This window comes from Pagrus major, chromosome 9 (assembly GCF_040436345.1).
Source record: "Pagrus major chromosome 9, Pma_NU_1.0".
Classification (NCBI taxonomy): domain Eukaryota; kingdom Metazoa; phylum Chordata; class Actinopteri; order Spariformes; family Sparidae; genus Pagrus; species Pagrus major.
The window spans coordinates 29627874-29699962 of record NC_133223.1 but is presented as its reverse complement, the minus strand read 5'-3'; the positions used below and the strand labels follow the sequence as shown (position 1 = coordinate 29699962).

At 42.8% G+C, this 72089-nt stretch overlaps 3 protein-coding genes across 3 annotated transcripts; 2 read left to right on the top strand and 1 right to left on the bottom strand.

Annotated features, from left to right (window-relative positions):
- Positions 1–16488: 16488 nt before the first annotated feature.
- On the top strand, positions 16489–27057 carry igfbp5b (insulin-like growth factor binding protein 5b). Its single transcript, XM_073473854.1, has 4 exons — positions 16489–16975; positions 25446–25654; positions 25775–25894; positions 26465–27057. Exons 1-4 carry the CDS (start codon positions 16642–16644, stop codon positions 26597–26599), a joined length of 798 nt encoding a protein of 265 aa, XP_073329955.1. The 5' UTR covers positions 16489–16641; the 3' UTR covers positions 26600–27057.
- Positions 27058–37029: 9972 nt separating this feature from the next.
- On the bottom strand, positions 37030–58439 carry LOC141002730 (insulin-like growth factor-binding protein 2-B). Its single transcript, XM_073474117.1, has 5 exons — positions 58025–58439; positions 48059–48204; positions 47863–47907; positions 43308–43448; positions 37030–38764 (listed from the first exon to the last, which is right to left on the bottom strand). The coding sequence occupies exons 1-5, from the start codon at positions 58383–58385 to the stop codon at positions 38609–38611; spliced, it is 849 nt and encodes a 282-aa protein (XP_073330218.1). The 5' UTR covers positions 58386–58439; the 3' UTR covers positions 37030–38608.
- A 6062-nt stretch (positions 58440–64501) lies between these two features.
- Positions 64502–69645, top strand: LOC141002417 (receptor activity-modifying protein 1). The gene is made up of 4 exons (XM_073473745.1): positions 64502–64656; positions 65409–65454; positions 66149–66287; positions 68663–69645. The coding sequence occupies exons 2-4, from the start codon at positions 65409–65411 to the stop codon at positions 68919–68921; spliced, it is 444 nt and encodes a 147-aa protein (XP_073329846.1). The 5' UTR covers positions 64502–64656; the 3' UTR covers positions 68922–69645.
- Positions 69646–72089: the final 2444 nt, after the last annotated feature.

Below are 72089 nucleotides of genomic sequence, written 5' to 3'. Positions count from 1 at the left end.
AAATGGGAGGCTCAACAAATGGACCGAATTCAAACTAACAGATGCTCACATCCTTATTGTGTGCATTGCCCGCCAGCTTATGGCTACTGTACAGTTAGCTGTAAGCTAAATATGGATAACTGTACATATATACACTCACAAGAGTGGCACAAATCAACGCAAATGATCCTGCGATCAAAATCACATGAGTAACACGGGGGAAAACTTGGTGTGAATGCACCGTACACAGAGCTCTAAAGGCATGCAATTCACATTCTCCAGTCTTAGCCACCCTTGACTCAAAACAAAAAAAAAAGGGCCAGGGTTTTTGGCTGTATGCTTCATTGAAACAGAATATATGTGCAAACGCAGAAACTTATAGTTACGTATAGTTTTACATTCGAACTGGGTTTTCATAGTTAGATTTCTGAATATTTCACAGCTCAAACTCAAAGTCTGAAAGCAATTGATTCAAAAATCAGTCTGTTTTCTATCAGCCCTCCAAGCAGAAGGTAAATGTTTCTGATAAAGCAGCACCTACGTTCGACTCCTCGCCTCTCTTGCTGATCTACGGTCTGCTCCCGGACCACAGAAACAGATGTTCTACAGGTTGCCCGGCTCTGAATGGGACCTATTGTTGGGGATTAAAAAACGGAGCAAGTGTCCACACCAGGTCGAGGGTCGGGTTAGGCAAAAGGCACCAGCTTCCACAAGTCTTGACCTCTTTAAATGAGTGCAATGTGATACAATGCATGGGTCAGCAGTCACATGCTGAAAGCAGGCCCACATGTTGACAGAGACCTTCTGACCCCCACCGCCCCGACGCAGTCCCGGCCACGACGTGTGGCGACTGAGACTCTGCTGGGATAACAACCCCCTGAGGCTTCTGGGTAATTAGGGGACCCAATCATGCACGCTCGGGGCCTGACCTGAAATGAGGACTTTGACGAGACTAGTTTTCTTCTAGTCTGGCCTTGATTGTGATTTACAATGGAAATAGACGAGCTTTAGTTTTTACTTTTAAGTTGATGACGGAGGACAAATACTTTCCCAGCTTCGAGCACCAAATCCATATCTCATGTCATTGCTGTAATTTGACAACCAGTGAGTGCATGGAGCATTTGAGATCTACAACCACTGTTTTTGCAAACAAAGAAACATGTGGATCTGTGCATCATTTCATACAGGACCTGGTCTGGTTTCTGACCATACCTAATAATTTTTCTTTGCAGACATTTATTTGGCTGTATCGGGTGAATTACGGTATGAATTATGAATTTCTGTATTGGCCAATTGCAATTCCCATGGCTGTTTGGTTGAGAGTAGAAGACTTCTACTCTCATATGCATTCATTAAAGTGGAATGATATTCACCACTAATTGGGGACTCCGGGATGACGTACGATAAATGTTTGGTGTCTTGTGACAAACCTATTGCGTCGGTTTAGAGCTGAAGAAGAGCAGATGTACCGCGGAGAGTCCAAAATAGCCCCACCACACTGGAGGCTTTTCTGACTTAATAATGTCAACACCAGAGCCCTCACAAAACCAGATGGAGCCACTTTATTTGTAGGACTGATTGCGCCCACTCAAGTTTATCTCCAGCCACTCGCATTGGCGGAGTAGGGGAGAGATGTCTGGTCCGGTCGATGCTGTAATTTATGAAGTGCTTTTAAAGCCGTGGCAACCCCAGTTCTGTCGAACAAAGCACGTCAATGCATGATAACAACATCAGAGAACACTGCATATATTTTTACAAATGAGGCCACTTCACTCCCTCTGTCTTTCTCTGAGTGGAAACACGTGAAGGAATGATTCAAAGAAGTATCAGGGAGGGACTGACTCGCTTCACCGAGAATGCAAATTGTACAGTATATTTCATTGTCACCATTTCACCCTCTTTTTTTTTTCTTTATTGTCAAACCAGTTGTGGAAAATCACTAAATACATTTAGTCAAGTTCTGCACTGATTTGAAAGAAAATTTTGAGGTACATGTCATCCTACTTTATACATTCTCTCCACTACATTTTTAAGAAACAACTGTATTTACTAGTTACTTCACAGTAAAACTGCACATTTTAAAAGCATATGACCTTATAAAACATGATACAAACCCCCTTACAATGTCACATTTCAGACCTGCTGTTCCACAAAGACATTTCCCGTTTCCTCCCTTCCCATTAATCATCTCACGACCCCTCAAATTTATCTGGTGACCCTATCAAAGGTCTAGCGCCTTGATAGGAAACCACTGGACTGAACTAGTTAACTGTATATAGAGAAAGGTTAAGACTTATTCCACCATTAATGTTAATAACAATGTAATATATGACCGTGTATCAGTCACAAGAGTCAAGTACTTTGACTTTTGGTATTTTAACATTGTGATGTTTGCACTTTTACTCGACGCTTCTCCAAGTGGTATTATTTTTGGCTTTTACTGTCGAAAAGACAACAGGATCATTTTTCGTTTTCCTCAGAGTCACAACTACCAATAAAACAGGACAAAGAATGCTTTTAATCACATTTTGTCCATAGAAATGGTGCCAGGCTGCCAGTCAGTCAATTTTCCTGGGAAATGTCGTGCCCGGTTGCAGACAGATTTGCATAGTGAAAGTGAGGTTTATAGGGATTCAATCTAAATGCAATTGTGTCATTATTCTGTAGCCATCACGTTGTGCAATCAGCATTTACTTTAGTGTCTACTGCCAGTTTAAGGGAAGGTTTGCGTATTTCTTCCACCTCAGCTTAAAACCTGAAGCAGGTTTATGTTTATTTACGGAAATTCATTAGAAGCACATGGGGTACACTCATGGTCTTCCTGGTCTATACATACTACAAACATACAGTAAAATAGCTCATATGCATAAATATAAAACAAGTCTCTGTGGAAACAGCTGATGGATTTAACCATTGAGCTACAGGAAGCGAGGGCCGTGAGACTAAAGCCGAACGATTACAGCAAGAAGAGAGCCACCCAGGTGTGCGTTTCTCACACATTTTGACAGATCTGAGAGGCACTTTGTCACGATTTTTCTATCGGTTCAGTTCGCGCTGACCCAGATAAAGATTGTAAAAACACTCAAGTCAGTCATAAAGACAGCGAGAGTGTGAAATCATGCCTCACTAAAAGGCAGAGTGGGACTCGTGAAGGAAATGCAGCGTGGCACATCGATGTCGGACGGTCAGGAGAGGGTTGCTATTGGCAGGGAGAACCTGTCTCATAAGCAGGAAGACGATTGCTGTAGGAGCCTCTGCACAAGGAATTCTGTTTATTTTTATTTTTTTTATCATTATCCTAAATACTGTATGTTTTTTAATCAGTGGAAACTTGGAGGAAAAAAATTGGGCGGCTGCGCTGAAACCACAAACAGCAAAGCCCTGAATGTGATGCCACTCCAGACCAACAAAAACATATCCAGTTCACAGTCGAAAATAAACAAAAAAAAGAAAAAAAAAGTTTCCAAAATAAATATTTGAGCTTGTAATGAGACTCTGAAGTCACTCTGTCTGTAGCCTCAAGACAATCATGACAGAAAGACAGAAAGCATGAATTAATACAGTAATCATGGTCACATTATCTCCACAACTTTAACACTCTCTCTGACTTTTTTAAGGTAGTCTGTAAAGCTGCTGTCATTTGATACGGTGCAACGGCTGAACAGGCAGCTGATGAAATGAAATGTGTGTATTTGAAATCAGACACAATCGACACAGTCGGATTATGTACGTGTGGCAAGAACCAAGGTTAGGGAGAGATCATGGTCTTGGTTTAATACAGAAAAAGTCCACAGTAACCCGAGAGACGACATGTGAACTTTTAACTGCAACCACATTATTTTCTAAACCTTAACCGAAGTACTTCTGTTGCCTAAATCTGACCACAGAGAGGAGGCTGGCTCCGAGTCCTGCTCTCTGGTGTCAGTCTGTCGCTCTGTACATTTGTCACCACAGCGCAATAGGGAAAACAACTTAGTCCCAAATAAAAGAAATGTAATGGGTTTGTGGAATATTCCTGAACTTGGCCAGGACCCTTCAGGTCAAGGTGGGACTGTAGGCTAATTGCTGGGGAAGGACCACTCTTTAATCCCCTACTGTCTTCTTAGAGGTGGACATTAAAGCCTTGTTTCCAAAAAAGTTTGTCAGCCAACGTTGTGGATGGTACCAGTTGAACCTGTCCGTTCCATACAGTCAATCTGGCAGTACGTTACGGTAGGAGAACAGTGTGTCGGTGATTAATGCTGCAGCTTCTTAAGCAGCTTGTTTTAACTCCCAACATGTCAAATACAGCGAAAACACCTCTAGGTTTGACGCTGTAGCTACACCTCTAGCATCACTTCTTGAAGCTCCCCTTTCGGTGCAGTAAAAAGTCAGAGTCAGGGTGGTTCAATGGGTCATACACTGGACTTTCCCTCTGGAGACTGGGGTTCATGTTGTGTTTGTAACCAAGAATCAAGAGCGATTTGTTTTTAAGTAATTTACTTAAGTAAGCTAACATACATAAATAACGTAACGATGTAATGACACTGAATGCAGTTGTTTTAACTCCAAGTATGATCTTTTCCTTAATCTAACCAATTTTGTGCTTGAGGCTAACCAAACCAAACCATTTCACAATGTTATTAACAGTCAAGAAGTCATAATGTCCTAATGTGTAAACTGTCAGCAAGCTTTATTTAAAAAGTGTACCCGGACGTATTATTTCTGACATGACCACGAAGCCCTTCAAGTGCAAAACTGACACTAGAGGACAAGTAGAGCATCAGAGTTTGAAGTTTAAGGCTTGGAAATGAAAGTCAAGAGGTTAAGTCCTGGTAACAACCCTGCCTACATTGAAGAGTTTTGTCTGCAGGGGAAACACAATCCAGATCTAGGGTTTAGGTACTGTATATCTGGGTACTGGTTCCAGGGATACTATGTTGAAAGAGTTTGGTAGAAGAAGAGTGCAGTTGTGTGCTTGTTTAGGTCAGAGATTGAGAGAAATCCCAGTGGGACAGTACTGCTCCAACTTCCTGACGACCTTTCCATCCCTGAGCATGGCGCATGAACCCAAACCGAAGACATAATGCACTTCCACTCTTTGGTTAGCCTGAACTATTATCTTTCCACTTGCTCTTACCGTCCACCATCCATAACTAGAACGAAAAAGCCAAAGAAAATGATTGTAAACTAATCTGAAGATCTATCTACGACAACATCTATGGTATTGTCAGTCAAATTTTTCCACATATTAGATCAGAATTGAGTGGAACCGTTGCTAAAAGCAATCTCTTCATCTGAAACCATTAGTGCTTTATTTTGTCAGATGTTTGGTCAACGAAACGAAAGCAATATTGGACAGGAAGGCCAACTGAACGGAGCAGCAGAGGTCACCTCGATGGTCAGTAATTAGAAGTACAACCACAGACCCTGAAGTCCCTAATGTGATATGATTGAAGTTTATTTTGCTGGCTTTGAACGAAATCCTAAAAACGTGTCGTATTTCTGCAGCAAATTCATCATGCCTTAATTATTGTGTGAGGAGGAGGAGGATGTTCCACATGAGGAGGAATGCTGAACTCACTCCAGAAGCCAATTGTGCTTCGAATTAAGTCCTTAAGACACAGGATCCAGTGGATACTTCCTGCCTGCACAAACACAGCGGTTGGATGTGCTTGCAAAGAATCAAAGTCGTGGCCAACTCCATCAGACTCACATAATATATCTCCCTCTTCCTCTCCTTCGCTTTCTGTCATCATGACTCTCTGCTGTCACTTTTATGGCGTGCGTCTTGCTATTTTACACGCTCGAAGCCAAGAGAAGGCCCACTGTTCCCTCCCGCAGATGTAACATGTTTACTTCATATTTATCGACAATTTTTCACTGAGGCCACGTGAAGAAAAAAAAAAAAAAAAAAAAACAAGAAATGCAGAACTTCATCCAAAACAATAAACCACTTCCAGGTACATGGTTCCAGCATATGTCGAAGGTCTCCTCTTTTTATTTTTTTTTAAACAGTGTGGATCTGCGCTGCCAGAGGCTTCCTTGTAAGCTGGTTTTGAAAATGAATGCCTTTATGTTTTGGTTTGGACCCACTGAATAATTTACTATGTAATTACATACTCTGCAAAAGCCTCTGTGTCCACTCGGGCCCATTTGGGATTCTCTGTAGCATTGCAGTCACAACCAGAGCCTTGACCAAATCAAAACTCAAACCCACTCTCTAATCAAAAAACTGGAAAACTCACATCCAGAGGCAAAGTTTTATGTCTGCAGTTTGCTAAATACCCTTACACCAACAATTGGGGTGTAATTTCTGATTTGCAGCTTCGCCAACCTTTTTTTTTTTTATTATTCGAGCAACTGCAAAACAGCACTCGGCTGAGAAGCTGCAGTCTGCGCAGTGCTTTTGCCGAACATGTCCCGTCATTACAGTTGGCAGAGGACTGCTGAGAAAAATGACAATACGCTGCAGCGAAGTTATCACTGCGGCCGACGGGAAGCACCCGCTAATTTAGAGGAACGAGGGAAAGCTGCTCTCAACAACGTGCTCATTGTCATTATGATTGTTGAGACTGTGGACTACCAAAAGTAAGGATTACTGGTCAGGGGACAGCAAAGACTTTTTTTTTTTTCTTTCTTTCAAATATGGCACAAGCTACAGTTTGTCAGGGGTTGAGAATGTGGTGAGCACACGCCAAAGTGAGTGATCTGTGATTAAAAACGCAGCTTGTTTGAATCATACCGTTACTGATTCACATGCAGTTAAAATCACAAACACAGCCGAGTTACTGCTGTTGATTAAAAATAAAAAAACAGCAGCCCAGCCACCAGCGTTAAAGTCTAACAGGCTGTTATATGATGTGAGATCCACTAACTCAATCAGTCGCCTTTTTGAAAACTGGATCTGTAGTTGATTTGTGACAACTGTGTAAACGTGTGAACTGACCAAGTTATCCATTGCAAACTACAGTTGTTGTGTAGACACGGGCTGGGCATATGTGATCAAGTGATTATTAGTAAGAAAGGCCTTCTAGGGTCAAGGGCGCTTTTTTCCTAAAATATAATTCAATGATTGATTTTGAAACAGTACTTTCAGGGCTTGTGTCCATAGTCTTTCAATCAAATACATTTTCGATCCAACTTTTTAGCTTTCTTCTTTTACCATACTTGTTTAATTTTTATTTGTAACTTATTAAAGATGCACCCTCTGCAGAGATGGTTCTGTTTAGTTATTTCTCCATGAAAGTACTTCTTTCACTCAACCTTAGTTTCACCAATTTCCCCCCGGGGATCGATAAACTACTTCTGATTCTGGTTGCTAATCTCTGAGTTGTAGGACGCCAAAGACATGCTCAAAGCAACTGGTAATCCTCTTTAAATCTGTACAGGGGCTGTTCAAGAAGAAAAAAGCAGGGGAAAGTACCTTGGGTTGCATTTTTGCAAAACCTAAGGTTATATTCTACTTTTTGAGAAGAACTTAAGGTTAAATTCCAGTTTTACAAAGAAGCAATGACTGGAAACATCACAAACTGGCACGCTTCGTGCACAACCCAGGACGGGAAAGGCTCTACAGCGGGTGGTTAAAACCTCAACATCACTTGTACTCATCTACAGACCATCAGTGACTTCAGTGAGGTGAGGTTTTCTGCAAAAGACAACACCCACCGCAGCCACAGTCTGTTCACCCCGCTGAAATCTGGCAAAAGATACAAAAGTATCCACTGCCACACCACCAGACTACACAGCAGCTTCACTCCCCAGGCTTTCAAACTCCTGAACTCATCCTCAACACTTTTTTCCCTCGTGTACAGCAGTATTTGTTATGAACCTTTTTATTTATAACATTGTGGGGGAAGGATAATACTGGATATTACTTATATGCTAACAAGATTTTGCAACTGGATATGAATCCTACTGTACTGTTTCCTACGGGTCAGACACACAACACGTTTACCATTTAGCAGTAATTAACCTCCTGACCCCCTTCCTCCTTCTCGACTACGCAAAGCACTGAGCTACTGCACTGTATGTACTGCTTCAGTGGAGTCGCAGCTCCCCGGTCTACACCCTCCTCCTACAAGTCAGGCATTGGTGATAGGTCAGACATTAACCAAACTGTTGAATTTTACACAGCTGTTTACTGATTCTACTTTGACCGATAACACTTGGCATGGTTGTGAGCACACACAGTTACAAGGGATACAGGACATTACAGCAGTGCAGTTATACATTTACCTCAATTTTGGTCTGCAGATAGGTGGTTTAGATAAAACTCTGCAGTTATATCTCAAACCATTGACCAACTGGTGGGTCAATCATTACAAGCTCATGCTGTGCAGCCAAACTTTGCTCAAACCCACAGAACTTTATTTAGAGCTCTGGTAGAGAAGTTTGGAAGATACAACATGCAAAAAACTATCTGCTGAATTTCGGGAAATATGAATAAGCTGCTGCAGAACACAAACAGAACATATAAACATTCAGTCGTCAGTTCAAGTGTATCATAGCATCAATATAGGTTCAATTAAGAACTGGAACAAGCTGATGCAGAGTACAGATGACTATATTTTTAGTAGTTTTAAGATTTGTTTTAAAGGTCAAAACCTGTGCGACTGGTCATGTGATTGTCCCATTAACTCTCCAGTGATGTCATTGTACCCTCATATCTCAATATTTAAACTGGCGAGTACAATGTTGTGGCAGTGACTATGAATGATGTCAGAACCTACAAAAATAACACCCAGGCCTTCAAATAAAGAAAAAGTAATGATGCTTGGTAAAACAGATTGAACGGGGATATGGAGAAATGTTTGCAGCAGTGCGAGAAGTTAACATATCTCCATTTGTGTTTAATTGCAGGTTTCCAGAAATCATTGAGCCTTCACCACGTTGTCATTTTGGACGCCGTCTTAAAGAGAACGCACGATACAGGTTGAAATGAGAAGTTTTTTGCTGGCAGCATGGCTCTGTGGGAGACAATATCGGCCTATCTGTCTCGTAAATGTTATAATCTGAGATGGCTCACATGGTAAACATCATACTTGATTGAGCTAAATGTTAACACTAGCTTGGCAAAATGCTCTAAGCCCCGTTGTGATGAAGTAGAACATCACAGAGCTGCTTGCAAGGCAACTTTTAATCATGTGCGTCCAATCTCGAAAGTCATTGGCTGCTGTCGGGGGCTAAATTACCCTGTAGGGGTAACGGCTAATGATTCAGAGCTTCCGTTGTAGCCAGCTGATATCCGGATAACGGATATCTGAGCCAAGACTTCCTCTAGCATGCGCCAGTCACCGTTTACAGACTTGAGAATGGAGTTGGAGTTGAGAAAAGATTATCTCTATAAACAGTTATCTGCTTATGGATGCAGATAAAACTTCCTTTTGGTGAGATACTACGCATATGACTGATCCTTTGGGTTTCCCAACTCATCAAATACTGATGCTTACGACTTGATTCCACTGGGCACGTCTTTGTTACCTGGCCTGTCCGACGTCAGAAATGGACTTGGCACGTAATCTCTGCGGAGCCGGTAGAAACGGGAGCATTGTTTAGATGGCGACCGTATGGCTGCTGTAACACAGCCATGACGGTCCCAGTGGAATCTGGGGCTTAGGGGTTGTGGGTTGGGTTGGGCGCCATCCGAAATTGTCCGTATTTGACGAGTTGGGAATGAGACTCGAAAATTAACTTTCTTTCCAACAGGAGCTTTTATTTAAACAGCCTTAAAATAGCTTTATTGTTGTCAGATGATAGTCGATAGCCTTGAGATTGTATGTGGGCCGATGTCTTTCGCCTCTTTTGCTCTCCACACCGATTGTTCACCACTGAAGTCCACTAAAACGTGATTGGTCGATACTACTTGGACTGCAGATTGACTGAAATCTCATCCCATGTCTCCTGATTCTACTTTCACATACAGATATATTTATAGTGGTTTATAGAGTTTCGTCTGTATGACAGATGGACAGTGCATGAAAATAAAGTTATGGAATATCACTTCAGTCTTTCTGTGCCTGGCTATAACTCACCTTTTCACACACACACACACACACACTGAGCCTGGCAGCTCATGCTAGTATGTTAATGTGTTTGATCTGCTGTCCAGCAGAGTCCTGGTACTGACTTTCGGCCAGCTTGTCTAATACTGTCCAAAACGCCATTCATACCCAGAGGTTGGCACATACCTGAGCTGCCCACTATCAGAGTCTTTAGCCCGGAGCTGTTACCGTACCAGGCGGCAGCTGGCACTGTTGGCACGGCCTGGACAAAAGTAGCAGGCCCCAAAAAAGGAATGACAGGAACCCAGTTTGCCTGGGAATGTTTTCTTTCTCTCCAGACTGCTCATTTTTATATAAGAGCATAAATGCATTTGACTGCCTGTTCTGAATGTCCGCCCTGACCCTTGCTGTTAGCTCCTCTAATAAAACCGCTCTGTTAAAAAGTAGCCTAGAATGAACTCGAAGTCATGTCTGGTCACTTTTGATATGTTTTTTTTGTTTGGCTCTTAGATTCAGCAAAGCACTTCTCACATACTGATGATTGATGAGGACTTTTTGTCTCACTGTGTATGTGGCATGCTTTCTTGAAACGTTGCCAGCTGAGGAATTCAGTTTAAGATCAACATTAAAATTCCTCTGCTATAAATTAGTGTAAGACATTATGCATAAGAGCATTAGCTAAATACCTAAACTGACAAATTGAAGACATTGTTTGGAAGTGTTTAAAGAATCCTTGAGGAGTACTTGATGTAAAAATTCAAATATTTGTAAGTATGATTAGTCACTTTTGACCCAGTCTGCCGCCTCCAGGCGCACACACATATTGTGCATATACACACATTAACAAAAAGAAACGTCTTTTGTTGGGTTGATTGCGTAAAGTGGCCTGTCAATTACAAGCGATAGGGAAATATGCTGGAGGCGAAGAGAAATGTGGCGTTAAGTAAATCATCTTTGGGGGTTGAAGGAGTGAAGCAGCGGGGAGGTGAAACCACAAATACATCACCTTTTAACAAAACTCAGCGTTAGCCATCACGAGCTAAAGGCTTGGCTGGGGACCAGGCCGCAAAGCAGAACCATCCCATGGTGCTCACACACTCCTTTGGCCTCATGCACATGTTTGAATGGGCTTTGTTTTGGAAATGCTTTAGGCCAACCATACATTAATATACTATAAAAAGACTCCCACTTGTGTAAGGTTTTACACTTAACAGCCAGCTTATCTCGACCTGCAGAGTTTCCATCACAGCGCTCAGATAAGCCTTCGCACCGTCTCACGTTACCAGATCATGCAGGTCTTCTCATGGTCACATCGCGGCGAATCAATGTTAATGGAAACCCGCAGGGCGCTCAGCGCCGCAAAGTTCACCGTGCTGTTGACAATGCCTCTATAGCAACACTGTCAACTGTAGCGAGGTGCGATCCAAGCGGGAGCAAGTCGAATATTTCTCACTATTTGGTGAATTAAAAGCTTTGTGCACGCTTCCAAATGACCAGGAGTGATCTGCTGTTTTAGGAAAATAAACCACATTTGTGAGATTTTTGCCTCCATGGAGCCAACGCACATACACAGCTGAAACCACCGACTTTTCTTCCCATTCGAGTTTTTAACCGGGAATGTTGATTTTCAATGCTTCAAGGCTGACACTGATATCGATGTTATTATATCAGAGCTGTCGATAGCTCATATTTTACGCTGACATTCAATCAGTTCATTACAATTTGACCATAGTCATTTTCCAAAAAAGCCAATATTTTTATTCTTGACAGCAAATAAAAGACTCTGAAACAGCATTTCGACCATAATAAGATATTAAAGCTCCAGTGAAACCAGACAAATTAAATCATTCGCGGTTCGGTAGCTCCCTGCAGCAGAAACTGTGAGACGGAAACCAACCTTGTGCATTATTTCTTCTAAATTAAACCTTGCCAAATCTCTTCCTTCCTTTCTTTCTTTCTATCCTGCACACGTCCTTGTGTCTTTCTCGCACTGTCGTGCGCGTTATTGACTTCACAGCAGACAGTTTCATTCCACAGTTTAAAGGACAGATTGCAGACGGCTAACTGGTTCAGTCCTGGAGCCGCGCTGTCTGGTCTCAACAGATATATACACAACAACACCTTTCTGTATGTCCTTGGAAATGGGACTGTTTGTGTGCCTAAGAGTGTTTGTGTATCACGCACTCCTCTTGTGTATATGTACGGAGACGACCTGACGGAGTGGAACAAGAAAAATTACTGCAAGCTTCGTTCTCTGGTGTTGGTTATTTTCCATGTATGGGGAGTGCAAGGACGTTAAACACAAATACACCTGCACACACACACACACACACACACACACACACTGACCTTTTTTTCTATAAATGTGACTATTGTGGCTCCATTGTTGAGATTCTCAGACGTGAGAACTCAACATATCAAGGCAGTTTTACAAATAACTCTTCACATGTATAATTTCAAATGCTTGTCTTGATGGCTAACTGCATTGGGATCCACGTGCACATCAGTCTTTGCATGTGTGGATAGCTTTCCATTTAGCACATGTTCGTGCTAGAGGATCAAACAAGTTTCAGAACTGCAAGAATAAAATGCAGAGATGGGAGATCAGTCTCCAGTCACTTGTTTTCTGTTTCTTTTTTACTTTGCAGCTTTTCCCCTGATCTACTCGTTTTAGATAAGAGTGAGTCTAGTGTGTTTTTGCTGAAGTGACTGCAGGACAACAGTGACTCGAAGCGCTGCAAATTCAATTTTTTACAGCGAGAAGTCTGGCATCAATGGGTCCAACCCTTCTTTCTTGCTAAAATTGTCCTCCTCAGTCGGCTGTGGAGAGCAGTAGTGAAACCACCTGTTTCCTGAGATACGTTCAAGATGGTTGCACTTGAGACGACGCCCAGCAGTAATGTCACATAGCGGCATTGTTTAACATTTGTGGTTTTCACACTAAATGGCAGTAAATGCAGGATTTTTTTGCATAATTCTAATGAATCTCTCTCTTTCGCCGGCCTCTACTTGTTCAACAAGTCCTCATACCTAAATGACAGAATAGATCACTTGCCGTTGACTCCCAAAACAACAAAAACTAATAAAACCATTCCCATAATGACATGATGTAAGGGACTTATGTGCATTACTTACATGATGTTATGTACGTTTGCGTAGGTTTAGGAAAAAAACATTTGGTTGTGTTTAGGTGCCAAAAATACTTGATTGGGTTTTGGAAAAGATCATAGTTTTGTCATTCATGACATTGGATACATAGATATATTACATATATGACGCATCATTACAAACTGTAGAAGATTATTCAGGCAGGAACGGAAGACAGCATCCGGCAAATTTTCAAAATAAAACACCCTGTGCAGACTTGGGATGTTAAAGCACAACAAAGTCAGAAATAATGGCAATGAACGCAATTAATGGGAAAAAAAAAGAGATCCAAGCAAGTCAGCCAGGCATGACGCTGCGCTTCTCAGGCTGCTTTGCACACGAAGTAATGGAGACGTACCCGTCGGCATCAAGGTATAACTTATTTGAATTGAAATTACGTCAACAGTGATGGAAGTGGACTCTGGGGTCACTTTTACTCCCTCACCATACAGTACATCCCCTTTCAGCAGATATCCAACAGAAAGTCTACCAACAGAATTATGTAACCGATGCTGCTCGGCTCTGTCCTGTTTCGAAGTGAAAGCAGAGCTTTAAGCCTCCGTTGCTGGGATGTGTTGGGATGCTGGCCGCTGTGCGAGCGTTGAAAAAAGCCAGTATTTGAGGAGAAGCAGTCTGGGGAGTTGCAGTGCCAGGTGATGAGTCTTGTGACATTTAGATGTGGTTTTTCTGTGTTTTTTTGTTTTTTTTAACCACCACCCAAAAGACTCATTTACACAAACTTAGTTTTTGTTTCAGATAGACGGAGGGTGGGACTGAGGGAGGAGCGGACAGATTGATGCATGAACTGATCTTCGGGGAATTGAGATTTGCATTGAGCAAAGGATGAGAAAAAAGGGGAATGAGAACATTTTGTGCCTTTCGGTGATGATAACATGTATAACAGTGTACATCCTCGTACTGGGAGCGTATTTTCCTTGTAATTTGTCATCCTCTCTCTTCATCCATCACCCCATGCCCGGCTGAGATTTGGTGGATGCATCATTAATCCACACTGCTTTACTGTCTTAATCCTGTTCATTATCGCTGCTCGGGGTTTTTGGCCACAGGAGCTCAGATTTATGTCTTAGTTTGCTCTCGCTGGGTTTTCTGCCGCTCCTGTTGGTTTTGGAGGGAACGCTGACTCACCGCAGCGCTTTGCTCGGGAGCCGGCTGGTGAGAAGTTTCACCATCACTGGTTCTCTCCGTGCTGCTGGTTTCACTGGCGACCACCTCGTCCCCCTTTTGTGTCGAACTCTGGGGAAAAAAACTCTAGATGTTTACTGCTGAAAGCGTTAAAAGATGGGGAAGTGATAGCGGGGATGGAGGCATGTTAAAGGAAGAGGAGAAGCCATGGAAAGAAAAAAAGAAACAGTCCAGATATGTAAACAGTGGTGGTTATGGAACCCTTCGACGTCGTCTGTAAAGCCAGTTTTATAGAAATCGTGGCTGAGTTGAAGTGAAGGAAACACTAAACATGTGCCACGCTAATGTTGTGGTGAAAACAAATCACATTTACGAGGCTCGTGCCAAAGAAAATACCCATGTGAATTCAATTTCATACAAGTGAGATTATGTAATTATCCACTCACTAATTCCATGGAGAATGTTTATTTTTAGATCCGTGTGCACCGACACAGCAGAAAACACGGACTCCGGCGCTATACTGTGCATTTAAAAGCTCTGATGACATTAATCTGTGGGGTTGATGTGGTCATCTCTCTGATTTCTCTGCAGAGGACATGTGAGCGAGCTCCTCCACTGAGCTTATCATTGCTAACAGTGCCTTCTAGTGGTCGACCGACGCGAGTAAATCACTCCTCTATGGATCCTCAGCCCTGCAACATGCAGGGTTAGGTAAAACGATAGCCACGTTTAGGAAATGGCTGTGGCCATTTATCAAGCAGTGAGTGGATCTGGGAAGGACAAGCGATATAGCTTCCTGACACCACGCTATTACTAAAGAAGAAAAATCTGCCCTGAAAGCTGCAGAGATGGAAATAACAGCCGAGGGGTGGGGGGGAGTGGAGGGACTGATTTAGAGCGCATATGTGGTGCGAGGCAGAGCACACACACGCTGAAGCAATCAGGTTATTCTGCATACAGGCTATAAAATAATAGAGCACGGTTGCACTTAAGTTGTCAGGCTTCAAAATCTCAGAGTTCGTGACATCCTTTCCCCTCATCTCTGTTCCTGTGCTCTGAGAAAAAGGAAGCAGAGAGAGAGGAAGGAGGGAGGCATGTTGGTGGATTTCCCCTTTGGCTCCATTTGTAACACAAATGGTGTCCAATGGAAGCAACAGGTGCAGGAGCAGGTATCCCTGCAGAGTGTTATCTCAGCAGAAACAAACAGCAACAATCAGCTCAGCGGAAAAAAAGCTGCAAATTGGAAAAAAAAAAAAAATGACTAATCCAATTTTCCTTTTGCTGAATGATTGAGTGCATGTTTGGTTGTTCCGGGGCTATGTAAAGCGACAAAATCCCTTTTTTTTCCCTTTCTTCCTGTTCCAACCGTGAATGCAAAGCAGCCAAAGCTCCCACACGGTCCTGCTTTTCCTTACTAAGGATATTCCACTTGAACCTCCGTGACAATGAGGCACTTATGACTCAAGCCAGGGGGGTTACCGATGATTTATCCTCTGTGGCCAGGGAAGAAATTGTGATGTAAGAAAATGAGTTTTCCTTCAGACTTGAATCGGAGCTTTTCAAAATCCACGATTGTGACACCGAGAACTGACCTCAGGCTGTCAAAGTGGGAGAAAACGCACATGATTTCACACTTTACAAGAGGTTTTTCATCTCAGGTTTGAATGAGTGGCAAGAGTGACATTTGTTGCAGCGTGCTGCAGCTCCAACATCTCTGTGAGGGGTTTCTATAGGCAGTGAAAGCCTGAAAATGTTTGGATCTCTCTACTCTCTCTCTGCCTCTTGCACCTCGGCATCAGTTCAGCCTTCAGGGTGAAAGAGCGATCCTCCTGCTGCTGGAGAAGAAAAAAAAAAAAAAAATGTTTGGCCGCCTGCCAAGCCGTGGAACAAGTGCGCCTCCCTTCCCTGCTGTTTAGCGTATTCATAGTTAGGGGTTTGGGCTCGGCTGTTTTTAAAAAGGCAAGGCAGCTCTCAAGTTGATCAGTCTGCTCTGAAAACTTGTGGTGGAGAAAGTACTGGGAGTCCAAACTGAAGGGGGAAGAGAAGTTTTGAGATTTTGTGCAGCAGCAGGGAGAGAACTGCCTTTTGCTCCTGCAGGAGGACAATAATATCTCGGGAGAAAATCATAGAAACATATATCTGAAACTGTTCATTTTAACTGTTTTTTTTTATGCGCGGTGCACGGCGCAAAGCCTGTAAATGAATGTGTGTGTGTTTTTTTTTTTTTTTTAAATAGATAGCAACACTCTTGGATAAAGACTCTTGGCTTTAGCTTTAAAAAAAATCGGATTATCTGACTGAGGCATTGTGCTCATTAGACCAGTCTACTTTTTCCCCTCCTCTTCGCATTTGAGGTTTTTTTATGCTATAACTGAAGAGAGCACCAACAATGTTTCTGAGTTTTTGCCTCTTGGTGACATTTATCTTGGGGCTGTCCGGGTGCTTGGGCTCATACGTGCCGTGCGAGCCTTGTGACCAGAAGGCGCTGTCCATGTGCCCTCCGGTCCCGGTCGGCTGCCAGCTGGTCAAGGAGCCGGGCTGCGGCTGCTGCCTAACATGCGCCCTGTCCGAGGGACAGGCGTGCGGCGTTTACACCGGGACGTGCACCCAGGGCCTCCGCTGCCTGCCGAGGAGCGGGGAGGAGAAACCCCTGCACGCCCTTCTCCACGGCAGGGGAGTGTGCACCAACGAGAAAGGATACAAACCTGCTCACCCGCCCATAGGTAAGACGCGCACCGGCCGGCTGGCTGAATGCATGCTTCATGGAGCAAACTTCATAATGTGGCTGCAGGGTTTGATTGCAAAAAAAAAAAAAAAAAAATGACAGCAGGGTCTTCTTCTTTGATGATGTCTTGTCCCATGTGGGGATCCACTGTGTGCAAAAAAAGAGTATTATCTGTAGACAGAATCAGTCTTGTGATCGCTGCCTCCTCCTCCAGGGGACCCCAGGTGGTTCCCTCCTCACCTAGGCGTGTAGACGCGCTCCTGCAGAGCACCAGTAGCCGGTACCGCTGCTCTCTGACAGACCGTTTGTTTGACAGATGGTTTGAGGTGCCATCTGATTAACTTTTATCCACCCGCCTTGATTAAACTGCCTGCAGGAGCTTATTCCTCCCCTCCGCTGCTCTCGGGTCTGCGTGGGGACAGTAAACGCGCATTGGGGTTGTGTCCGCATCCACGCTGAAGGACACTGATGGTGCTGTTCATTATGATTTTTCATCGTTTTGGGGGGTTGTGTGGCCGGGTGGCTGGCTCGCTCATCTGTTGCGGGCGGGCTCGACGCTCCGTTACGCACATGCGGCGTCCCGGCTGATCTCCTCCAGTGCGGGACAGCGGCTGTCAAACTGCGGTTCCAGCACGACCGAAGAGAAGGCTGACAAGCATCCAGGCAGCTCCTAATCTAAAACATTTGCCTTTACAAAGCAGTGCTGACTGTAAAGCGCACTTATTTTCAGATATTTCACCGCCTCAAACTTCCTGAAAAGCGCTCCGTGCGCTCCACGATAAGGGATATTAAGAGGGAAAATGTGGGAAACCCTCTAAGTGGAGCTTATTCTGCAGATTGCCGCCTTTAATATCCTCCTGCTGTAACAAGTGTCTGTCAAACCTCCTCTGTTTCCATCCTTTTTTATACGCCTTTCCAATATCAGTGTTAGAGAGGTGAAATCTACCCATGAGGGGGGAAACGCACAGTTTATAGATCATCTTATATGGAAAAGCAATGAGGTGCCACTCCACAAACTTCTTGTCCTCTTTAAGCGCAATTTCAGATAGATGGAGGTCTCCAGGCTACCCCAAGGAGTCGGATTACCACTAAAAGCTGCAGTGTGCTTGAGAGAGAGAGAGAGAAAAGAGAGAAAGACACACACAGAGAGAGGCAGAGTCATCAGCCCTGAATGATTTAAGACATTTCGAGGTGTAGCAGAGAGGTTCGGCTGTCACTCAGGAGTTTTAGCAGCTTGTCAGCAACTAGATAAGTAGGTGGGAACCACAAAGGTTTTGGCCACACGCCTCATTCTATAAAATGGGCCACCACTGGGCTCATCTGGGCTGTTGACAGAGTCATTGGGCTGTTTGCACCCTCACCTCTCCTCCTCATGACATTACAGCGCGGTGCGGTTCGTCAACGGGATGCCCATGTTTCCAAAAAGTGTTTTTTTACGAGCATTGATCGCTGACAGAAAGTAAAGAAAGGAAGTGTGTGTGTGTGTGTGTGTGTGTGTGTGTGTGTGTGTGTGTGTGTGTGTGTGTGTGTGTGTTTCAACTGTGTGAGCGTGTTTGCTCACATGTACACTTGGGCGGGGCCGTGTGGGTGTCTGGGTGTGCATTGTGTGTGATTGTTGTGAGTGATGGCACCTCAGGCAGTTTTTGTCTCACTCTGGCTGTGAACACACACACACACACTCAAGGACACACACACACACAGAACCTGACTTCTTTGTTGGCCCACAGAGGTAATCAGAGCATCTTTTCCTGCCTCTGGCGGTGCATTCATTGCATGAGCGCTCAGTCACAAGGCAGTGATTCAGCAGAATGCCTCTGGCTCCCTCTTTCCTCTGAAGGGCCTTCTGTCAAACGGCTCCGCTGCTCTTGATGGGCGCTGGTGAGGTGAGCTTCTGGTTTCCTGCGGTGTGGGGTTGCAGCTGTCTTGTGTGTGTGCTGCCTGCACCAGCTGAGCAAGGCAAACACAGGGAGGAGGAGCTCAAGTGTCCGCGACACTCGGGAGGCCATGAGAGCCGCAGCCTACTAAATATTGACTGGGGCGGCCAAACAATGGGGGGGGGTGGTGGAGGAGGAGGAGGAATCTCGACACTGCCCCCTCCCTCCGCTGCTCATGTAGGAAAAAGAATCCTGGCCGTCACTCGGCGTCTGGGTTTACGTCCCAGCGGTGCATTAATTCACATTTTGCTCCTGCGCTGTGATCCCAGGAGTTGTTTGGATTGTAAAGGCGCAGGAGGTGGCATGTGCTTTGGGGGGCACTCAGACTTTGTTAGCCCCCCTACGAGTGAATCAGAGCCCCGGACGCTTGCCAACAGATATGACTTCATAGCAGCAGGCCCCCTCGTCCTTCAGGCTTCTGAAAGGGCCTTATGTTTTAACAGATTGCTCTTTGCCAAGAAACAAAAGATGATTAGGGAGTGGTTCCAAATCCAGAATACTCCACACACACACACACACACACACACACACACACACACACACACACACACACGGACAGAAATACTACGCCCCTTATTAGCATAGCAACAGGAAACCTGGTGCCTTTACTGACAACTTTAATACTTTACATTTGTCTTGGCACTTTGCATGTGTGTAGATGTAGATTTATTTCAGCCACAGAGACATTTTGAATAGTTAGTGGTTTTTCTCTTGTCACATGTCCTTGTCATTGATATTTACAGTCATGAGTGAGTCGAGCGGCTGCAGACTTCTGATGCTTGCCAGAGAACCTCACATATGTACAGTCACACCGCCGCTGCCTTCTCTTCTCTAAGCGCCGTGCAGAATCGCTTGTCATCACACACTTTTTAAAAAAGCCATACAACTTCGAGAACCGCCATCTGCTTTTTGCTGCATCTCCCGACACAGCTGGTTCTTGGGTCGCAGCGGAGAAACTAAAGCAAACGTACACTTCGACTAATGGCAGCCAGCCACCGTACCTCGGACGTTGCGTGCCGCGTACAGACATGCCACGTTAGATATAGCTCGGGCCACGTGTGGTCCCAGCTGCCTGACGGCTTCATGATGGGCTCATGCGAAAGGAAAGACTGTATTTGGCTTTCCATCCGTCTCACCTTGAACATCTGAGACAGTGCAGTGAAAGCTTAGCATGCTGCAACTGATCTGTTGCAGGTGCTCGGGCGAATTATTCCAAAGGTCATTTTGTCAAGATATCACATGAAGACTTGAAGAAAAAGCATGCAATTCACAGAAAACGTTGACGCCGAAAGAGACACGGTCTCAGATGTGACACCGACACCGCTGATGTGGAGCTGGTTTTGTCTGCGCTTAGCGTTTTGAGGTACAGTGTGATCAGTCTGCAGCAGTGGAGCTGTCGCTGGCAAGCACATAACCTCATTGGCACGCCTGCCTGATTTCTCCCTATAAAACTTTACAGTGGTATTTGTACAGCTTATTGGTCACTGACACCTAGCCTGCTGGTGGCAACAGCTGTGAAACAAATCAGCACTCGCTGTAGTCTTTCTACGCTGGCAGCATGTGATTCAGAAAAAAGGGATTGATGGACGCATGCTGGGCTTTAAAATGATGTCACGTGTTTACACCTGACCTGTGTACTGTAATCTCACCTCCAACACCTGGTTACATGCTAGCATGGTGTGAGAAAGGATCAGAATCATCTCATTGTGTCTACAGAGGAGCTTTTTGTCTCACTTCACAGTCACGAGCAGGGGAAAAAAAAAAATAGGTCTTTTCCTGGAAAACAATAGAGGCTCCAGTGAGTTCTTCGAAATCCTGGAGCTGCTCAGGAGAAGTCAACCTTTTCATTGTTAAGCTAATCTTCGGCATTGAAAAGTTACATAATTATGGACATTGTGTCATTGTTGATTCTTAGTTTTAGAGGAATGAGAAAAAAAATCATTTCAGGATCAAAACAGCGTCTTCAGATGGTGTTCGTCAGGCGGTTTGCTCGTTCTCGGTCGCTCTGTGATTAACACCGAACCCCGCAAAGAAAAGTGTCGACCCCAAATTAACGTTGAAGTTCGCTCTCTTTCGCCCACTGTGATGTTTCTTTTTGTGCTGCTCGGGGATCAGCTTTGTACAGTTACATCCAGGAGCGCTCGCCAAAATAGCTGCTTCTGCCTCTGGGGAGTTAGAACATCGTCACACCCAGCAATTGTGTTGTGGTGATGGTGACCCAAAAAGAGGTTGCGTCCGTCCGTGCGGCTTGTAGCAAACCCAAACCCAGATGTAGGATGAGACCTCAGACCAAAATTAGGAATGTACAGTAGAGGAGCCGTGTGCCTCGCTCTGATAATGCACTTTTCAAAAGGGGCTGGTTTGCAAACGGGCTCGAGCATTTTATTTTGCACTGCGGAAGCTGTAAACAGGCCCAAGAGTTTGCTTACCGACAGCAGTATTTCCCTCTTGGAAAGTTTGTGCATCCTCTCATAAGTCCTGTTATGTGATTTTACAATCCTTGAATTGTTCTTGTTGCTATTTATACCATGCATTCAGAAAAGCAGGAAACTTTTTGATTGCAATGAGCACGTTCTGCGTGCACAATACCATGGGAAGAGTTATTTCCTGCATTTTTGCAGAAAGACCACGAGAAAGAAATTCCAATCGAAGCAACAGGACATAAGGGTCAGAAAAATGATTCCTTTACAGAGAAAATCATGGAAAGAAAGTCCACATTTTCTTTTCCTGACCGGCTTGTTTGGAATGGAACCTTTTTCCGGTCACCAATCTCTTAATCTGCTGATGTAACCGGGCTTTGTGTGCCGCTGTCAGGTCCTGTTTGATGGATCATCCTCGACGTGTTTTACTCCACTGATACTAACCTTTTTTCATTTTATCTGCACACAAGTTTGAAAACCCCTCTGTGACCAGTGTTCCTCAGGACCTGACGTCATCCCTCAGCGAGTGGCCGCTTCACACCTCTCTTTCTGCTCTAGAAACTGCAGGGTTATCAGGCCGTGGCCTCGCTTTCAAATATTAAGCAGCGGAGGCGGTCTGAGGCTGGAGGATGGTTTACTAGCCTGGTGCTTTATATGACACGGGCCCTCGGGCTCATTTATCCCCACATTATCTTGTCCTACCCCCTGTTGAGATTAAACAGCACCTTTTATTCACGACTCTCTTACATCTTGTAAAGATGTAATTTCAGACGCAGCGCAGAGACTGACTTAATCAAAGGCAGGACATAATAAATGTGGTGTTATGCCGGGAAATCCAATGAAAGGTGAGAGAATCTATTGTCCTGCCTCTTTTTTTTTTTGCCATCCAAATGGTATTATTATAGTCTTAAAGATCCAGTGGAGAGAAAAATCCAAAGACGGGGTAGCTTACCTTTCATGCTTGGACTGTCGCCCGTAAGAAACTTGGGATATTCATGAAGCATAATTGTGTGCAGATGTTAATTTTTAAACAGAGAAGTATCAGGTGCACCTCCTTTGGCTACTCTGCTCCTCTCGTCCTAATGAAATCTTTAACTCGAGCACAGAGAGAGAGAGGGAGATAGCGGCACAGCTTTGGGCTCGGCTGAATGGAAGAGCTGCACATGACTTGGCTCACTTGGCCTCTGTCCAGCTTCTTGGCTGAGTTTCAGGAGTTAAACACAGACCCTCTAAGCCTCCTTTACAAGCTGGGTACCCTGAGCATGGAAAAACTGAGTTTTGTGGCTGCGATGAAGAGCCCACTTCAGAAAAGATGAATTTGGTGATTTTGTGAGGCGGAGGAGAAAATAAGCCAGACACCTTTTTGTCTTCAGAAAAGCAGATGAAAACCTCTTTTTTCTTCTTTTTTTTTTGTGGTTTTTATCCCGTGTCGCTCTGTAAAGAAGCACTTTTTCTCAAAGCGACTGACTTGTAAGGTGAATATAATTGATGTGCCATGGCTCAGACCTCTCTCAGTCTGGCCATTTATATGCTCGAATGAGATTACACATGAAACAAGAATGCACGTTTTTAAAAAATAAAAAATAAAAAAAAACACAGCCCCTGTATTTCGACAGCTTATTTCATCGCCAAATATGTGGCATTTTAATCAAGCGCCCTGAGAAATTATTGGACTGTACAGCAGAAATAAAGAGTTTTTCCACAGCGGTCACATGCATGGTGTACACAGGAATGCTTGTTTGACGTATTTATTTATAGCGAGTAATAGCCTCGTAGTCTGAGCGGGGAGACACAAGGACATATCTAAACACAAACCAAGGCCTGCCAAGTCATGAGTTGTGAGATTAATTTCAAAGAGACGGCAATGCAGCGCAGAAGCCAAAGACCCAATTCTGGTAATCACCCTGCCCCCTCCCTCCCCTCCCAGAGACTCCAGACGCTCATGCTGTGTCAGGCTCTTTGAACATCAGTTTTCTCGGGAGCTCGTGTCCTTTTTACGTCTCAGTGCCTTTCGCTACGGCGGCTGTGTACTAACAGGGCCAGTCAGCGAAGTGATGGCAACTTGCTAAATCATATTTTTCCAACTTATTCTCTACAAGTATGGAAGTAGATTTGACTTTCAGCAGCAGTTGGCCTGCAGTCGGTGAGCCAACATTCCTCTCTGGTTCAGTGCGTCTGGCCCTGTGCACCACGGCGGGTTTCCTTGTCAGATAAATATAACCAGGGTCATCCACTGGCACCATCGCTTCAGCCAGTTGGGGCCTGGCAAAGTCCCCACAATAACTCTGTACTTATGGTACTGCTAAGCCAAGGGGGGGGAGCTGAGAGCTTCTTTCTGTGGCCTCAAAGAACCTCTGGCTAGGGGTCCAGGCTTAAGAGGCTGAGCCCCAAAGATAGGAGGTTGTGGGGGGTGGGGAGGAGGGGAGGATAGGTTAAGGATAAAGGACTCCAACCTGTGAACATCCTATCGAGAGAGGACTTTCGGATGCCTGAGACTGCAGTGCCCCCTGGGGGAGCTGAAACGAGTCGAAGAAGTCCATAAAAAATGTGACAGAAATGTACAAGCATTTATACGAGTCCGCAGAGCAACTGGATTTTCCTGAGCCTGACATATGAATCAGTTTAATGTGGGACACGTCGCCGTAAAGTTACGACTCTCAGAGGCCTCGGTCCCTGTTGAAGTCTAGCAGTCCAGATAACGTGTTAGCAAATTTTCCAGGCACAGTGTAGGCAGCCGTGCAACATGTGATGCAGTTTTCCCAAACTCGTAGAGGTCTGTTTGCTGGCAAACATGCGCTGCCCGGTGTCCGTGTATCTGTATTTATGTGTGGCTTCAACTGACTTTAAGACCGACATGTCTCACGGTTATGTTAAGGACATTTAAAAGACAGGATCTGTTTTGCTTTTATGGGCAGCAGGATTTATCAGCTCGAACATTTATTCTGTAACTATTAAATTGAGAAGAGAAGAAGGTGTTGGAGGGTGTTGGGTGAGAAAAGCTGAGTTCATCAGCTGTTGATCAGCTCCAGCCTCTCCCCTCCTCTATAAACAAATGGGGAAGCAACAGTTGGTGGCGTAAACCGCGGGAAAAGCACCTGGTATTGTGCTCACGTGGGACGGACCAACAAGCTGCAGAGCATTTATGATTTATGCAGAGAGCGAATTAATTAACAAGCAGCATTATGATAAAGATACCGAATACTTCATTATTAGCTTTTTCGGGTCGTAATACTCGATTACAGGTCTGAGATGACTGTTATTAGATCAGACATTAGCTTTTACAGAGACGCTTAACATTCCTGAATTTTACATTCTCGTTCAAGGAAAAATTTAAGACTAGTTTCATCGTGAAAAACAGATGTTCCAGAGAAAAACAGCAACATTTTCTGAGGTTTGGTGACATTTCAGTATTAGTCTTGTCAATCACCATTTTATCAAAACCCTATACATGTCATTATACATTGCACTGTCCTGTCGTGCATCGAGATACTGAGGGGACTCTCCGAGACCATTCTGAATGTCATTTATTAAACATACTGATTTGTGCAGCTTTAAAAGAAATATTGCAGACTTAGGTCATAAAGTATTTTTAGATTACCGATGGATCAAACAAGTACATTTTACCACCTTTCAGCTTATTGTTTTGTTTATTCACGGAGCTCTTATCAGTCTCTACACTCTGATATGTGGGTTAACGTGCTATGATAAACCCCCAGCACCCTTCCTGGCCAGCACAAAGCAGCAGTCAAGCAATGTTAGCAACAGATATTTGCCTCTTGAGTTGATGGAGACCAAAACAGAGCTAAAAAACGAGAGCGAATACTCGACTTACATCCGCTGCATGGACTGAAACATTACTCCGAATGAAGGCTAATGTCTGTTGGTTGTGTTCAGAAGCAGCTGTTAGCTAACATGCTAAAAGCTTTTTATGGTGATGATATGTCAATGTTGCGTTGCCTGAGCCTGAACTTGCCAGCCACTGCCAAACATTACACCTTGTTAATTAACACATATTTCATTCACAAATACTAACGTGTCAGCTCATTAATGAAGTCGGGGGCTCGTTTTTTAAAGTGTGACATTAATCAACCGTGTTGTATTGTCTCTGGTGCAGATCGTGAGTCTCATGAGGACGCCATAACCACAGAGATTACAGAGGAGCTGCAGCCAGCTAAAGTGCCACTGCTTCCCAAAGACATTGTGAACAGTAAAAAAGTCCACGCGCTACGCAAAGAGCAGAAGAGGAAGCTTGGCAAGCAGCGCCACTTGGGCCCCCCCATGGATTACTCCCCTCTGCCCATCGACAAGCATGAGCCTGAATTTGTAAGTTTTGGATGTCAGTTTGATCCTGTGTCATTTTTAAAGCCACTGTTTCTCAACACAGAATGACCTCTAATGACTTGTGTGGCTTCATCATAACCCCGTGCTGTCGTTCCCCTGCAGGGTCCGTGCCGGAGAAAACTGGATGGGATCATTCAGGGAATGAAGGACACTTCTCGTGTCATGGCTCTGTCTTTGTACCTTCCCAACTGTGACAGAAAAGGGTTCTTCAAGCGCAAGCAGGTGAGAAACTCTGCACACATTTTGACTTTGCATCAATATCTCGTATTTAGAATCGTTCAATTTTTCAAGTCCTCAAATTGCTTAAAAAGTCTTTAAGCTCGCTTGAGGTGGTTTTTGCCTTAGTCGAAAGATAGCTAATGTGAGATGGAAAAAACTTTTCCAAATAAGTTCTGACGTAGCGAACATGACTTATTGGCTGTTTCTGCTGAAAGATTCCTGAAGACCTTTTTAGTTTTTCACTCATAAATGGATATGGTAACTGGGTTTTCTTCTTCTTCTTCTTCTTCTCCTTCAAGGTTTATCAGTGGTTGGCAAACAACTGGTTTTTATTGCAGCCATGTAGCCACCTAGCCTATACCGCTAACTTCTGACAAAACTAAACCTCAGGTAGCCTAGTTCTTTTGGTCCAAACCAGTTGATGGAAATCCTTTTTTTTTTAGTTTTTCTTTCAAACTTGTTGACAATTAAATAAAAACCCGACCCCTCTGGCACCAAACTGCGAGCTTAATTCGCGAAGATCTGCAAATAACTGGTTTTACTCTAACCATAATCTTGTTTTCTGTCCCGCAGTGCAAGCCATCTCGCGGACGCAAACGAGGCATCTGCTGGTGTGTGGACAAGTACGGCGTTCAGCTCCCCGGCACGGACTACAGCGGAGGGGACATTCAATGTAAAGACCTGGAAAGCAGCAACAACAACGAGTGAAAAAAAAAAAGGGGCGGACCACCCTCGACACCCCATCCCCCCACCCCTAACCACCACGTGACCCAGGGCCCACGCCTCCTCTTCTGAATCACACCTGTATGCTCCGCCCTCCGTTCGCTTCAAGAGTTTTGTTTGTTTTTTTTCAAATCGAGAAAAAAGGAAGAAAAAAAATCCAAAACGAAAGAACAGGCTGAACAAAAGACACCTGTATTTTATTTTTTTTTTCTTTTCTTTTCTGTCGTCGACCAAGCACTCATCTCCAAACGAGGGGAAAAGTCCCAGAAGATTCACTTTCGATCCCTTGACTGTTGCTCTCGGGGACCCCCCCTTGTTACGAGGCAGGTCCGCTGGCTGCAGATCCATGAAAATATATGCACTCAACGGATATATTTTTATAGAAGCTGGAGGTTTCAATACAACACTTTGTATGATGTAAAAAAATTAACACGAAATCATTGCGAAGAAGAAAAAAAAAAATGTATCAGGCACAACAGATCAGTTTTTAGGCTGTGGAAACACGATGCCACTGCGGAGCCGACGATTGGCAGAGTAAATTTGGTTTTTTTTTGTCTGTTTTCCAAAAGAAAAAAAAAAAGAAACAATAGATGGGGATATGCTGTAACAGTTGACTCTATCTGGGTATGTGGTTCTGTCAGAGCACTTATGAATAGGGGAACCTGCTTAGATATGTGTAACTTCACAAAATGATGCGTGCATGAATGTGTGTGTGTGTGTGTACAGTGCGAGTGTGTGGTGTGTGTCAGCCTGTGTTGGTGTATGACGGAGTGAGCCTATTACAAAAAAAAGAATGTCCTTTTTATTTTTCTTTCTTTTTTGTTTTGATTTTTTTTTTTTTTGTCACAACAAGTATTTGCTAGCGCTTGAAGTGGTCTTGGGGGCTGGCCTTTTTTTCTCTATAACCGATCTCGGGACGCGTTTGGAAACAAGAGTAAAGCAGATCGTCACAGATGAACCTACGTAAGTGGCTCTTCGACAATGAAGCTAGCCTGATATGCCAACTGTGCCTATTAAAAAACAGACACTTGCCATGCAGGGCGACACAGAGCTAAGAGAAAGCGCTGACTCTACCGGTGAAATAAAAGACGAGTGTTTCCAGCTTAAGCGATGAGGACTCGAGTTTTGACTTCGATCTTTTTGGGAGCTGAGTGCATAATCAAAAACTTGCCAGTCAGGCCAGTTGCTTCTCTGATTCAGTTGTGTGAAGTGTAGTTTTGTATGGTTTTGTTTGTGCTGTTTTCTTTGCCTTCAGTGAAGTAAAGACCGCCCACTTTTTTGAGCCATGTTCCTTTTTATCAAGTGGTTTTCCCCTCAGTACTGCTACTACAGTGTAACCATGGTGTATTACATTACTTTTAAATATAGTTATTGAATGTTGTTTTTTCCTGTAGAAACATTAGTATGACAACAATGTTATTGTGCTTTGGGAAAAAAAAAAAGAAGATTTTTTTTTTAGCCTGTAAAGAATTTGAATAGGTCCTCGTAGCCTGTCAGGAAACAAAAGTGACCCAGAGTCATGTGACGACAGGGCAGTCAAAGAAGCTAACCCTCTGGAAACCCTTCTGCTCACATGCCTTCGATACATAGGTTGTATTTAAGCCTACATTTTAAGAGGAGCATGATCAAAAACAAAAAAAGGTTACAGGTTATAACAGGGTCGTTTTTCTCTCTCGGTGTGCAAGTCACAGTGCCTTCCTACATGCAAATACATTTAAATAGTGACGTGAAAGTGACATGGATATCACACGGGGGCGATTTTCCTTTTTCTGTCAGACGGCCCCGCAAAGCTGGAGCTGATACTTGATACAACCGTCAAGAGGTTTAGTTCTTGTTAAGAGAAGAACGGTGAATGGTAGCTCCTGTAAAAAATCTGTTTGTAATCTGTAACTCGGGGCAACTCTGGACAAGACTGATGTGTGAGGAACGGCTGTGTTAGCGCAGCCCGTTACGCCTCCCTCTTCTCTTTTCTTTGACAACCAATAAGCTAAGATTCTTGCTTTTTTTTTTTTTTTTTTTTCTTCATGTGAATGCCAATGTATATGATTGCCAGAGAGGGGAAGCCAAACAAAAAGGATGTTTTGGAGGTAAAAATCAAACATGTGCATCCTTTAAAAAAATGGCTTCCAGTTGTGAATATATTATTATCGAGGCTCCTCGCCCCCCCGCCCCACTTCCGACACCAAATCCCCACCACCACTTTCAAAAAAGAGAAAAAAAAAGAAAAAGCAGCTTGCACTTATTTCAGTTACTCACTATTGATATTGACACACAACGACGTCCTAAGATGTGGTATCATGAAGTTAGTGGAACTTTAAAAAAAAAAAAGAGAAAAAAAAGCAGCCACAAAAAGCTAAATGTTGTGTTATCTTGTGCTTACCTTTTTGTTTAAAGGTGGTGCTTTGAGGTAATATATGTCGACAGGGGCTGTGCAAGCCCATGCCTGGGACCTCCCAATACAGCAACATCTTTTAGGGGAAAAAAAAAAAAATAGATTGAAAGTAACACAGAGCTAGAGATGTTCTCATGGCCAATTGCACAGAGAGATGAGATATAGAGAGAGAGGGAGGGGGGGGAGGAAAGAGGAAGAGCGAACGCCATGGGCACTGGTCATAATCAGGGCCTAGCCACTTCCCCCGATACGGGGTCACCAATTGCATGACATTAGATTACAGTTAGCGGGACAGTTACCAGGAGTCATGGAAATCTGGGGAATGCAACACTTGAAACCAGGAAGATGAAAAACACAGTGAATAATCTGATATCTGGGATCAAATCAAGTGTGAGATTCAAGGTTTATCAGTGACTTCCTGCTCCTCGCAGCCTGCTTCCTCAGGTTTCACGTCTCCTACTTGGTTTTAAACTTCACATTTCATACTTCAGTAGTACAGTAACGACAGTTCAGCTTCTTTTCTGAGTACATAACACTTTCTGGATGTAATGAGACAACACAATTGGTTTTTTCTCCTTCATAATTTGGTGTTCACTGGCTTGTGAATTAGACCCATCGGTGGCAGGAGGATAGTGGGAAATAAAAAAAATGGTCAGTATTTGGATCTACATAAGACAAATAAGAAAAGAAAAAGACAAAAAATCTCAAATTATTAAAGTGAATATCACTGTGTAATATTTATTCAACTTGTAATTTATGTACTCTTTTAACCTTTGTCTTTTTTTGTTATGACAAAGCATTTATTTAAATAAAGTTATGTATTCATTTAAGCTCTCTTTGGTGGGGATTTCATTTCTAGCGTCGCATTTGTTAAAGAGGAGTAAGTACAGCCACTGAATTGGCTTGATAAGTAGAGTTTGAAGTGCAATCATCCTGATAGTAAGCGCTGACTAATCTCTGAGGCACGAGCTGATAAACCTCTTAGACATAAGTCTGAGACACCCAGGCTAGCCCACAAGGATCTCATGCAGCATGTAGCAGGATGTGACTTTATAAAGCCGTGCCCGAGGGTAAGTCACCTGGTTTTCAACACCGTAGTCGAAAAAGATTGCACAGGAACAAGGAAGTTATTTAACGTGAGTTTGAACTTCAAGGTGGGGGGGGGGAGGATAACATCCAATGGGACCAGCTCACTATTCAAATGACTGGGAAGAAGGGGGATTTGTAGCCTGGAGCAGGCTTCATCATGTTATGGAAAACCTCTTTATTAGGACTTGAAGGCTGAGTGGACTCCCCTGAGACACACCCAGCGTTTACAAAGACTCACACATGCAGCTAAAATGTGCATAGATACACAAGGTTTGGACACAATATGAGAGACGGATACAGGAAGACATTTTTTTTATATTTTTCACAATTTTTGTTTAACCAGCATTATGGGATCCCCAGGTTAAGTCAAGATTTAATACACATGTCAATTATATCACAATGAAATTAGCTCTCGATTTCGATGGTTGTGTATGTTGCCTAAAGAATACAACAATCGTCAGAATGAATGTTTGTGTTCCTAAGTTTCTGCAAAACCACAGATAAGCTAAAACTTAACATTTCTTTACGTTGCAACTCGTCACAACGCTGTGATTGTACTCTGGTTAGGTTTAGGTACAAGAACCCCTCAGTTAGGGTCAGGAAAACATCACATTTCGGCTTAAAATAGCTGTTTTGGTCACAACAAACACAGCTGGAGATGCCCCGGGGTCTTTTGATGCCACAAAAATGGCTGCAGATGTCCCGACTTCCTGTGAAAAATATGTTTTTTGTCGCCACAAACACAACTTTAAATCTTCCCGAGGTCTCCTCAAAAGTATCCGATGATGTCACGCTTACAAATGTTGAAATGCTGCGATTGCACCACAAAAATAACCATTTTTTTTAAAGGTGCAATATGTAAGAACTGTCCACCTGTCAAAAAGAAGGGCATCATATCACCAGAAACAACCGCTAACTGCTGCTAACTATAGCTCCCATTAGCTAGTTAACTCAGTTACCATAGTTAGCCGTGCAGCTAACAGCCCAGACTGGGAGCTTGGAGTGGTATTACAAGGCAGGGGCTAGTTGGTTAGCATGCTAACTTTGGGAGATATTTCTGCAACACAATACTAGATGTCACTGGCATAATGTCAAAACTGTTATTTATTCACATTTTCTTGATGATGTCAGGTTTAAAAAAAAAAAAGTGTACCAAAATTCTTACACATTGCACCTTTAATACTTAGTCAGGTAATAAACATGTACCACGAACGTGATATGACACATTTTGTCGACGTGTCAATATGGTACGTAGCCTATTACACAAGTGGTTTGCAGAAAATGCTAACATTTTATCACAAAGGAAGAGATCTAAGGATCTGTGCATCTCCTCACGGTGGGGGCGGTCATCTTTTATCCCCTCCTGGACTCCAGGAAGTGACAGAATGGGACTTTTCTTTTTGGGGGGCCACCAAAAATCTCTCCCTGGGGACCTTAAGACTTTGACCAGCTCCAGATGTGGGTGACTGAGGCAGGGCATGAAAGGGTGGAGGGCCCGGCAGTTCCTGTATTGCGAGCAGATCAAGGCAGCCGTAAAGGTTGTTGTGGCGTGTGTGTGTGTGTGTGTGTGTAGCAGGGAGGGCATAGACTTTGACTTCGGGGAGGAGGAAACATGTGTAGAAGATTTGATTTGTGAGGCAGTGAACATGACAATTACTATTTGCCTTCAAAGAAACTGACAACTGCACTTAGGACTTCAAAGCATTTATGCCCCTTTTATTACATAATTAGGCCAACAACGTCGGATGGCTGCATCTAACATCAACTCACGCACCTCACTCCATCCCAAACCCCAGTCGGACTGCTGTGGCAACACTTCTCTGCCACTCAGACGTCAACGTTTTGCACACTCCCTCCCCTGCGTGTGTGTGTGTGTGTTAATATCATTACACAAATGATCTGTGCTGTAAAAAAATCACATATAATAGCTTCGGAGACGCTTTCACTTGCTCGTGCATCGATTTGCCCGTGGCTCATATCATTAAATGTGACTTTTAGAAAACGATGATGGGGCATTTAAAGACGTAAACGTACAAATGGCATGCAGATGTTTACACTGCATAATTGGGATCTTTGCAAAAATCACCGGCTTGTGCTCTTGTTTAATGCTATCTCTTAAAGAGGTAATGGTGGTGCTTTTCATCACCGGGACGGAGATGAAAGGAGATTTGGAAGAATGTACAGCGGTTGGGAGTAAATCACATGACTTAGCGGTGGAATCCTCCAATGCTGGTGGTAGACGACGGCAGACAAGTGTCTGCTAGTTTTCATCCAAGCCCTTTCATCAAAGATGGACTTAGACCCGGAATCCCAAATGGAGGGTTCCTCGGCGAGGATCGGATGTGACTGTGAGAACCACAACTGCATGTTAAGTAAACCAACTTTGAGATTAAGATTTTGACATCCTACAAACCATAAAAGGCAGTTATAAAGCTCCTGTTCTGGCTGGGATACACTGCAGTCTCTCAGGAAAGGACACAGCGTGTAGTCCTGTACTTCACCACGGTCTAGTTAAAAAAATAACTTAATAACTATAATAGGTCTGACTGAGGAAGAAAACACAAAAGGTCAGTCAGGTTGTTGTCTGGTGCTATAAGTACACTGGAGCACTGGGATTTAAGGCAACACACTTTACTGAATGATGAACGTTTCAACGCCATCTGTGTCTTCATCAGAGTCGTTCCTGAAGTTTCTCCTGATACAGAGGTGAAACCAATCTTTCACTTCACTGTTCAGAGATCTCAGCGACTCATTTGGTGAATTTAATGAATATAAAACTGAGGCCCTGGAGCAGAAGTTTGTCTTTGAGGTTGAGGGTTTTTTTTTTAGGTTTGACTCAGTTTCTAACCTGCCATGGATGTAAACAACAGAATCACCAGAGCAAATGTTGGTGATGTTTCCACAAACCACAGATATGTTGGGACTTTACATTTATTTATGTTCCATCTTCCATGTTGTGCTGTGACAACACTGCTCATGGTCTGGTTGGGTTTAGGCACATTAAACACTTGGTTCGGGTCATCATGTTTTGGTTTACTTGCACTGGTGGACTCAGGGGGGCACCAGGGGAGGTGTGCCCCCCCCCCCCCCCCCGGTCCCCCAATCTTCAGAAAAACCCTGCAAAAGTGCCCTCTTGGATGCTCCTATGTTAAATAAAACATGATAAGGTGCCCTCTAGGGTGTCCTTCCAATGAAAAAACATGGACATGACACAACTTTCTGCGTGTTGGTGCCCTTTTCATTGTTTTCCACTCATGCCATTGAAACATCCAGAGTCCGCCACTGCTTACCTGGTTCCCCTCGTCAAAACCATGTCACAAAATGTCATAAACACCCATTGGTTCATGCTTACAAGTGTTGAAACACCATCTTGAACAGTGGCCATCATGTCAGCTTGGCAGCCGTGTCGCCAGCTCATATACATGTAATGTGAATGTGATATGACACATACAGATATTAATATGATACGCATGAATCGCACAGTTTGAAGGTGTCCATGGTTTGCAGAAACATTTTGTTCTGGCTTACAAACACCTATCAGCTTAAAGACATTACCACATTCAATATATTCTTTTGTTCTTGCCCCTTTTGGCAAATATGAAAGTGCATAACCACATCTGTGCAGATTCCCAGCAATGTTTCACTCTGATTATAGAGAACAGAGATCTTCCTCTGGGTAGGTTACACAATATGCTGTATTTCTGTAAAAAGGTTTTTTTTTTCTACGGCACTGAAGCATAACACTTGTCTCCTTTGTCCATGTTCAAAGATAAACGTCTCCACTGTTGTACTTCCTGCTTACATTGGAGCACCTTGTCATTTTAACGAAGATAAAACAACAATTATTTTGTTAACATTCAACAAGTACAGCTTCCGTGAGTCTTAGACACAGACCCACCATCAACATATCAAGGGAAGTTGTTGAATGCTAACAAAAGAAATAGTAGGCTGAAAGTAGGGCAGATCTTCGCCTCTCTAGGCCAATACACGCACATGTGCTTTTGCACATACACACACTCACACACACAGACAATCACGCTAGCACACACATACACCCCCCCCACACACACACACACACACTCTTATTCCCACTGCTAAACTACCCTCCTCGGCCTATTGTGCCCGATGTATCAAACGCAAAACAAAAGACACTTGTTTTGATTTGTTTTCAGAAAAGGCCAGCTTCAAACTACCATTAAATGTGCTGAACAACCCGAGGACGCCCCGAAATCCATGTGTGACACCAAGCCAGGCTGTCAAATTTTTAAAAGCGAGCTCCCTGCCAAAAAACCCAGCATTAATAAGACAAAATAAAAAGAAATTAGGAAAAAAATAAATTAAAAAAAGGGACAGCGTGTCACACAAACTGAACAAAGCTGTAAAAAGCTGCAGCTGAAAGAGCGGTTCTGGGCCCGGTGCTCAGCTAACTGGCACACTGGCACATGTATAAGGTTACAAGGCCAAAGCCAGTCAGGAGTGCTCTCATATGATACACTTTTGGCCAGAACTTCAAAGAGGTCTTTCTTTACACCCTGGTTCCTGAATCATTTTGATGGAATATCAATGGTGACTTTTGTCTGGGAACAAAAATCAGCCATAAATGAATCGAACTTAAGTGTAAAACTTTACATATGTTCAAACTGTTGCCTTTATAATCAGATATCTCAATCGGTCTGTGCAAGAAATAATCTTTTTTTAACTAGACAATAAACCAGACAGCATCTTGCATTAGGATCACACCTGTTGCATCACCCGCCAATGTGACCACGTCCGACCCATGACGACTCAGTAGTGATTACTACATTATTACATGAGAACACACCCATGTTACTCAGCCTTCATTCTTATCTCTTCTGTGGTAGTTCCTGCAACAGTCGGTGTCTCCAGCCAGGACAGTAAATGTGGTGTAAAGTGGGGGCTCAGACCGCGGCCATCTTCAAACACAGCTTTCATTTTGATCTTAACTACACACCTGTAATGTTTCATGACTGTATCTTGCACGGTTGTCTGTCCACAGTGAGACAAGATGAAAACAGCACCAGCTGCATTAGAGTGAACAGAAATCATCAGAACTGGGTTAAAGTGATCTGCAGCTTAAAACAAATGTGTGCCAGGGCTCTGAAGTGGAGGACCAATTGCCCATTTCCTACTTCCTGCCTCCCTAGTTCTGGTACCCTGCTCAGATGACACCCATCTCCGAACTCAACCTTTATCCTGATCTGTACTACACATAAAATAAGGTTTTGTGACTGTGTCTTACATGATTGTGACGCTGACAAAAATCTGTCCAGACAGATGAATATATATAAAACACCTGGCAAAATACTCAGAATCACTTCTGTGATAGTTTCCGCTACACAAGGTGTCTCCAGGACCACAGGACGAAAGCATTACCAGCTGATGCTGTCAAAGCTGGTAAAAGATCAGGGATAAAAATCCACAGTTCGTGTCCTGTGAAGACATTTCATAAAACCTCAGCTGAAGCTACTTTAAGGCTACATTTTGGGTAGCCAAATGGATTTGGTTGATCTGCCAGTGTGTCTGTCAGGTTTATTGCTGGTGTTGTCTCCTTGCAATGAACCCATGCAAGATCCCTCAGATGTATCTCTCTGCCACAGCACAGCAAGGAAATACTATCTGTGGAAACACGGAGGGATTTTGGCACATTGAAGACATTAAATCTGGAAAATATCAACTTGATTTTGGTAATTTCTTCTGTATTTTTGCAAGAAATCAACCAGTGTAGTCCTGCTAGGAAGTTCTCTTCAGTGTAGAGAGGAGGGATAACTTGAGAGACTCTTTGACGTACGGCATTAAAGTTGACTGATGTCCTTTGAGTTTGGTCTGAGAGGTGCATTCACGTGCATGTTTGTTTCACGTGTAGCTCCTGTTACACTGTAGGATATTATTAGTGATTTACACGCACAATAAACAAATACATTGTAAAATAATATCCAAGCAAACTCATATTTGAAGCGAGTCACATGTTAAAACCCCTCAGCGGTTTTCGTTAATCATTATAATACACAACTCAGTGGGATTTATGAGAGTGTCACCATCGCTTTAACTGAACAAGGACCTGTTGACCTGCCAGCAGGTTATGAAACTGATGTTCTCAGTCACATGTGAGCCTTTCCAAATACTCCCCATAATTGCGGCAGGAATTCAAAATATATAACACAACTTTGCTGCATCTGCTCAATAATCAACTTACTGTGTGTTTTTCTTACATAGGCTGCAATGGATTACAGATGAATATATTCCATATCATCCATCAGTCATGTGGGCGATGTGCTCGGCTGTCTCGGGGACGATAACGGCGGATTACTTGCAGAATTGTTCCAGCGCAGCCTGTGAAAGTGAGACATGTGTGTCCCTATACATTCATTTACATTAATAGCACCCACACATCCCTCTGTTAAGACTCCACGTTGGTTGCCTCCCTTTAGAAACGTGGTATGCAGCACAAATGTGTGTGCGTGAGTGTCTCTGCGTGAGTTTGCATACTTGGGTTGGTTTATTCATAGACACCTTTAGCCACTTAGTATCCCATTTGTCAATGTCAGCCCTCCATCCTAATCCCTCCTCATGTCAACACTTCATTAGTAACCACAGCAACACACACACACACACACACGTGCGCTCGTGCACGCTCGTGCATGCTTGCACTCACAGCGGTGATGCCACACAGCAGTTTTTTTCCAGCTTCATTACCGTAAGTGCAATTTTTCTTTTTAGTGACACTTATTTGGAGTTGACGAGTGTTAATAGAGAAACTGCTGAGAAAACAACAACAGCTCTGGATGGGTGTGGACTCACAGAAACACTTGGACGGTGACAGATTTCACTCTTAAAGTTAAAGTGGTGTGACATTTGCTTTTTCTGTGAAATGTCAAAATAAATGGCAATAAAAAGAGAACAAACTTCAGACACATTTTTCAGTGAATGTCACAGTGACAAAAGAATTTAATTAATCTACAGCTAACAGTGTAGGAAGCAAAGTTTGATATAATCAGTCAAAGTAAAACTTTTTAATTAACTGCTTTCAAAGTATTTTCCTCGTGAAAAAGGTTGTCGGCACTAAAATAGGTTACAGATTGTGCGTGCACGTCTTTGATATGTATATGTAGGAAGAAGCACCTGTAGTTCTTTCATCTCAACTCCAGAAAACTTGAGGCTTGTCTGTGAAGGAGTTCGGTGGGGATCCAGTTACTGAGCCTGAATGTGAGGCATTCAAAAGCCTTCGACACACAGTCGCATGTCAACTCATTCATGGGTGAATATAATATATAAAGTATGTTGATGTAACAGTGGCAGCCAACAACTGTAGTCCCATTAGCCTCGCTTTGTTTTCAGCCAGATATCTCTGATAAACCAACTGTACGCTATCTGCAGCGAGTTAGCGATTTGCTCATGAACACATAGTCGAGCTTTTAGCGGCTAAAGAAGCAGATATTTTTCTAAAGGAGTTGGTGGAGATGAAAAAGTGAATATCAACGCCTCCTCATACCTAAAGGACTCCCAAAACGACATATAGTCAACTGTACATGACCCATGGCGAGTACAAGTGACAGGAGTACTGGACCTTTGCTCTACCTGACCTTCACTGTCACGTGGTTAATGTGAAATGATTGAAGCTTGGTTAGGTTTGATCGCACAAAATGCAAATTTCTACAAAATGTTGCTTTAAAGGTCCAGTGTGTAGAATTTAGGAGACTCTATCGGCAGGAATGGGTTATTATACTCATGATTATATTTTCATTTGTGTACAAATCCTCTGTAAATAAAAATCATTGTGTTTTTGTTACCTTAAAATGAGCCCTCTATATCTACAGAGGGAGCCGGTCCTGTTCTGTGGAGTCTGTCCTGCTTTGTACAGTAGCCAGGAGTGGACATACCAAACACTGGCTCTTGGGAGGGCCTTTTTCGTGTTGTTAGCGGCCACCGTAGAGGAGCTTTAGAGGGTATTTTATTTGTTGTTGTTCCAGCACACTACTCCTTTAAGTTACGTAACATACATGACATTGGTTAAATCTTTTGGGTTCACACGGGACATGAACAGCCGTCTCCCGGGATGAAAGACTTCATGTCGCTCTTTATACTACTTCACCTGACTTCCTCCTTTGCTCCCATCATAATTACAATGGCCACTAGAGGTCGCCATCCAACAATAAATGTAAATATGTTCATGACAAGGTATACGGCCGTTTTGGACTCAAGGCCTGAAACTAAATGCTAATTTTGTTCCGTGGCTGATGGGATGGGAGGTTGTTTGCTGACACGTTCACCATAAGGTAACACGTCAAATGTTTACAGCTTGTTCTGCTGCCCCCAAGTGGCAAAACAAATCATATTATACATATTTTTAAGTGGACAGTTTCTTAAAAAGACAAAGATTACAGATAAAGGGACTAACTACATGTAAATCAAAAAAACGTTATAATGGAAAAATCCTCCGTGGTTGTTAATTTTGAAGAAAACCTCCAAGCTGTCATACAAAGTGCTGCACAGTGTTAGTGAGACGCTGCCGTGGGCATCGCTCTGAGCTCATCGTGGAACTGGTTACAGTTGGGGTCCCCTCTGACTTTGGGCGAAGCTGGAATCTGGACCCCGGTTAAGGGGTTAACACACCAGCACTCGCCCCGCTGGCCGTGGGTGGACATGTTGCACTGGAGAGAGGGAAGAAAAACACAAACTAGACAAGTTGGAAAACACTGGAAAAAAGAGGGAGGGGTAAAAGATGCACAGTGGGAAGTAGGGGGTGGGTTAATGAAGCATGGCATACGGTGGCTTGAGATGTGTGTGTGTGTATGTGTGTGTGTGTGTGTGCACGTATGTGTACTGGTGGATCTTCTGGTGGCGGGGGGCCATTGGATGAGAGTGAGGGCCATGGTTTCGGGTGGGACAACACTCGCCCAATAACAATCCATCCTCAGGTCATGCCCCCTACTCGCAGCCACACATGCCATCACACACACACACACACACACACACACACACACACACACACACACACACACACACACACACACACACACACAGAGGCATGCCAGTAGACCCCCCCTCCCCTCCCCTGCAGAGCCCCCCTCTACTCAGAAATGAGGTCGTAATTGAAGTGGACACAGTTTACGCCGCGCACGCGGGGCGGCCGCGGAGGGGACGGCGAAAAGAATGAAGAGCTGGGGGGAAAGAAAAGACTTTCCATTTTCTTCCTTGGATGAGAAAGAACAAAAAAAGTGACAGTTACAGTAATTACCCCGCGACAAGGAGGGACAACTCCAAAAGGAAGCCGAGTGTTGAGGAGGTACAGTGTTCCTCCCTGGGAACCAAGGACTCCAGTCCGAAACAATGCTGTTGTTTGTGACCAGTGATGAAAATTGGCTGAGTGGTTGAGAGCCCTGCTTTAGGAAACTGTGGCGCCTATTCAAATCTTCTTTTCTGCTCTACTATCCTCGTAAGAAAACACTGGATATGTGACCTTGTTTGTCCTCCTCTGTCTGATTTCTATGGATGAGCAGAATTCAAATTCAAGCCCCCGGTCGGAAGCACAGTTCGTTCCTCGGCTTAACAAAAGTCTTCCCATGAAGTACGCCAAACAGTTTTTATTGCCTTGTAACCTTGAGCTCAGAAGCTGTTGCCTCACTCACGATGACAACATCTCCACGCGCGTGTGTGTGAGCGTGTGTGTAAGGGCAGAGTGTTGAGGAAGACGAGTGTGTGTGTGTGTGTGTGAGTTTATATAAAAAAAAGGGTGAGGTGGGCTAGCTGTGGGGAGAGTGGTGGCAGGTGGGAGTGAGGGGGAGTGTGTGTGTGTGTGTGTGTGTGTGTGTGTGTGTGTGCGCGCGCGTGTGTGTGTGTGCGCATCTCTGACACACACGCACACACACACACATACACACACACACAGAGTGATTTTCAAGAGGAACAGACGGAGAAGGATGGAAAACTTGTCATCAAGTTGGATCGAACTAAAGCGCATCACACATTCAGGCACAATAATGTTCACTGACATTTACGAGCAGGGAATATTCTGTTTTTTCGCTCCCGAATATTCATTTGTTCAACCACCTTCATGATAAAGGTCAGCTCTGTGGCTGTTGGCTATGTGTACAACGGATCCATGAAAACACACAAAACCAGCTGTAATTAGCAAGTGGTAAGGTGGTAAGAGGCCCACTTGAGACGCATATTCTGTACGGACTGTATATGCGTCCAAATAATGCTCCTAAAACTTGAATATCCACATGTTGCACGTCTTATTCAGGAAATGCTTCATTCAGAACGAGGCCCCGTGCTGTTTACATGACCGGTATCAAATTTGGAATATTGTTTATATTCAGAATAATAGTGTAATATTAGTTAGCTCGCAAAGCGTAGTCATTGATACTGATCGCAACATAAGCTTTTAGCAACCCAGTCGCTAAAAAATATCCTTTATGCCACCACAAACACAGTGTCATGCTTACAAATGTGAAAACCGTGGTCCCTTGGCAAAAGATTTCCACTGGTGTCACGCTTACAAATTGTGAAACACAGTCTTGAACTGTTTCAGAAAAGATCAAGTTTTGGTTCCCACAAACACAGCTGGAGATGTCCTGACTTCCTGTCATAAGTATCCATTTTTATGTTGCCACAAACGTGGCTGGAAATTGTCCCATCTCGCCACAAACACAGCTGGGGATTTCCTGACTTCCCATCAAAAACATCCTGTTTTGGTTCCCTCAAACACAGCTGGAGATGTCCTAAAGTCTCGACTCCTCAACGTGGAAACGTGGCTGGAAAATTGTCCCAACATAGCGTTAAAAACACCTGGTTTTATCACCACAAACACAGCTGGGGATGTCCTGACTTCCAGTCAAAAATATAATTTTTGGTTGCTTTATTTGTGCTTTAAACTGCCATGGTCCCATGTAAAAAATCCAGTAGTTTTTGCTCTTATAAATGAAACACAGCCTTAAACTTCGGTCACTAGACTGCGAGCCTTGTCGACTGAAATGTTAGTATGGTACGTGGCCTATTTCACCGGTTTGCAGGACCTTTAAAATGCCAACATTTTATTCTGGCGACTGTTTTCCATCATCAAGGCCGGTGGTCACGATAATCCAGCCTACAACACCTACCAGCATCATTCGAAACAAGGTTACAAGGTAGATTTAGTATCATTCTCTAAAACATAAGGGTTTAACAAATACAACTACTGTATGTCTGAGTCCTTTGTGCTACTTCAACATAAGCCTCTCAATCTGAATCCCTCAAACATGTCACAACCCTGCCCAAGAGCCTGAACGAGTGATGTCACAGCAGGTGTCTTGGCTTTGACAGTGGGTGGAAAACACCTGCTGTGACATCACTGATCGGGGTGTGGCCAGTGTTGCGAAAGAGTCCACCCACGGAGAGTTTTGTGCCGAGCATTTCAGTGTTAATTGTTGATATGGAAACAACCATGATCTGAGTTGAATAATGGAATTTGGATTACAGTATCAGGAGCCAAATTCAGCCAAACCACCGACTCTCTTCTTATTACAGAGGCAGTGTCTTTTTTTATTTTATAGACATTTCCCTAAAAGTCTGCCTGACATTCTGTGCCTGGTATCTTTGGAGACTTAAGTTTCCAAAACATGACCCTTAAGAAGTTATAATATCTTAAATAATTTGGAAAATATAAAGGACAGTACTTGTGGAGAGCAGAATTATTAAAGGAAAAAGACAGAAGACGAAGAAGAAGACGAAGAAGAAGAAGAAGAAGACGAAGAAAAAGCAGAAGAAGATGAAGAAGAAAAGAAGACGAAGAAGAAAAAGAAAAAGAAGACGACGAAGAAGAAGAAGAAGACGAAAAAGCAGAAGAAGAAGAAGAAGAAGAAGTAGAAGAAGAAGAATCTCTGTTTATCACTAGCCCTCTGCAGTTAACTCATCCTTGAGCAGCAGTGCGAAGCCAGCTCCAGGTCCGAACCAGTGCCTCGGTCAAGTTCACTGACCTGAGAATTAACCTAATACACAGTTCATGTTTTGATCCGCACACTCTTGAACTGTATTAGATAAATGAACAGGCAACATTTTGACCCAAATGGGCATGGCCGATTAACCAACTAGAAGGCCCTGGGGCAGGAGATGGCCCCCGTTCCTCCCTTTAAAACTGGATTAAATCACAGTGACCCTCTTTAGGTCAAGGGGGCCTCGAGATGTGGCAATAAAGCACGACACCGCGGGGGAAAAGGTCGCTACGCACGCAAGGTTTTATCAGACGAAGGACTAAAAGTCGAGACATGTATCGGCACAAAATTGATGACATAATCCAACAGCTGCTCATTGTAAAAAATGCTTGGCTACGTGCGTTAAGATTACACTGGTGCTGAGAAGGCAGTGGGGTTAAATGATGTGAGGAGTGTGTAAACTGGCTTCCTCGACGTGAAGCTGTTTGGATTTTATGTCCTCAAGAGTGCAATGTTCTCCCAATACTCAACATAGATTCTGATATCAAGCCATTCTTGTAAACCTCTTCACTTATAAGTCATTTCCTTACAAGTATTAAAAAGTATTTACTATATCTTGGATGTTTTTTATTTGTTGAAGTGTTTCCCAGTCTTGTCCGGCTGCTCTGGTTACATTTCTTCCATTTTGAGCTGATTTTTCCTCCCTTTATGATCCCGCTGATCAGTCAGTGTGGTCTATTGATTTCCTTTACAGCCCCATGTACTTATAACATGACATCTATAACAAGCCCCAGTTAAAAGTGTGTTGCTCAGTATCTTTGGCCACGATGTTGCATCCTGTTTCAGCCCAATTACGAGGATAAAATGTTGGATATTTTGGGCGATTGGGTTGCTAAAGGCGGCATTTTTGATAGGAAGTCAGGGTGTCAGGGCCCAAAACAAGATATTTTTGATGGGAAGTCTCTATTTGTGGCGATGAAACCGGGTGTTTTTAACGAGACTTTAGGACAATTTCCAGCCATGTTTGTGGCAACATAAACATGGATACGTATGACAGGAAGTCAGGTCATCTCCAGCTGTGTTTGTGGGAACCAAAACAAGTATTTTAAGCTAAAACATGATCTTTTCCTAAGCCTAACACCGTTTTTAGGGCCTAAACCTAACCGGAGTATAAGGACAGCGTTATCAAGATATAAATGAAAATTCAACCAATAAACCAACATAAAGAAACATCACGTTTCAACATGGTCTCCTTGGTTTACAGAGTGTGTCCATGGCTCACCTGTTTCAGGTTGTACAGTCCGTGTTTGTCACAGTTTGGAAACTTGAGCCCGTAAAGGTTCTCCAGCGGGCCTCTGTTATCCTCAGAGGTCATTTTGGAAATCTCCTCCAAGACCTTGTCCAGCTCCTGCTCACAGGCGCTCTGAAAGGACGAGCGAAGAGAACATTATTCATAAAAATAATAATTATGGCAATAACTATTTAGCACTTATGGGAGCAGACGTACAGATACATTTACATTTCAAAAAAAAGAAACAGAGACATTCATATAAAATGACTAGAGGACAGGTTTGACTTGAGTTTGAGGCAGAGAAATGTTCTCTGTCCAAGAAAAAGAATGGCGAAACAAAATCCCTCTGTGTGTCTTGTAAAAATGTCACAAATACACACATTTACAGCGAACTTCTTTTACGAGGTGCAGTTCGGCAAGCAGCGAGTTCAGCCAATATTATTGATGCGAGTCTGGTGGAGTGGAACATGAGTGTCGAGGCTGCTTTACTCAGCAGGTGGCCATGACCACACACACACACACACACACACACACACACACACAAATACACCTACAGAAATGCCGTGCACACTCTTCCTCCTGTTGCATGCATGTGCGCACACACACATTTACCATGTATTCACGTGTACATGCATGCGGTACACACACACGCATTTGACTGCACACACAGTGAGTGTATCAGGCTGCAGTGGGATCAAAGGGTCCAGTCTTATGATTAGTTGGCTGAGGATGAGAGAGAAGGGCAGGAGGAGGCGCAGTCTGCCATGAACCTTATCACACATCTGAACATATGGATGAAAAGTACTCTTTCTTTCTCTCTGGCTCTCTCTCACACTTGCTCTTACAGCCTTTGACTCGTCTCTCTCTCTTTCATAATGAAGACGTATAAACTGACACCTCGGTTTTACTGCTGCCTCTCTGCCCTTACATACCAATACGTTCATGCCATTTCACGACACACAATACACAGGCTAATTACAGCAACCGATAAACACTTACATATTGTCTTCTCTCCAGGTTGGCCCAGAGAGGTCCTTTCACATTCTGACAACACTGTGAGAAATTGGGAGCAAAATCCACAGTCGTCGCTCCCAAACAGAAAAAAAGGCGGGTGAAGCTGATATGAGGTGTCAGCGCTGTTAGCTAAATCAAGTGGGAATCTTTTGAAGTCACAATCCTTTAAGAACATTTTTTCTCTCTTTGTGTTTCCACACAGTGTTTCTGTACAGCGTGTACAGCACCAGTCAAAAGTTTGGACACACGTTCTCCTTCGTAATGGGAAATTTTTTTTGCACATAACGAGGAAGACCTGTGGCTTTTGTTCCAAATTTCCAAATAGTCAGATCATACTTCACAAGCCTCTTCAGTGAACAGCCATTTTGAGACAGGGAATATTGTTTGCTCATATTCTTGTTTTGTAATATTCAAGGTGAAATAATTCAAGCAGCAGAGAAGCAGAGATGCTGCCTGGCCATATGAAGTGCAAGGACGACGACAGAGAACTGCAGACTGCTGTCGTTGGCCCGTTAACCATGCTTGCTCCCTGCAGTTTATGCTTACATTTTCAGCAACATGCAAATACACTTATGTCTGTCGTAATCAGGTCTGGTACAGGTCAGACCAGATCTTGCTGGGTCAGAAGAAGAATTAGCATGAGGCGGGTTATGAGCAGAAACTGCGAGAGCTAGCGTGGCTTGTGGGCTAACATCAGCGTTCTACAAAGCTCAGTACATTACCACATTATTCTCTGCTGCTCATATGCAGGTTATATTGTATTATTCTGAAATGCATAAACAAGGATACACAGTATTTCCTGAACTAAAGGCCAAGCGGCAAGCTCACTTCCTTTTAACTTCACAACTCATCAGATATCACACAGCTCCCTTTGGTGCCACAAAAGGCCTTAAACTTAACCTAAAACTTAAACTACCCCCTGAGGTTTTCTGTTTCAATGACAATGGCACCCACGTTCGAAAAAAAACATCATGAAAGTGCCCTCTTTAGATAGATAAAACATGATGAAGTGCCCTGCAGGGTGCGCTTCCCGTGCACAAAACTTGCTGAAGTATCCTCTGGGGTAAAAACGTCTCACGACTGTCTACGTGCTGGTGCCCTTCTTATTTTTTTCGCCCCTGCCCATCAGAAATCCTGGGTACGCCACTGTTGCATGAGACTACGTAGACTACATTACTTACAGACCAAAGTAAAGGAATTACAGGGTCTGAGTGTGAATACACTAATATTAACGTGATGCAAACTGATTGTTTATATATTTGAGGTATAAGGATAATAAGTCCGACACGACCTCCAGCTCCGACAGCATCTTGTGTACAGTATTTCACCTCTCCTGACCACCCACAACGAAGTGCATCCATGCTTGACACCAGCTGTCTGAAGTTCCTCCCCCTGACCAGCTGCACGACTCCTTTTTCCTGCATTCCCTTTTGTTCCTTCTAATGATCTCCACAATTGTTTTGTACCCTCCCGCTTATGAATTTTTTGTTTTATTTTGTTTTGTTTTGCTGCGAGCGAGTGAGCGAGTTAAGTGAGGGAGAAAATGAGCAAAATGCGCATAATTGTTTGCCGTGTTGTGACATATACGGGCCTCCACATGCTTAATCCCCCAGGGCCCAAGCTCATTTACATGAAACATAAAGAAATATACATGTTTGTACGCCGCCCCATTAAGGGTTTTCTAGGAACTGTTTTTAATCTTTTTTTTCAGGGTGTTGAGTGAGTGGTGAAGAATGGCGGCGCGGAGGGGTGAAATCTATAGAATGCACTAAACTGCCAACACACATTCCTCTGTGGAGAGAAAAACAATATCACTTTTCATCACGATGACGCTCATTATGAGCAATTATCGAAGCTAAATGAAGCTCGTGGTGGGTCTCATTCAAAGAATGGAAATGCATCAATAAATCCATTGAAGTTTTGCTAAAAATACTCTAAAATTGGAAGGACATCAACAGTTCAGCCTAAAAATAAGAGTTTCAAAAACAAGGCCCTGCATTTACCAACAAAGATGTCTGAAAGCTAACTGCTACAGCATTTCCTGAATATAAACCGTATTATCTGATATCAGCCTTGTTGGAAATATTCTCACATTCTTGGAGAGTATCAACAAATATATTTTCACACAACAGCTCTATGAAAGCACATAAATGTGTGTTTTGTATTAATCATGTTGTGGGGATATAGAGCTGCTAACACAGTCACGTTGTGGGGACTCATCTCCCAAAAAGATCTTGTCCACACCAGATAAATCCTGAAAGTTTCTGGTTTGAACTCGGTTTCTGTTGAAGTTGGGATTATGGTCGGTCCATGTGATGTCAGTGTATGTGTGTGTATGCACGTGCGTGTGTTTGAGTGAAGGAGCGCCCAGAGGAGGGCACTACTGTACCACGGCACACAGCAGCTTGTTGACCTTTTTGTCACTGCTTGCTTCTGATAGGCAGACACGTCACTGCACTTCTGTAAGACTACACATAATATACGAGCTGCACTGATGCATCAGGGGTAAAAAAAAAAAATTCAGGGGCAATTAGGGTCCTTCGTTCATGCAAAAGAATGTACTACACTAACAATTTGTTTTGTTGGAAATATATATTTATTTTTATAATAAGGGCAAACTACCTGTGCTTCTTGATGCATGAGAAACTGCAGTTTTCAAAAATAAAAATCACTTGGTTGGATCTCTTTTTGTAAAGTGCTGCCAAACATGATAGTAAAAAAAATCATTTTTAAGGGAGACCTATTATGCTTTTTCATTTTTATACTTTCCTTCAGCATGTTTTAGGTTCTTGTGCGTGTAAACGATCTTGAAAGTTAAAAAGGTCAAAGTCCACACCAGCAGAAGCTCTTCTCTCCCACAGAAAACACTGCTCCTGAAACGCCTCATCAGTAGTCCCGCCTTTTAATTCTGTGATTTCGCGGCATCGCACTACGTCACCATATCACACGTGGTGCGTATTTTTATGCCCGTCGGCTAGTTTTGCACATTAGAATTGATTTAGCACCGCTACTCTGTTGTTGTTAGCAGTTGGGGGTCAGGCGTGTGTGAGTTGACCAATCAGAGCAGACTGGGTAATCATCAAGATTTGCCAGGATCTTAGAGCTGCCAAGTTGGACGAGCTCACCAAGGCCTTCACAACACTTCTAGCTGTAATTTTTCCAAGCGGCACTGCCTCAGGGAAACGTGTGGATGTACACATGATTGTGAGAAGAAACTGATTTCCACTCTTTGTTCTGGGTAAACCTCTGGTTTTGTTTGCAGCCCGCAAGGTTGTGCAAGAGTCACTAGGGTTCAGCCCTAATGAACTTGTTGTTGGACACAACAACAAGTGTGTTGTTGGGCCCCATGGCTTTGCTGAAAGAGAAGACGAGTCTAGATCTCAGACAAATCTGCCGGAGCGTGTGACTGCATTTTGCTACAGGTTGTGACGAGCCTGTGAAGTTGCTGGTGAGAACCTAAAGAGGTCTCGTATGATCAAAAGGCCCGTTCTCGCTCGTTTGATGCACTGGAATAAGGTTTTAATTTTATTACCTGTTGCTGGGTCACCCCTTGAGGCGCATTTTCTTGGACCGTATACTGTGGAGGAAAAGGTTGGAAACGTGGATTACATTGTTTCAACACCGGAGCGCAGAAAAAAACAATAATATGTCTCCTTTAATTAATAACTGTATGTAAGTATGTAATAACTGTCAGTGAAATACAGTAGAGGTTTTGGTTTAGTTCTGACCTGAGGCTTCTGGGTCCGACTGTCCTCTAGTTGATTGCCCTTCATCCTTCTTTGTTGCTCATTCATGTGCCTGCTGATGGCGTCCTGCCAAAACCAAGTGTTGATGAGAGGTCTTTTGGTGGGTGGATTTTCAGTCGCATGCACCTCTACAACCAAACGAACACATGAACCAATTAGGAAATCAAGTTAATCTGCAGCATCTGTACATACAATCTGTCCGGGCCTCCTCCAGAACCAGTATCAGGGATGTGTGCACTTACAAAAAGTTTTTTCTTTATCATAAGGGCTGAAAAGGATGCAGTAAACTCTCTATTGATGGGAGACATTTTATATTTTTTCTCTGATAATGATAATAATAATGATTCTCTAAATTGTGAACAACAAATCTGTGTTGAACTCAGCAGAAGGAGAGCTTGTTAGCTGTTAGCTCCCTTAGCCGCACCCTGGCAAGCTGCTTTTCCTTCCAGTTGCTAACAGCCATAGAGTTAATAGCTTACAGCCAATGGAGCTAACGCTAATAGATTCAACAGCTGAACACCATAAACGGTGAACTGCAGCTTAATTTGACAAAACCAGTTGACAGTAGATAAATGTACTAAAGGACTGAGTATAGTTCGGAGATAGAAGTACTTTGAATGCTAATACTTGTAAGATGTTCGACTATGGGACAGTTTATCACTTCAGGACAGTTAACATTGCTGGAAGATGGTGAAAAAAGTAACACATAACATTAATAAATTGTCTATACACAAAGTCATATGTTTCAGTAAATCGTAAACAGTCTGAGTAATACAGCTCCTCAAAGCTAATTCAGCCTTTCTTCTGTGTGTTCTCAGAAATGCTTCATCTCATCTGTGTCCTGTCTCTTAGGTATGCAGTTAATGGACAGATGTTAAACACGCACACACTCACCATCTCCGCTGCTTTCCAACAAACACACATTCATCTACATTTATCTATTCTTTAATCACGCGCTGCTATTAAAAGCCAGCATTTTTTCTAATGACAGGCCCTTTTACAAGTCATCTTAATCCTGGAATTAGAAGACAAAGTCATTCTGTGTCCTCGAGGCATCCTGTGTCCCTCATACCTCATGGTACTAATTCTATGCTGGACGGTCAGGCGTCGCAATGGCTGTAATTACTGCGGCGACAGTGCGAACAGACCCGCCAACATCTTTTTCTGTGAACCAGCAGAAAGTGCTACATCCATCCAGCCCTCCGAGGCTTGTGAGGGTCATGACGCAGTTTGAACAGGTCTCTTCTGAGCTCTCGGGTCACTCGGAGTGTGTTTCCTGCTGCTTTTTATACCAGAGCATGTTCATAATTTGTTGGAGACAGTCAAGACGAAACACAAATAACAAGCTAACAAGTTAATTCAGAACAGACGTATGAATACAGAGCACCGCGTCCTGCAAAATGAAATCTGTCTGTGCTGCTGATACCTGTGGTTGCAGAACACAAAAACATGGCGGGGGTTAACACTTACCAACACAGTCACAGTCATCACAGACATAATGGTCTGAGATCGTCTGACACATTTCAACAGGAAACCTGAGACGAAAGTGGCGACTGAATTAAAGAGCTGAGCACGACTTCTAGTCACTGGTGGTGAGTCCAGACTCGTGAGGAGGCAACACTGATGAAGGCTTTTCATGCTGAGTAAGGATTTTTTTTTTTTCTGGGCACCTAACCTACCTGCCAGAGGCTGTGTGTGTGAGAGGCTGTGTGTGTGAGAGAGAGTGTGTGTGTGTGTGTGTGTGTGTGTGTGTGTGTGTGTGTGTGTGTATGTGTCTGTAATTAGCGCTGTAAAAACAGGAGTAGAGCGCTGAAGTTGTAAATCATGCCTGAGAGGGGAAGGCCCCCCCAGTGAATCCTCAAGAGCTCCTGACACACTGTCTGAAATGTTTCTGTGCGTGTTCACGTGTGTCCGTGCACATACATGATCGTACACAAGTGTAAAAATGAAGTGCGGCCTTGTCTTACCAGTTACAGTCAGGGACCTCTCTCTCTTCTTTATTAAAATGCTTCCTAGTGACCAGGGTTCACAAGGTTGTGGCCTCAGAGGTCAAGATATGACGCTGCCTGCAGGTCGTAGATAGTGTCGGGTTTATAGAGGTTGTAGTATTTAAGGTTACTTGTTAACTGTGGTTGGATGTTGGGATTCCCAGTGAGGTTTCTTTGTTTTGCAGATACTGGGTGTTGCTGCCAGGTGGAGCTGGGAGGGTCGCCTGCTCATACCTGCCCATCTGGGTTGGGCTTCCAGAAAGGGGTAAAGGACTACCTTTCCGGGAGTGTCACTCCCTTCTCAGTTGGCCCTTCTGTATCCACCGCAGCCTTTTTCATCTTTGTTTGGTTTGCTGCACCAGTCAACACGCATCACACCATATTTTTACTCACCCATACACTGCCAACAAGACTGATTTCACTCTCCTACCAGTTGGTTTGTATGTAGTTGGCCTCCATTTTTGTGTTTGAGCCACTAACTTTGTTCTAGAAGTTGAAGACAGTAGAAATTGTGACAGTAAATTTTAGCACTTGTACGATCACAGCCAATCAGAAGAGTGCCCATTCATGATGTAGATTTGAAGTTATTTCTCCTGAATAAAGCAAACTTTTATGTGCTGGTGACACTATGTGTAAAGACGGGATCGCCAAAGGTTTTTAGGATTCACCCTTCATTGTCTGTACCAACGTCATGACAATCCATGCAATAGCTGTCGGGACATTTCATAAAAAACAACAAACTTCAACGTCATGGTGGTGCTGGAGGAGAAGTTGAGGTATCCACAAAGTCTGTGGGACCACGACTGTCTCAGTCAGAAGGGATATCTTACTCTGGACCAAATTGGTGGATTGAGCAGATGTTGCCACCTCCAGATCTTTAACTCCAGTAGATCATAGACTTTGCAAAAGAAAGGCAACAAGACCTCAATGTCTCAGAATTTAAATAATATTCACCACAGTGAGTGAGTAATGAATACAAGTCATAAATTCCTACCTCTAGCAGAGATCACAAGCTCAGGGTTTTGGTTCAAGTTATGTTACAGCTCAAGTCGATAGATAGTTGATTATTGAGTGAAATACTGATGTTTTGGGTTGGACCAAAGTGGTAGTATTTGACATCTTTGGAGCCTTTGCTCTAGATTTGCTTCCCCTGGTATTTGCTACAACGCTGCATTGACATTTATGTCTCAGAAGTTGACATTCAGGGATGTTAAAAAGCAATCTGAAGTGCAGCTACAGGCAGCTAGAGGTGTAAAAATTCCATCTTATTTCTGAAGTAGCGTTTAAGAGCTTATTTTCTATAGACACTTACCGTATAGGAACCCATGACAGCATGTTCCAGGGAGAAAAAGAAAACAGCACGTCTTTAGCCAACAGCTGTCATCTAAATACTGTGTTGTTGATTCTGTGTTCAGTGCCATAGAAACTACCTGTCTCGAGCTGTTCAGAGTGTTGGCTTTAGGTATTGCCTTTGAGCAATGCTTTCACAATTCTCTCATAGCACAGAATGAGTAATGTCTTTCCAGAGTTGCTTAGCATTAATGCATTAGCCCTGTTATCGTATACAGTGGAGCTGTGTCTCAAAAAACTTCACTGTGGCCTCCGCTGCCAAGAAAGTGGCCTTACAGTACTTCAAACCATTGTCAGTGTAAATTGGTTCCCTCTCGAGGCTCGGCCACTTCAAACGCTTTACAGCTGGAAAACGGACAGAAAGAAATTGAATAATGAAGAAGGCTTTGCTTCGCCAGAGGTCCCCTTCAAACCTTTTACGGTTAGCTAGTGCTTTCAACTCTCGACGCTGCTATGCTTCCATGTGGCCATGTGTGTCATCCTAACCAAATGAAGTCGCCTTTGTAGTTTAAAGGGGAAAGCTGTGGCCAATTGGCGCTCCTACAGGCTTTGTCAGACTTAAAAGACAATAAGTGCAGTACAAGGTCAAGGTCATTTTCTCTTAAAACTTAAAAAAACATATGCTTTCTTCCATCAGGCTCTCACAGTGTAGACACTAAATGCCACAATGTATTTCTATTCTTTGTATGTTGCTGCATGCGGAGTCTCACTATTGACAACGGAAACTAACTTTTCTGGTTAGTTCTGGTTGACTCTCACCACTCTCATCAACCCTGTTTCCAGGCAGCTATTTCAGATAACACCCTGATAAACCCAGATTACGCTACTGCCCAGACAATTTTAGCAACTAGCTGGTGAACATAACGGAGCATTTAGCAGATAAAGAGACTGATGATGGTTGGTGGAGACCAAAACAGAGCTAAAATGGAGAGTGGATACTGGACTTTTACCAGATTTACCAGGTGGCCAGGAATACGACTCCATCTAAATGGTAAAGAGCGATAATATTATTGCTCTGCTTACTTTCTAAGGTCAAAATATGTCAGTGTTGTGTTAACGTCTTGTTGTGATGCCCACTGGTGCCCACAAGTCAATTAATGCTGCAAAATAGTGTTTTATACTTTCATTAAGATATAGATTTCCTTACCTTTAGTAAGGTAAGATAATCATGATGGCCTCTTTTAGAGACTTCCAGTTTTATATAAATAATCTTTCCATTAATGATGCATCAACATGGATGCAGAATTTTAAAGTTTTAGTACTGTGCTCAGAACGGAGCTAATATTAACTATACTGGAAAGTTTAATCTATAACGGTACATTATGATCAGTAAAAATGAAAACTGGTAAAGAAGTGGAGTTTAAAGTTCTTTCTGAAAATGTAATTGTGTGTCTAAAGTGTAGAAGTGGTAGTTTAAATATTTATTAAAGTACAAGTGAATTAAAACTATACTTAGTAAATGCTGTTAGCCGTTTGTGATGTAACTTTTCAGCATGAACTTATTTAGGATCAGCACAAAGAAGGGAGGGATTCCTATTTACACCTGAGGGGGAGTTTTCTCAGAATTGCAGGCACCGACATGCAGCTCCCACCCAGAGTGATCTCTTCTGGCTTCACCTTTTCCTGTGGATGTGTGCCACACACACACACACACACACACACACACACACACACACACATCTACATAGAGTAATTAAAGACCTGAGAGAGGGAGCATGTCTCAGCAGAGGATCACCTGCAGGGCAAGAAGGGCAGTCCTGGACCACCGACAACACAAGAAACAAGGAAAGTGCAAAGAAAAGAAAGAATATAGGACAGTGGCTTCCTATTGGCTGGAGAAGGGGGTTTGTCAGTTGAGGATTGGTGGTCTGCATATTGGGCACAGAACGCACACATGCCCCTCTATTATCACGGTGGTGAGTTGGACTTTAAATCGTGACGTTCAGATCAGTCCCGTGTGTTTGTACTTCCTAGATATAACTGGGCTGAGTGTAACTAAGCTGTGTGCAAAGACAGACACATTTCTGTAAAGCTCCTCAGAGGCTGTGGACTGTGCACGTCGCACATTTGAACTTTAAAAAGTTGCTTTAACACGGCTCTCATTCCTTGATTCCATGGTAACAGCACATGATCAACATAATAAAAAATAACTCCAGTAAGGCCAGGCTCACTGAGCTTGTTACAGAGGTATTTTCAACGTAATTCTGGCTCCTAATTTTTCATATTTCCCTTGTTGCTTTTACACTGCAGACACTTTGACATGGCACAGTAGGAAAAATCACAGGTAAATAATACAGTTAATGGATGATTTTTTTATTTAGCTGCTTCACTTTCATGGTCCCTGGCATCGTGCACGCTGGCTCACTGCCTTGACTTACTGGGACAACCTCACGGCAACGAAGCGATCATTAATGTTATTAATGTGCTTTTCCTACTATGACAAGTCAGAATGTTGCTGTGAAAAAGACTTATTACAGATCTTGTTCTTGATATAATGTTAAAAAACAAAAAACAAACAGGAAGTTTACAGGATATCTGTGCGAAAAAGCTGTTATCTGTGTTTCTATTTTGGGAAGATCCTGTCTGCAACTACTGTGTGAGAGCACATAGTCCATCATTCAGACGGCTGCAAGTACACATATAATTTCCCTCCCTTACAGACAGTGGACCTACCCTGATGTGTAAAAGGAAACTATGTATCTGTTCATTTATTGAAAATGCATTTAGGACATCATTGTCACTGTTCTCCTTGTTTCAAGTGGTGGTTATATTCGATTCTGACCAATTAAAGTTCCCAGTCAAGTGTTTTATTGCTCCATATCTCACCTGTACTGTACGTTGGCAAAAAAGTAGGTGAGTTTCCAGAAAAAAGGATTTAAAATAAAGTTCATGCCTCATCCTGCACTCGAGTATACTGATTTTTTTGTTAATGTGTTTCTGGGGAGGAGGCCTCAGATTACTGTGCAAAAATACAACTTTATAACGTTCATTCACTGATTTGGGTGAAACTTGATCATATGCTGTGGAGAAATGTTATGTTTTACGTCTGCTCAGCCATTACTTTGGATAGATAAGCTTTTCTTGTTGCTAAAGTAACTGCTAACTACTGCAGGCTCCTAATGAAAACCTCCAGATTGGGGCCGTGAGTAGCAGGCGAGAACAATGGAGGCCAGTCCCAAGGCGATTTATGGAGAGCTCTGACAGAGATACAGGTTGCTTTGTTGCTAAAAATCTCCACTAAGTGAGCGTTACGTGGTTAGCTCAGTCAGCCTTGCAGCTAAGTCAGTGTTTCTATTTGCAGACTCAACCCAGGGGTGCCAGGAGCCAAATCTGGCGTCTTCTGGGAGGCTGTGTTGTTACACACCCGGTGTTCACTGGGAGCTGCAAGTCCAGGCAAAGTTAGCAGGCCGCTAGCACTAATGGTGAGTGGTGGTGGTGGTTGTGGCTGGGGGCTCGTGGTAACGCACAGCGCTAATGGCGACTGTAAACACTTGTTTCTACAGGAAACAAACTATGCTGAAGTTCACAGCACTCTACCAGCGGTTTTATTTAATCCCTATGGTTATTTAAGGCCTCCGGAGCAACTCTCATCCTCACCAATATATTGGAGTAATTAAATGTACAAAGTGCTGCTGGAAGTACTGGATACCAGCTTTTCAAGTGCGTTAAAACAACACAGAGCTGTGCTGAACAAAGAGCATGCATTGCTCAACAGAGCTTCCCTGTATAAATGCTGAAATACTGATGGGTAACACAAATATTGTTGCGTAATGATGCGTCCACTGACAGTCACTGACAGATGCTCCACACCTGCCCGGAGAGACAGTGAAGTCATCTTCTTTGTCCGGGATTCAAACGCAGAGAAACTGATTCACATGGAGACTGACTGAAACCTTTGTAGACTACGACTGAGAGAACATTTCCAAGTCGACTCCCATTGCAAAAATACTTAAAGTGGAAACAGTGAAGATGATGTGCCACTTCTAATATTACACACGGTTGGATTGGAAGAATTCAAACCATGGATTTAAAACATCAGCGTTGCTGTTTTCTGTTCAAAAAGTCCTGTTGCTGCAAGTGTGGAGGAGCAGGAGACGCAGAGGCATGCCACGTTAATGACATCAGCAGTTTGAAAGGGCAACTTCATGTCAAAGTTGAACATCAGACAAAGCTGGAGTGGTTTATTTGAACTCTGAGGTCGTCATGCTGTTTACTCCAGGTGAGAATGATGCCATTTAAACTCAGGATTACGCCACAATACCATAACAAAATGGAAATCTCTGATCTCTTTGAAGGGAGCAGCAGTGTGGTTGTTAAGAAGTGCGAATGCAATCTCAACCGACTATATGAAACGACCCCGAAATGTGCATTTTAATGGGTACAAAGGAGACAGATGTTGACATCTGATAGCCCGCAGTCGCTCATGCTTGAAAAGCCAACCATAACAGAGTGAACCGAGGGCAAACCGCAGTCTGATCTGATGCTCATTTTCAGCTTTTCCTTTATGTCTTCTAAATGGTTTGAGCACCGAAGACGGTAAATCACAGCAGAGAGCGCAGACAAAGTCCATCACGCCTAGCTAAAGTTACAGGCTCTGGAATGGGGTTTGTTTTTACTACCCTCTCCCAACAAAACCTCGAAGAGTCCTGAAGAAATCACCTCCGTTGAGTCTTTTATTGTGTGAGAACATTTCAGTCCAAGAAATTATCAGATGCATTCCTCGGAGAGTTCACCAAAGATACACGATCATATAAAAGAAGAGCTCGATTGCGAAATTGATTACCGTGGAGATCTGCAATGTTCCCGATACCACTCTGAAGAGCTTCTAGTGGGTGCATCTTCCATATTTCAAAAATTGCTTTTATGTTTTTAACTTTAAATGTGCATTAAATCACTTTTCCTGAAGTCCCGTAAACAATAGCGTACATCAAAATAAGACTCCCAATACGAGAGCTGTGCGGATATGTGGGTTACAGACATGTTAAGGGTTCACCCGAGGGATAAAGCTTGTTTGCACTCACAGATGTTGGCCTGCCACTGCTTGCCAAACACAGTGCATATGTCAAAATTCATTTTCAGGAATCAATGGTGACCCTTTGTCCCCCTGTAACTGTAATGTGGGAGAGAACAGGCTTGACATTTCTCTGTCTCTGCAGGATTTCTGGGTTATTTATCTTGGGTCGTTATTGTGACCGAATACGTTTGATGTAGATGTGGTTTTTCTGATATAAGAAGAGTCCTGCAGAGAGAATATTGTTTTTGCTTCTCCATTAAAACTTCTTCACTTTGAGCTAGTGGTTTTGATGTCGTGCCCCTCAGGTATGATGAAACTGGCTGGCTGAGTGATGCTGGCACGCTTGAAGTATATTAATTAATATATGACACTCCCCGATGGATATTGGATGGGTTTGTATAAGGTAACAGTATGCAAGTACTTGGCAGAGGACCAGTATTATATATTAAAAAATGTAGACACCTACACATTTGCAGTAGTCCTCTTTCAATTTAAATGGGCAGTTTGTGAGATATGTCCAATATCAACAGATTGTGAAGAAACAACAGTGTTATGTTTAACATCTCATACTGAAGTTAGCATGCTAACCAGCTAGCCCCAACAAAATATCAAGAAAGGGCATATTTTGCCAACGAAAAATCAAGTCTTTAAAGTTACAGACGATAAGCGTATTGAAAACAATGCCTCTCATACAGTCAGAAAGTTGTTATTCGTCTCACAGAACCTGTAAGTAATTTCTGCTTTGTTCTGGTTCTGTGCTACATCGTAAATGTTTACTCTCTGTATTTTCCCATCATACAAAAGATCCTTTGGAAAACCACAATGATGCAGGCTCCCTAACAGGGACAGAACATTTTGTTCCTGGGACCGCAAGAGTAGATGTTATCTATTTAGTGGATAAACTGAGTGATTGCAATCTCTACTGTTAAAATAAAACAGGGAAATAAGGAAAGCAGTAATAAAAGCATTGCAACCAGTCACTGTTAATTATTTTGAAACGTTCACATCCCTTGAGAGTGATTCAAAGACGTTCTGGGGCCTGCATCTAACTTTAAATACACATTTCAACCGTTCTTTTTCATTTTTCTGACCCAACGAACAGCCATTTACATTCACGTTTTGGTCTCTTGTCTCCTCTTCCCTATCTGTGTGTTTGGGGACAACCTCTGAGCTAGAAATGGCAAGTTACCCTTACCCTGACCTGTTAGCTAACAAACGTAAACAAGCTAGCAGCTGTTATGTACCTTGTCTTTTGCGGGGCTTTAGCAAGTTTAATTTCCTCGTCTTTCTACGTGCAAAACTGCAAAATATCTGGCTCTTTAGCTGCTAAATATCACTATGCTACCCAGCTATGTTCGTTAGCTAGGTGCTAACTTCAGGTTGTAGGACGTTAGCATATTATAGGGAAGTCTGAGCCTTTTTGCTAAAAACAGCTGCCTTCCTTCTGAAAACAATGTTGATAAAAGCAGTGAGGCTGAACCAGACAGTAAACTTGCCGGCTCTGAAACCAAAACAATGAGCTGAAAGAGGCTAAATAAAAATATTCCCATCACAAGGCGCCATTTTTTACACAAAATTATTACAGGACCAACTTACCATTTGTTGCCTGGTGGTCCAGACTTGTCGTGACATCCAAGTCCACTTTTTGTCCACATCGTCCTAAACCCTGGATGAGCTGCTGCAGAGGTAATTCAGCCTCCATGCTCGGGTAGCACCTCAGGCCGCTGGAGCACCTCGGCGTGTAGACCCCGCAGAGCTCCCCCTCCTGCCTGGCACACACCGGACAGCAGCCGCAGCCCAGCTCCCTCACTATCTCTGGACACATCGTTGCGACTTTGGGACACGCAGCCAGACGCTCGGCGGTACAACTTGGACATCGGAAAGCCAAATCCCCAAGTAAGACTTTAGGTAAAGAAAGGTATGCCAACAGCAGCCCGTAGGTAAAATATATGATCATTCTCACACTTTCTAGGTTTATTAGTGACTACTGAAAGTCTGAGTGACCCTTGGACGATAACAGTTTGAACCTCATGATCCTGAAAGTCAACTGTGTGGGCAAACACTGTGATACCACTGACAGGGTCCTATCTGCTCTCATATTACCTCCTGACCAAACAAGGGAGCCCATTACTCTGCCATCAAAGTACATCCTGGAATGATTCATTTAGTTTGCTTTATTTGTGCGGATAATTATATAATTTAAGCTTTAAAAAGTGCACTGAAATGACAAATACAACTGACTCTGCACAAGGCAGACTCCAAACTCAAAGCAAATCCTAGAAAACCTGATATTACAACTAGTCCTGAGTGGCTGTGATGTGGCCGCTTCATTTGTTGCACATCACCTGGCACTCAGTTAAAGGTGAAGCCAGGGGGCCAGAAATTCCTCCCCCATTCCTATGCAGCCCAATTATTTTGCCGAGTGGTGGTAGTCAACATAATGTGCCGGGTTGCCGAATGCATCTGGAAAAAACCCAAGTGATTACGGCCTCAGACTCAAGTGACTGTTGACTTGTGCCCAATGGTGTTGTGACAGTTGTGACACAGGGTTGACCTCGCTGTGGTGTTTCTTGCCTCCGCTTTTTTTCTCTCAGTTTAACTTCGTGTTCTTTTATTTTATCTTAATGAACAAAGAATAATTTATTTTCCTATAGTCAGATAATTACATCAACATAGATGCCCCCCTTTAGAAGCTGTAAAAAGTTTACGCCACCCTACAATTTTTGTCAATTGTAGGGGTAGCAACTATTTAAAAAAAAAACAAATTTGAATGTTATTGACATAAAGGTCAGCAAAATCACTTTAGAAAACCCTCGGATAAATCATATTTCAACTTAGTTTCACATCCTGGATTGGTTTTTATTTTCTTAACGGGGGGCCAACTCCCAAGTTTAAGAACTAGAGGCTCGGAAGCACCACAACTTTTCCCTTGGAGGGCCAAAACTGAAACATTATGACGTGCCGCACTTGTTGTGCTAGTATAGGAGTATAAGAGGGTGTACAGTAGCTCATGCATGGATTTTTTCTGAAGAAACGTCAATACTTGTGTTCTGTTTGATGATCTGTCTGCTGCAACTTGTGCAATATCTGACTTTTTGATCAAATAGACCTACCTGTGGTTATCACACTGAATTATACCTGTGTTTAATCTGTAGTCTCTAGTTTTAGAGAAGACACAACAGCGGTAGTAGCAGTAGTGACAATTCAGTTTAAAACTCCCAACATGGTGACGGGATCTGTCAGCATCTGATGTTGTCTTTTCCAAACACCAGCTATGACAGACTCAATGATTAACAGTAAAAATCAGACAAGTTTAAAGTTTGGTTGCCTGTTTATGAGGCGATGCATTCCAACACAACAGCATATTCAATAAAGCCTGCTTTTAAGAGGGTTATAAATAACGTTTTTTTGAGAGGTGCTTATTCAACTTTATGGCCATTTTGGAGGAGGAAATGAGGCTGAAGGGATGGAAAAATACATTTCTGTTTGCCCTGTAAATAAGTGGGAGAAAGTGCACAGTGTTCTTGGACTGTGTCTGATGTTCCTGAACTATAATGGCGAATATGACATTGTTTGTGGGTGTGTGTGTAAAATTGACTCTGCTGTAAGACAAATCACAACTGGTACGCCATTTTTTAATCATTAATTTTTATTTTTTTAGATTTTTTAACTGGATTCAAGTCGCATAACTAAATCAATGATTTCATTTTCGGTTTTAAGACTACCTGGTGCTTCATTTAAGATTTAAGACTGGTAAGGAACTTGCCACTTAGTATTGTAAGAAAAGAAAAAGAAAGTAGTCTGAGTGTCTCGATTAATTTGCAAGGAAATATAGCATAATTACAAGTGATATTAATATATAACATCTTTACTTTGCTCCATTAATTCAAACAGAAAAGTTAGGATTATAGGATTTGACTGTCGGGACTAATGAGGAGCACAAGGGCATGAATGATGATTACGTAGTGACAGATGATGTAATGATGGACTTACACATCAGTCATATGATGAAGCGCGTGCTGCGCCTCTTGGGAGACGCTGCGCTAACAGGAAGCTTCTCACCCATTACACGAGGAAGATATTTCCTCGTCTTTGACTGACCCCAGGATGCACGTTAGGGTTTTCCAGCCCTGTAAGTGCAGCTCACTGTGTATAACACGCTTCAGCTTAGCTGCTGGTCTGGGTATGAAGTAACGTCTGTCAGGTCCTTCCAACCTCACTTGACAGTTGTATAAAGTTTCTGGACTTGGAAAAAAAGGTTTGGTCCAGGACTTAAGGTGGGAAAAAAGCTCTAAATTATAGGTTTTGTTGTATTTTGGAGTAAATTACCTACAAACAAAACTAAATTGTAAGTAAGTGTTAGTTGAAAAACACTAAAATAAAGCATATTAGAAGTAAACTTAAGATCTTTGGTTCTGAAATAGTTTTGGTTAAAGCCACTATATATAGGATTTTAAAGATTTCTTACTTTGACGCCCTCCCGGTGGTAGATCTATGAAAGAATGTGGCAGACACTCATGCATTACAATGGGTGTTGAAATTTCCATCTTTCTGGCCCAAACTCCAATTTCAACAAAAATTCCAACCCACTGACATTTTAAGGCACTAACAGTTTCCTTCCCACCCACGTACTGTATGCAGCTGCACGGTGATGGGAGACACTTGTTCCACTCAACAGCTGGCATATCACAAGACAGTTCAGTCTACGGCCCCTAGAGGCTGGTAAAGCATTGTGCTCATTAGATGCACTCATTGGATAACTGTCTGTTGAAATTAGCCGTCTTACTTTTTTACTGACGGTGGTGAGAAGGGTACGAGAGGGTGACTAAGACCGGTCTGTATTGTTGCACATCCATCTGGTTTGCAGACGGCATACAGCATCATAAGTGCCTCTCTCTGCTTTCACTCTTCACTGGATTGTGGACAATTTTCGTGATAATGATTTCTAATCCACCCCAATATCTGATCTCAGATGTCTTTATAGCTACAGTTCATCATCCAGACATGTTAGACAGAGCCAGGCTAGCTGTTTACCACCTGTTTTTTTATGCTAAGCTAATTGCAACCTTTCTCCAGCTCTACACAGTGAATCATGGGATGTTGTCATTACACAAATAGGTCACAATGTGAAATTAGCTTCAAAGCCTGGCACTTTGGCTTAGGCAGGAGGTTTGGGGTTGATGGTTGGGTCAAACACTTTCACCAAGGAGACAAAACCAAAAAACAACACTGACTTATTTTAACTAGCGTACGTAAGTTAATTTATGTAACATAGTTACGTAACTCAACTTTAACAAATGTACTTATTTTAACCGAAGCCACGATCTTTCACTCAAACTACCAAGTAGTTCAGTCCGAGTACACCATTAACTATTAACAAACTAAATTATCTGTATCCATAGCCATACACGGAAGGGGCACTCCAAAAGTGGGTGGTGCTTAACCCCAAAATTGGGCGGGGATAACCCTGAAGTTGCTATTTTAAGCCTAAAATTGATGAGTTATTCAGAAGTTGCTGTATTTATTATTTATAAGAAAACTGCGTCCAGAACAGTCTCAGAATTGAGCTTGAGATCAATGTTTTTATCATAAGAGAAAGAGAACTATTTACAATTTTTGTATCATATGATATACTTGAAGAAAACAAAACAACTAGCTGGAGAAACATGGTCTGTACTTCATTTCTTCCTTTCTTCTTCTTCTTCTCTACCTCACATTGCACCCACCTGTACCATGCACTATCCTGTCCTGTAGCGCCCCCTGTCAGTTTATCATTGCAACAGCACAAGTTTTTCTAAACTTGAATGAATAAACTACCCAGTGAGGATTTTTGCTTCATCACCAGTACAGATATTGACACATTTTACTTGGATAAAACTTTTTACATTAGCTGTACCTGATACTCGTTTCAGCCGAGTACTCCCTCAACTCGTTACAGACTGACAACCACGTGACAACAAAGATCACCAACAGTCATATAACGACTGTGGCCTGCAACTCTACTTATTACCCACCTACAATCCAGTACTGAGTTCCCCCCTCCAGGCAGCTTAACAACCATTCACACCTGGGCTCACCTAGCCCTAGCAACCCACATGAAGGCCGTTTGGGTCAACGACCCACAAGTGGCCCTAACGACATTGAAACTCAGGGCTCACGTGTCCTTAACGACTCTGTGAGGACACTCCCACACAGAGTTTAAAAGCCTGCAAACTCCCTTTAGTTAGTTAGTAACTGAAGAAGTCTCTTGGATGAGAGGTTGCCTACGATACAGCACTCAGAACAGTCATATGTGTTGTTTTGGGAGTCAATGGCAAATAACACTTTTCTGTCATTCAGGTATGAGGACACGTTGCAAATATCACGTTCGCACTTCATTTCTTCTTCTCTTGTTCCTACCTGAGAAACTATTTTCCATGACTTTACATGGCAGCCGCTGTCCAAACAGCACATGCATTTACAGGACCGTGTCTATCTGCAGGGTCTCTCTGTTTGCTCCGTCTCCGACACCATTATGCCTTCAATTTAGAGAAATGGAAATGTTTTCTTATGACCGCTCCTCAGCAATTTCTCCGCTCGCATAAGTGCATTAGGACTGTATTATGTGTACCTGTTGCTTAGCAACGGCAAATGAATGGGCAATAGCTGAACAATGTTGGAACGTTTAATTTTACACTTAAGCAGAACGACCTGATAGTGCAGCGGCGCTGAGAGATATTTTAACTGGGCTCCTGAAAGATCCGTCTTTCAGAGAGTCATTTAGTCGAGACAAATGGAATGCCACGGAAAGGTGATCACATTTTCCACAGTCACTCATTTTCCTCAGTCATGAGTATAATTCAAAGGAGAGGAGTGAAAAGGAGGCCTATATTTGGGAGGATTCTGATATCCAGCTCTTAACAAGAGACTGATGAGGTTGTAGGATTAAGTTTAAAAAAAAGGGCTTGGAATGATTTTTAATAAAATATCGTTTCTGTTTTATTATATTAAGAAAATTTGACTTGAGGGCAAATTGTTTTCAGGAGACGCCGCTTACGTCTCCTCACAAAAGCGGTGTTAGTTAATAATGTCCACACAAGGGAACATTTCCTTCTAATAGATTTGATGACGCACGTAGTTTACCCATGTAAGTTTTAAAAAAATGAAAGTGTCTGCTCTGGAAGCAGGTTCGGAAGCAGATCTGTGGAAAACAGACGATCATGTAATTCACTCCGGGGAACACCATACAGCCCTGAAGCAAGAAGTCTGTCCAGGATTAATTTTATCAAACAGTGGCTGAACATGAAGAGCGAGGACTGAATTTGATCCAGTATCCAGTTGTCACCTTAACCAGCATGTAGAGAGAGAAGCTCTGTCTTCACATGAAACTTCAGCTGTAACCTGCATTATTCAAACACGATACGCAAGCCACACACGGCAAAAATCAGCTGTGTTCTATGAAACTTTTTATTGATTAGTTTATGGGTTTGAGCTATCTCAAGACACTCTCATCAACAACATTTCCAGATGATGCTGCCAGTTTGATTTCACTCCAGTTGCATTCACCATCGTTAGATCGTTTCTAAATGAATCAGGGAATTATACATGTTCACATCCATTTCCAAAAAAAATGAGCATGGACGGGAACATTCAGGTTTCAGTCCACAGACACAAGGCTCATCAGGTGAACTGGAAACTGGGAGTCGCCTCTGGTTGTGAATGTTTGACTTTCTGGTTTGTGTGCATGCCTACCCTGCAAATAACAGCCTGTTCATGGCACTTCTCCACCTTTTTGCTCAGTGGATTATCAAAACCCAGGCCACCCCCTGATCTCTAACCCCTCTCTAACCTTAAATAGGAGTAAGAATTACCACAAGACATAAACATTGGCATTGACCATATATGTGAGATGCAACCATCCGGGCTTGCTGACATTGAGGCCTCTTAGTTCAAGTGTCTCTGGGGGGCTGTGTGTGGAAAATGTCTTTGGGTAGCATGGGAACAGCCGGGCTCAGTCTGGGAAAGGAAGCAGGCTGTCCATTGCTGTTGCACAATCCAATTAGCTCTGAGTTGCACCGATAAGAAACTGGACCAGATCACACAGAGGCTTTTTTGTGACCAGTTGTGCATCTGTGAGTTGGCTGGTAAACTATTCTGAAGCATCTTCAGCACAGGTTGTAATCAAGGCTTTTCCCAGGGATCCACGAGGGGAAACAATACTGCTTTAATCAGCAACGTAGAAGGCCGGGGTACGTGCTCGTACTGTGTTTTCTCTTTGTTGATCAGATTGGGCATTTAACATGTTAAACCTGCTTTATTTAACTGACATACAATTGACCTTTTGTTTAAGTTTATGAGATTAAATCCATTTGTTCTGCAGTTTTTTCATTTTTCATTGGGACCTGTAACTAACAGCATTTACAGTGTATTTGTTTCATACAAGCACAGATATTACATGTGTGCATATTTTAAAAAAAAACAAACAAAAAAAACTTTGTGTTGCTGCATTCCCTAGTAACATCTGTTTTCAGTGTCTGCCTCCCACGAGATAAATTCATTAATTTGTGGGAATGTCCAGGAAGCAGATGGTCATCACGTCTGTTTCAAACACATCTTCAAAATCTGACTTGAGTTGAACTTGTTTAAAGATCCTGCTTGGAAAGTAATATAGAGCTCTGTAAACTAAATGTGTGCATCACCTTTGTAGGAAGTAAAGAGGTCGTGAATTTGCCTTTTTGATTTGGTTTAATCAAAGCGCTGTCTGGCAACATTATCACTCAAGTGTGGGTGAGGAAGTGGAATAAAACTGATTTTTCAGCTGGAGAAAGTGTGTCGGTCACCCTGACATGAAACACGTCACAAGTCGAGACAACAAAGATTTTGATTGACCCACTTTATTTATCTTCTTCCTAATGTTTGCATATTAAAAGGTAGACCGTGAACTGTGTTAAAGATCCCATCCTGTGACACATTGATGAAAGTTTTACAATGTTTTTAATAGATGGTGTTGACTGTTTCCTTGGTGCTGCTCATCTTCGTCAGGACAGGTAAGCCAGATTTTAAACAAAGCCAGGTGCTTACAAGGTATTTTGGTTTGAAGTTTAAATAATCATTATCCGAGAAGAGCTGTGAGCAGGAATAATAAACATAATTATATAAAGTTTTCAAAGAATGGATGCACATGTGATGCACTAACATCTAAAAAATGGATGAATAAGCACAAAAGATGGTATTGATAGCATTTAAGTTAAGTGATGTTAACGTGATGTTATGACAACATATCAGACGTCGACAACACATCCTCATACCTAAATGACTGAATAGGTCGACCTTTGTGCGCTCACAGTTTGATTAGGTTTAGGAAAACATTTTGGTTTGTGTTAACTACGTTACTTATGAAACTTCAGTTATAAACGAACCTACGTTATGTACGTAACTGCACTTAAGTTATGCGTGTACTGTAACTTCACTATGTAAGTAAGTTAAAATAACTTATTGAACTGCAGTTTCCTGGGTGAAAGTCCTGTGCTTGTCCCCAACCTCTTTACACTACCTCACCTGATTTCCTCCTTTGCTCCCGTAATAATTACTACAGCCACTAGAGGTCACTGTAAACGGGTTGTAATAAGCTGCTTTGGACCTATAAGGTTGTTTTTCTGAAGAGGACGGGCTGGACAGTGAGGGCTGCTGTTTGCATTGAGCTGTGTGGAAACTTCTCACTTCCGCGTCTGTTTTCTTCAGGACTGGCTGCGAAATTTGTCATCCCAACATGTGACCGGTACATGTTTGACAGCAATGTCGACAACTGCCTGTCAGACTTCAACAGGAGCGTGGAGACAAGCGGATATCAGGACGGGTGTCCGTGGCCGGCTGTGAAACGGTAAAATCTTATTTTCACTGTCTTTTTGCCATCATTTACAAAATGTTTTGAGAAAATCTGAAAAAGAAATTGCCGTAAAGAGAAAGTGCTGATCCACACATATTCTAAACAAATGTTTCGGCTAACAATAAATCCTTTTTGAGTTGCTCACAGCTGTTATTTCAATGTGTCTGACACGTATTTAACCAACATAAATACAGGTATCATATTGGTATTGGAGATACCTAACATTAAAGGACTTGAATCAAGACCAGGGCTTTGATTAGAACATCTTAAATGATAAGTTGTGCACATATGCCCATGCCATCTGTGAGTCTTAGCATGCACGTGTTGCGGGAAGCCGTACTTGAGTTCAACATTGTAGGGCCCGGTGGGTGAAAATGCAGGATGGCTGGATTTTTTTAATGGCCTTTTCAGTGAAGATATATGACCTTTAGTCATGGGAAAGTCAGATACTTTACTGTTTCCTGGCTACGTTTGGTTCTGGTTGAACGTTCAAGCTAATTACTCACCTTTTGATGAAAAAGCATTCGACTGTTGCTCCTGGTTTCATATTCCCAGACGGCAGTTGTTTGTGGAGACTTTTCACTCTTGCCGTGTTACCTACAGTAGACTTTAATTATGACTGTAATAATCCATATTTGACCGTTAACATGATTTAGGGCTGAGCTCAAATGGTGTTAGGGTGGAGCGTCCATCATCACAAGGAGCCCAGCTGGTTTATCAGGCTTCCAGCTGTCAACCTCCGTGGATGTTTTCCACACAAAACTGTTGTAGTGGCAACTTAATTGCATGATTTATGTAGTTGTAGCGAGGCTATGGTCGCTTCTCCAACCAGAGGACGTGACTTATCAAACTTACCAGTGAAATGTAAGCTGCCTCCTAAACATCAGTGTGGGATTTCTCCGTATATAAAAAGCTTGGGGCGAGATGTTTTTGGCTCACTTTATCTGAAAATGCTGAGTTTAAAAAGAAAATTGCAGCTTTAAGGGACCACGCCAGCTCACTTTAAATCATATTGGTAAATCAGTGACCATTTTCCAAACCATGCTTTAGCTCAGCGGTTCTCAACCCTTTGAGTTTTTTTAAATTATTTCCATCATTTGCTCTGACAGATGCTATTTCAGACTCTCGGGGCACCTGGAAAACTTATGTGCTGAAAAGCGTGTTGCATTACTGTGACATCTGCTAACCTGGTGTTAACGCCATGTCACCCATCTTAGCTTCGGCAATATTAACTGTAATTGTTGGCATGGTGGTGATGTGGACTGATGGGATTATATGGGCCGGCTATAGCTCAGGAGGTAGAACAGGTCGTCTAGTAATCAGAAGGTTGCTGGTTCAAATCTCCAACTGCATGTTGAAGTGTCCTTGAGCAGGCAGCTGGACTTGTTTCAGATCCTTGAAGACGTTTCACCCCTCATCTGAGAAGCTTCTTCAGTTCTAACTAACTGGAGGGGAGCTGCAGGCTTTTAAACTCTGTATGGGAGTGTCCTTACAGAGTCGTTAAGGGCACGTGTGAGCTCTGAGTTTCAGAGTCGTTAGGGCCACTTGTAGGTCGTTGACCCAACCGGCCTTCATGTGGGTTGTTAGAGCTATGAGCCCAGGTGTGAATGGTTGTTAAGCTGTCTTGGGAGGGAACTCAACACTGCATCGTAGGCCACCTCCTCTGTTCAAAGATGGCCATTCCAGCTTGACGTAGATGGAGCTCCAGTTAGTTAGAACTTCTAGGATGAGAGGTGAAACGTCTTCAAGGACCCGAAATAAGTTGATATAGCACTTATTACCATGACCTGGATGACTGAAAACCTTCATCAACATTCATTAAAAATGCAGAACATGAAATAGAAAATGCCTCAACATTTCTGGAACTATTATAAATGTTTTTTTCTATCTTCAAGACATTGTGTTTCATTCATTTCCATGTTAAAGTCAACATGCAGCGACTTGAAACATGATACAACACTATAAAAAAGCATTTAATGTATTTTTGGATTTAATTTTACTGTTTAATGGCAAAGCTGTGAGACGCCAGGATCTATTAATGAGAAATGTTCGTATTGCTAAATGACACCTAAATGACAGGAATGATACACACTGCCCCCTCGACAACACAAGAAAGTTAAAGCTGCTGTTGGTAAGTCAAATACTGAGTTTTTTTAGATAGTGGTCCTACAGCGTCAGTGTTTCACGAGTTGGGAATTAGACTCAAAAATCAACTAGCTTACCAACAGGAGCTTAAAGTCAAATTATAAAGCGTTTTCTGAATCTCAGCCTTCAAATTAATGTCAATACCTACAGCCCCACAACAGTGAAATCTTCAGGACTGCTGGAACCATCTTCATCCATCTGAACTTTCCTCTCTTCTTCTGCAGCGTCTACAACAAACTGAAGCACTGCGTCGACGACTGGGCAAAAGAGTCCTGGTGTTCGGGCCGCGGATTTCTCGTTGACAAGATCTTCTTGAAGGTCCACGAAACGTACTTTTCATTCTGTGGACAGGTCCACGACCCCCCGCTCACCACTGTCATCATGTTAATAGCACCTGTCGTCATAGCCACACTTTTCCTGCCACTTCTGTGTCACGGTCTCACCACCTACAACATAGAGATGCCAGGCAGGTTGGGGCTCTGATGAGCTGGAGCTGACTGGGAAATTGCAGCCTGGGACTTATTCTCATAATCGTGGCCCGTTCTGACAGTGGGTCATGCTAACTTCACACTCAACAAATGTGGATAGGATGGATGTTCGCCCTGATAAAATCTGCCTGAAGTCTCTAAAACAAAGTTAGCATGATTCTGGACACAAACATACAAACAAAGACCAACATACCACTCCGCTATTACAATCTGATTAAAGATTAAATCTGTAATATTCTTAAAAGTGTCCCGCTAACGTTCAATACGTTCAAATCCATACGTATACATGATTTTGAAGGCTCACCTCTTGAAGCCATTCATCATTTTATTCACTAATTCATTCATCATCATTCGGTTTTCTCCCCAAAATGTCAAAATGTTCTCTAACCCTCACTAGCTGGGCGTGTAATGCATCACACATATCATACTTTCTGTAGACAGAAATTCATACTTGACTGTCTGAATGCTTTTGCTGTGAATGTCTCAACTTTCTGGAACTCATTATTTTGTCATATGTTGAACCCCACCCATCTGGCACCTATAGTAAGTAGAGAAAAAAACCCAAAAACCTTTAACAGTGATTTACTGTTTTCAGTCCAGCTTCATTCCAGACGTCTCTGTGTTGATCCCTGAATCTGTATTGTGTTGTAACTTTTTGTTTAAAGAAAGGAAAATGATTCTGTTTGTATTTGAAACACATAATAAATATTTATTTCAGACAAAAAAATAATGCTTTACAGTCGTTTGAAAACCTCTTTACAGCGATAGCAAGGTGGACCTGCTATACAATTATCCACACAACAAAGTGTCAGTCTGTTACGAACGCTAACATACTGCATTTCATTAATTCGTCATCAGATTACATCGAAGAAGGATCGTTGTACAGACCTCGTGAAGAACTGTGTCCTCAAAACAATGTAAAGCTGCATTTTAGCAACGTGTTTGAATGTAATAACGTGAACTCATGCTAGTAACACCAATCTCACCGTGGATCAACACCCAGAATCTGCAGTTCTACCTGCCCCGCATCGAACAGAGAGGAAGTAAACAAGAGGGCGTTGAAGAGAGTCGAGCATACAGCGATCCAAAAAGGAGTACAGGACACAAATTATACCCATGATGCTCTGTTTCTGCTGGATGTGTAACAAGGACGATTCACGCGTTAACCTTCACACCTTCACTCGGCTTTCTGTTTCTTTTCTGTGCCCTGGGGGTTAGAAAAAAATTGCTTAATGCAGCTTTAACAGTCCTCTTAGATAAATACTTATGTTTTAATGGAAAGCATGGCTTTCAATGAGCGAAAACACTGAAATAAAACCATTAATGTCACTGGATACAAAGAGACTATCCCCAAAGGATTAGTATTCAACTTATAAACATAAGGAGATCGACAAAATCTGATGACAAAGACCTAAAATTAGGGAAACTAATCCTGCTAAGGGAGCTAATCCTTTGGTATGCAGTGTGATTAAAAAGAAAAATGAAATGCATTCCAGAAGTATCCCAAAAAAAGAGATCCTTTTTCCACTTTAACTGACGCTCTTCAGGGAACAACCTTCCTTATAATAGTCGATCTAGTTTCACACATATCTGATTTACAGCTACACAACGGTCGAACCCCAGCACACTTATTCCATATGCTAGAAACCTCCGAGATCGCCAGACGTAATGATGTCGAATTAAAAGAGGTTCAACAATAACAGAGCCGGGTCTCAGATTTGGGTGGGTGGTCCGCACGGCTACCACGGTGGTATCAGGCGACGAATTGTGGTGAACTCGACTCATTGACATGGCAGAACTCTTTGAGGGTCAAAAAAACTATTTTTCTTTTTCATCTCGCGTGTTTCCAACATCTAGCACCCAGACAGAAGAGTGGCAGCAACCCGCACTTCATATTATCTTAAATAATACCCACAATTCTACTTTTTCCCTCAATGTAAATACTGGAAGGATGTTTTGCTACAGTACAGTATATGCTGTGCCGGCTCTGTCTCGGCTCTGGCCCTCCGCACACATACCCAGACACACCAGTTCTTGTCATAACAAGAGCACGTGGACGTGTTGAACAGTCCAACAGACTTGTGTTCTCAGACAACAAAGGATGTTGACCCGTGTGACTCTTTTAACCACTGTGGGTCAACCGGCACAGCAAATACACTTTTTTACTGGATTCAGGAGGCAGACGCCAAACGACCGGGCCAAATGTCATCGGTCAATAGTCACATCAGAAGTTTGAAAAGCTAATTTATAATTAGTTAGGAAGAGATTAACTCCTGCACAGTGATTCAAATCTTTATCTGAATGGAGTTTTTGACCCCACAATCATGTTTGGTGTTGATCTAATCTTTGTGTCTCACAGCGTTGCACCTGTACAGTAAGTGTTGTGGGTGTACTTGACTGAATATCGGCCTGTTGCTGGTCATGTATGGAAGTTTATTAATGACAAAACTATTCACGAAGCAGAAGCTTTAATAAAGACCAGGGCTTGAGAATGTCAAACTGTTTGCAAGCAATTTTTTTGGCAAACAGGCTTCAACAAGACGTGTGCGCGTCGAGCTTGTAAAGGTCACCGTTAAAATCTTCAAATCGGATGATGCTCGGTTCAGTCGACTGTTTCTGCTGTCAGTTGGAGTTTAAACTGAGCAGAGACCCAAAATGGAGACCAGTTCTTGAAAGGTTAAATAAATAAATAAAGGCAAAATAAAGCTGTTGATGAATTAAATATGTAAAAATATCCATATTAACGGTGCGTTCACGTTCTGTCAGAATGATGGGAAAACTCACACGAATGCCCTCTCGAGTAAAGAACATTTTGGTTCACAAGTTGACTTCGTATGACCAAAGTAAATATTGGGTTGATGTAAAGACACTTTTACCAAAGTCAGACATTGTATAGTCATTTAATCGTGTCCTTTATGCTTTCATTTGAACACAAAACAACTTCTTTTTGGCGTCCATGTTGCTCCTACAGTCAAACATGTCGCTTCAAACACATGGTAGTCGGGAAGAACGACTTCCCAACTTGGGAAATGGGACCATCTGAGGAGCACGTGAACGCAGAATGACACAACAGTTGTTTTTCCTATGCCTCTTAAAATTATATGTGGGGGCGGGAGGTTGGCTAAACCTCAGTATTTAAAAGAATCGAGCTATAGTCTCACTC

Coding starts and splice junctions, on each gene's coding strand:
- igfbp5b (XM_073473854.1), top strand. CDS start 16,642: ATGTTTCTGAGTTTTTGCCTCTTGGTGACATTTATCTTGGGGCTGTCC. Junction 16,976..25,445: donor ACCTGCTCACCCGCCCATAG/GTAAGACGCGCA, acceptor TCTCTGGTGCAG/ATCGTGAGTCTCATGAGGAC. Junction 25,895..26,464: donor GGTTCTTCAAGCGCAAGCAG/GTGAGAAACTCT, acceptor TCTGTCCCGCAG/TGCAAGCCATCTCGCGGACG.
- LOC141002730 (XM_073474117.1), bottom strand. CDS start 58,385: ATGATCATATATTTTACCTACGGGCTGCTGTTGGCATACCTTTCTTTA. Junction 48,205..58,024: donor GGACCACCAGGCAACAAATG/GTAAGTTGGTCC, acceptor GTTTGGTTGTAG/AGGTGCATGCGACTGAAAAT. Junction 47,908..48,058: donor GTCGGACCCAGAAGCCTCAG/GTCAGAACTAAA, acceptor TTTCCTCCACAG/TATACGGTCCAAGAAAATGC.
- LOC141002417 (XM_073473745.1), top strand. CDS start 65,409: ATGGTGTTGACTGTTTCCTTGGTGCTGCTCATCTTCGTCAGGACAG. Junction 65,455..66,148: donor GCTCATCTTCGTCAGGACAG/GTAAGCCAGATT, acceptor TGTTTTCTTCAG/GACTGGCTGCGAAATTTGTC. Junction 66,288..68,662: donor CCGTGGCCGGCTGTGAAACG/GTAAAATCTTAT, acceptor CTTCTTCTGCAG/CGTCTACAACAAACTGAAGC.